Genomic DNA, 72,089 nt, shown 5'->3' with positions numbered 1-72,089 from the left:
TCTTTTCATTCAAAACCTATCTATAGAGACTGTATTTCTGAACCCAAAACCCTGGGACATGTGGGTGTAGTCTTGTGCTGTCCACAGAAGTGAAGGACAGTCTGGGAAATATCACTTGGATGCTCCAAAAATTGGACTTAGGCTGATGTGGCGGTAGTGTGTGGAGTCAGGGTGTGAAGCGTGCCAAACAGCCACAGTAGTAGCGGTGGTGAACCTGTGGTACACACTGGCTGTGTACGCTGAAAGCTCTGAAGGGCTGCCATCCCTGGACAGAACACCCAGGACACATGCTTGATTCTGTCATCTGCCCTTTGACACAAGCGACACACAACATACTACAACTCTTTTATTAGTATCTTTTTTTAAAAAAATCAAATTAAACTTTAATTCCTTGGGGGGAAAAGCTTCCCATAATTCAACCCACTCCCAGCACTGAGCCAGGGCCTGACAAATGCTGTGAGATAGGAAGAGGTTCTATGCAAAGGCTTGGAATCTGGGACCAGTGGGTCTGAGTGACACGGGAGGGGAGGCAGAGTCAGGAGGTAGAAATCCTGCAATCCACTATTGTGAGCACACCTGCTGTGTGCCTCCGACAGAAGGCGCCTACAAGTTTACTGTTAAGCCTATTTTTAGGGTAAGATTTTGCTAGGTGTTTTCTATGCATTCTCTCTCTGAATCCACACAAGTACATCCTAGAAACTGGGTATTTATTACTATCAGGAAGCTGAAGCTCAGACATGCAAAGTGACTTAGGCACCAGCACGCCCAGTGGGAAGCTTTGGAGGCAGGACAGGACCCAAACCCGTGTGACACCGAAGTCCCTGTGAAAAGCAGGACCTCTACACTTCCCCATTAGGGTTTCTTAGAGCTACTGCTGGGAGGCCAGCTAGTGCAAAGCGCTTTCAAGGGCTCAGAAACTCAGCTAGTTTAAAAATCTGCCTTTCTATTTTAAATCACCTGATCACAATCACCATTTTGTTTGTTTCTTAAAACAGTTTCATGTGGTAACTAGAACTCTTGCGACACCTGTGCCTGACTGGGGATGGACAGACTGACATGCAGAGCTGCGAGACTCAGGTTTTTCCTGCCCCATTCAAAGCTCCTTCTGCTCCACCTCTCCTGACTCTTAGGCTACACATCAGCCGGGCCGCAACTCCAGCACCAAATGCTGTACCCAGGGTCACCAATATGGTGACCCTTTCCAGACTCCCCCCTCTGAGTCCCAAGGACCTGGGACCCAGGACAGGAAGTGTGCCTTAATCAGCCTGCGAGACAGCTCTAGAGGAAGGCCACTGGGTGACTCTACCGTTCTGGGCCTATAAAACTGATAGGCAGTCTTCAAATTTCTATTTTTATTAAGTTCTTTCTTTCTTCCTTTCTTCTTTCTTTCTTTATATCCAGGTTTTCCAGAGCCATAATAAAAAAGGTAAAGGTGATGTCAGTTTCTATTGACATTTTAAATATGCCACGTGCAGAATAAAATGCACCTTTGTTGAAGGAAGCCCTGAAGCAAGTGAGGGTAGCCAGCCGGAGCTCTTGAGGGGCTCTTGAGGGGCTCTTGAGGGGCTCTTGGACTCCTAGGCCTGAGTGTCTCTCTCTATGCCCTGTTAGATAACAGGCCTGGATGGAAGGCAGCTGCGCATCCTTAACCCAGATAAGGCTGGGAAGGGGGATCCCACACTACACGGTCGTGATCACCGGGGCTTGGCGGGCACCAACTCTTACAGAGCAGACAGGAGCTTCTCAGACACTGCTTTCCACACGCAAATTCCCACTCCCAAAGCCTGCAGGTAACGCGTGACTCTATTCAGTTCCCAGGGGCTGCTCCAAGGGGATGCCACAGTTCTCCCTCTGCTCTGTTCCCTCCAGCCTCAGCACCACGGCGTTCTCTTCTCCGAATATAAATTTAGCTGCTCCAGGAGTAGCAGGGAAGGTTCAGCAACTGAGCTCTCCGTGGGGGTTGTGAGTCATTCACTCACTTGGGGTAGAGCTCTGCTGAGCTTGCAGGAGTCCTCCTTCCCTCCCCTCCCTTCTCCCCTCCCCTCCCCTCCCTTCTCCCCTTCTCTCCCTCCTCCCCTCGCCCCCCCTCCCCGCACAGCCAGGCCTGCTAAACATACCTGAGCAGCCTCTCTGTAAATTTTGATGCTCCCTCTCTAAGCAACTGAAGCTGTGATTAAATCTTCCCAGAAGATGCTCCCTGTGCTTGACTTCCCTAACTCCTGTGAGATTTTTTTTGCCTCCTGCGTACTATTTACTCACCATGGGAACATTATGCTGGTGAAAGCAGGCCCAGTTTGCAGGGAAGGAGGGCGCCTTTCTTCTCATCCCAAATTTTCAGTGCTCCAGGGATTTGAAGCTGGGTCTGCTCTCTCCCCTTTCACCACTTGCCCTGTCACAGAGGCCTGCTGGCCCAGTCTGTCTCTTCAGTGTGAGTGGTTCGCTTCCCCGTGGGCCCTGATCTTCCTGGCCAGCCAGCACTTCTCGCCTTCCACACGGGGGCGAGAGCACCATCTAGTGCACAAGAGGGGAGGTGCAGGCACGAGATGCCTCACTGCACCAGACCCACATGGCAGCACACCTGCCAGTTTCTGGGAAAGCTGGTGACAGTTTGTCATGCAACCTGACAGGCTGCATACATTATGCAGTTAGAGAAGCAGAAGGTGGAAAAGCATCGCTCTCCCTCTTGTCGTGGTTTACCTGAGGCTAAGAGGTCTGTGGATGACAGAAGACGCAGTGCCATCCAGAGGAAAAGTCCCAGGCAAACCGGGCCTGCTTGGTCACCAAGTCTGGGCAGATGGAATGGCTCTGGGAGCAGAGACTGTGTGAAATAAGAGACCTTGCGCCCCTGCCTGGCAGCATAAGACTGAGGTTTAGAAGGAGACATTTTTGCTTTTAGAGAAGAAGCTCGCTTCTTATCAGAGGAAGAGAAATCACTTGGGATATTAACCAAAAATATCTGGATGGAGGGATGGGGCTCAGTGTGGAGGCTTCTCTATAACTTCTATCCTGAAGAACGCAAATTAAAACGGTTGCCACTGGAGCCAAGGAGGGTTCTGCCCCTGCTCTCGTGGACCTGGCTCTGCTGGTGGCAGCACTGCTTGCATCAATCCTAAATGCAGCCTCAGGGCTTCAGATAGCTGTACTTCGGGGACACTCAAGCAGTGAACTAGATCCTGTCGCTTCCCTGACCATCTGGAGTCTCCCAGTGAACAAGCAGACTTGGGGGTCGACTTGAGCTCCCAGGGCAGGTCTGTCACTAACAAGCTGTGTGACATGGAGCTCCAGGTAGATCCTGACTGATGCTGCCATGCAAGCCCAAAGTGCTTCCCAGGCTGAACCCGATTCCTGCTCTTCCATCTGTTTAAAGTTTCCACCTCCTGCTTGACTTCTTGCCTTACACCCTGCCCTCAGCCCCAGGGCTGGCTGCAGAGTGGGGAGGACAGTGACAATTGTGTAGATGCATCGGAGGAGTCCAGAGAAGAGCTCTACACAAGTAAGAACTTAAACGTGCTCTAACATTGCACAGATCTCTCACTTTCCCTTTCTAGTCCAGACCCTGGGCTTTTCATGCACTAAGATACCAAAGCAACAGGTCAAGAGATCACTCAAACTGGAGTTGTAGTGGCACAGCACCTGGTAAGCATGAGGTCGCAAGTTCGATTCTTGGTACAAAAAAAAAAAACAGGCCAGACATGAAGCAAAAGGATGGGGAAGAATAAAACTACTACTGACCAAAGATGGGGTAGGGTGGAGGGGGAGTGGGAGTGGAGATGTAGAGAGAGAATTCCCAGCCCAGGAAAGGGGGAAGCAGGGCCAATGCCACTAGTGAAATAAAAAAGCCCAAAGACATGGCGAGTGAAGCAGAATGGGAAGGAGAAACACAAGAGTCCAGGAGCTGGGCCAGTGGGTCCTGGGATACCTCAATTAGGACATCACACTTCCTGCTGGGAGCAACCAGAGCGCTGTAATAGCTCACACCAGGGGGTACAGCTGAGATAATAATTCAGACTGCCTATGCCCTCATCACTAGGGATGGATCTGAGCAAATATCTACCCGTCTCCAAGACTCCTTGCCTTCACTACAGTCTCCAGAGAGGGTACCACTGAGATGGAGCCTCGGCCCAGAAATGTAAGTTAATCCCATCATGCAAGACTTCTAGGCTAAGAGGCCCAACAGGCAGGACAGCACACATCTTCCCAGCAAGCCAGCCCAGGGGGAGGGAGAAGACAGGAGAGAGTGCTCAGATGGTGGAGGAGGCTGGGAGCTAGCAGCAAGCCAGCTGCGGTGCCTGCCCACGCACGCAGGCCTCTAGCGTCTTTTTATAACTCATCGCATTGCTAGTTTCTACGACTGGATGAAACATCCAGCTTAGTGTAACCTCTGTGCACTTCTTCACGCCTGCCTCCTGTGTCCCTGACCCGAGGTGACTTCACAAAGGTGGCCTCAGTGTTTTCGGAGACAGGGAGATGGATGGGGAGAAGGGAGTTTTCCATACCAAGTCAGATATAAAACAGAGACTTCACGTTAGTCTTCACAGAGTTTATCCATAATAAGGAGGGGACAAATAAATAAATTAAGCAAGAGAAAAAAAGGATAGTGACAGCCTCTGCACTTCTTAAACTGGAAACTAAGACTGGATCGCCAGAGATCAGTTGCCCCAAATGAGGTTAGGAGTCAGTGCGAGACTTCACTAGAATCACCTGGCTGTGAGCACCCAAAGGCCTGTGGCGGGGTCCCCCAGTCTGCGAGAACTGAAAGTGCCTCCTGGGCCATATCCGAATCACAGGTCAGGAGCCCGCAAGAGCCCTGGTCTGCAGCTATGGACTTCAGGAGGTCTTGTCTGTTTGTCACTCAGGTACCAGTCAAAGGAGGAAGGCTTGCACAGTGCAGTAGTTTGAAGGGGTTAGTGAAAGCAAGGCTTTGTAAACAAATTCACTCCAAATAGACCTATAAATTATTTATAAGTTCAAAGGCAGCATAGTAGAGAAACCATGGTGAGCCATTACAAGAATTTATGCCCCAAAACTATTCTTTTGAGCACTTAGAAAAAAGTTTTCAGACTTTTTTTTCAAGCTTTCATGATTAATTCTGAATCTCAATCTGATTTGCAGAGGGTAAAAATATGAAAGCAGAACTGAGGTCAGGAGTGGTGATGCCAAGTATCAATCTGAGCACTCTAAGAGTCTGAGGCAGAGGGATCTCAATTTTGAGCCTGGCTGCTGGCTTGAAGTCACAGCTTAGTGACTTACTGAGATCCTGTCTCAAAATAAAAAACAAAAGGTTGGGAGCTGGATGGCATGTAGGTCAGTTTGAAAACTCTGGGTTCAACCCAGATGCTGAGCTGTGGTTAGGATTTTGGTCTAGGAGTCACTTTCAGCTGAGAGAGAGAGGCCGAGACAGAGACACAGAGAGAGACAGAGGGCCAGAAAGAGGCAGAGAGACAGAAAGACAAAGACAGAGAGGGATGTATTATGAATGCAAAATTCAAAATGCTCCAAAACCCAAAGCTTTTTGAGTATCAACATGATGCCACAAGCAGAAAATTCCATGCCTGACCTTATGTGACCTTGGCATATGTGAAAATGCGGGTGCACTAGTGGGATCCAGCTCACGGAGGAATCCTTCCCCGGCTTGCTTTCAGGTTATGTGTATAAGGTGCATGTAAAACATAAATGGGTTTCCTGTTTAGATTAGGGCTCCATCCCCAAGATACTGAATTATATGTGTACAAATATTCCCACATCCAAAACAAATCAGACATTCAAAATACTTCTGGTCCCAAACATGTAAGCTAATGGGCATTCAACCTGGATTAGAAGCACTATGGACTATAAAAATCCAAATAAATGTATGGTTACAACTTTACAGAGAGCATTACTACAATGTTATTTATAGAAGCGCTCTCCTCAGCCTATTTAAAATAGGCTTCAACTTAGAAAAAATCTGATTTAGCAACCACATTTCAGAAACCCATCCAGTATATAAACTGAATCATTCCTACATATGGGGAGAGAGTATTAAATTGTGTCTATTCTCAGGCCATAGTTTTTCTTTCACACTGTGTCCATGGACAGCTGGCGTCACTTTTGAGCAATTCTTTTTGTCTAGTTGTTTTTTGTTTTTGTTTTTTTTAATTTTATTTAAGGAGAAAAAGAAAAGAAAAAAAGCAGAGAAAGGGTACAAGTTATACAGATTTGCAGAAAAAAATAAACAGTAGGAAATCACTAGTTAATGGATTACATTTTATCATCTCAGAAACAATTGTTCAAGTTACAAAATTAAAGCTTATAAAGTGAACATTCCAACAGTGAGACTGCAAACAGTTCTGTTCAATGATCCAACAAAACTCAGTAATATCATTATCTATCTTATACACTTAAATATACATGCAGTTATATCGTTCAGAGCACTTTCTTTTCCTCTCTTTTGTACAATGACAATTACACATTTTGGGTTTTGTTGCTCCCACGGTTCTTATTACTTTTTTGGAAGAGAGTAGAACCAAATGTGACATAACAGAACAGTCAGTCAAATCAAAAGGGTGGACATAATAGATAATGTAAAAGCATAATACTAGGTGATCAACAATGGTTACCATAATGCCTCACACTATCTCTAATAGAATTGCCTATATCATCAGTTATAATAAAATTGAACAAAACAGTAAAGAACAAAACCAACAAAACCAAAACATTGGAGACATTATAGGTCTTCAAAAGTAGATAACAGTCAACCAGAATGGGCGTCATAATGAATCCTACTATCTTCACAGCTGTGGCCTACACTTTTGAACCTGGTACTATCAAGCAAAACAGAATAGAGGAACATCAGTCAAAACAAGATGGTGAGAGCAATACAGGGCTTCAAATCAAGTTAATAGTAAATCAAAGTGGGTTACTATAATATATCCTGCTATTTTTTAATTTATTTTTGCCTTAATTAAAAGGATAAAAAAAGTAAATAATAAAATGGAGATTGAGATAAAAGAGGGCATAACAGCAAATCAGCACAGATCAAAACATAACCATTTAAGCAAAATAGTGTTTCACCACAAGATTATCCCGACATAAAAGTAGTTACCATATTGTCTCTTTCCTTGAAATCTTTGAGCATAACTTCGTACACTGTAGCATCAAATATATCAAAACAATGTAAAACCATTCAAGAGAATGACAGTATTACAGGGTATTTAGAATCAACTAACAGAAAATAAACAATGGTTTCTGTATAATCTCCTTGTCTACAAAAGGTTTTGCTTATAGTATCATATATAATAAAATAATAAAATCCAATAAGATACCACCTGTTTAGACCATTGGAGACAGAAGAACAAAAGCTTGATGAGACTTCAAAACAAGATGATACTAAATCAGTATTACCTCTTAAGACATTATTTTCTCCAAAATAGCTGTTCCTATCATCCAATCTTCTCTGCCTCATTTCTGTTGAGCTCTTTTTCTGTCATTAGTTGCCAGTTTGTCTTCTTCATTTTGTTTTCTGCTCCATTCATTGTGGCCTCTCTGCCGCTATTTCTGGATTCTTTGTATTTTTCTTTTTTAGAATATCTTGCAGTATTCTCTGTAGAGTTGAATTGGTGGTTGCATATTCCCCTAGTTCCTCTTTATCCTGGAAGCACCTTGTTTTTCCATCAATTTCCAGGGATAGTTGTGCAGGATATATCAATCTTGGCTGGAGATTATTGTCTTTCAAAGCTTGAATTATTCCCCCCCACGCTCTTCGTGATTTGATGGTTTGTGCAGAGAAATCTGCTGTAATTCTGATGGGTGTTCCCTTGTAAGTGGTCTGTTTCTTGTCTCTGACAGCTTTTAATATTCTGTTCTTGTATTGAATTTCTGGAATTTTTATTATTATATGCCTGGGTGTTGCTCTGTTTGGGTTGTAGGTGGCTGGGGTCCTGTATGCCTCATACATCTGAGTATCTTTACCTTTTGCTAAATTAGGAAAATTCTCCTGGATTATTTCTGTGAGTAGCTTTTGTAGTTCATTTGTTTGTGTCCCTACTTCTTCTTTTATGTTCTTAATTCTTAAGTTATAGACCCTCTTATCATCTTCTAGTCTTTGTATAATTGCTGTTTGTTTCTTTGTTATTTTTAAGAAGTTTTTCATTTCATGCTCCCATATTACAAATCTGCCCTCCAGTTCAGATAATCTGTCCTTAGTTTCTTTCAAACTGTTATGCCAGTTTTCAATAGACTTTTTAGTTTCCTGGTATTCTCTTTGAACCTGCTTCACGTATTCTATGCTTTCTCTATTTTCTCCATTAAACAATTCTCCACTCTTTTTCTGTTCTTCCATTCCACCATCTGTTTTTTCTTGGGTGGTGCTTAGCATTTCTCTAACTATTCTGCTTATGTCTAGCTTCAGGTCATTAAGAACTTCATTCCTGAACTTGTCTATGAGGCTCTCGAGATAGCGCTTTATGTCTATTGGTGCTGTGTCTGCTGTTACCTCTTTCTCAGGATTGGGGGCTGAGGATCCTTTCTTGTTGCTGCCTCTTCCCATATTCTTTGTTCCTTATATATGCAAGCGTATATAGGAGGCCCAACTTCCTTCCCTGTCAGCCACAGTCTGATTGAATTGCGGCCGCTAGGTGTTCCCGCCCACCGCAGCGCACCAGGGAGTTACAGACCAGACAGCCTATGGAGGGGCCACCACTCCAGGTCAATCTACCTTTAGGAGCTGGGAGCTGGGCTGTGCTAGCCTACTGGGTCTCAGCCAGCAGTGTCACGTGGGCTAGGCACTGCTCACCAATCCCGTTTGAGAGGCGGATTGGTGACTGAAGTCACTGCAGTGCCCTGTTCCCGCAAGTCTGCCCGGTCCCAGAATGTCCTCTGTTGGAGTCTCCTAGACCGTGGGGAAGAGACCCAGTTTTCTCTCACTCACTGGAGGTGGATGCACAGCTCCCCGCCCATCCCGCTCTCAACTCAGTTCACCAATTCCCATTCTCAGAGCTTCCGCGTGTCTCTCTCCCTGCCGAGCCGATGCAGACGCAGCCGCGGCGGTGGGAAACCCAAATCGCGGCTTCCAATGGCGCGGGCTCCAGCTTCCACGCGGAGGCTTTATCTGTTCCTGTTATAGCACCAGGATTGCATTCCCAGTTGATTTCTCTCAGCCCAGTTTGTTCTTGGGTCCGTGGGGCCTATCTCCACTTGCTTATGTTTCCTTACTCTGCACCATTCCTGGATTCTAAGCTGGGTCTTTCAGAGAGCCTCCATAGCTGCTGCTATCTGTCCACCATGTTCTCCCGGAAGTCAGTCTAGTTGTTTATTTGCTTTTTGAAAAGTTTTTTCCCACTTATATATGTAATGTATGTTTTTAGAAAATGCTGAGAAGCATGGTAGGAAAAAAATCATCTGTAACCCTAACAGTTTACAGGTAACCAAAGAAAATATTTTCAACTGTTTTCCTCCAAGTTCTTTTTTAAAAAGCAAAGCATGTGTGGTGGCCTCATTTTGAGCTAAGTATGGAAGGGAATGTGATACAGATGGCATGATATGGCAGAAAATTCACAAAAGTTTGCTTCTGAACTGTTTCTTACCAGCTTATAGGCCTTAGGCATGTTATTTAACCTCTCTGAGCCTCCATTTGCTCAACTGCAAGATGAGGAATAATTTCTACAGAAGAGAGGTGTTGTGACGACTCGATAAAGTAAAATATGTAAGTTGATTGAAATAGTGATGCTTGATACATTACAGTACTGCTAACAAGGATGTCTGTAAAAGTGACAGGTCAGTCATAAAGAGTTTAAACTGCAGCAAAGTTGGCTGAGCCGGACACAAAGAATGGGGCAAAGTAAGACTCTGTGCTCATAGTCAGAAGCCAGTCTTGTGCAGCCAAGGAAAATTCCCTGTGTCTAAGGCTCATCTTTTAGAAATCAGGAACTCAGAGATCCGGTAGGAAATAACAACCCCAGGTCTGAGCACAACTGAAAGAAAGGGATCACAGCTGCCTGGCACTAGCCCACTCTAGACAGGAACCTGTGGCAGAGCTGTGGCGGCCCCCAGAGCACTTCCAGGACCTCAATCTGGCCCCCTGAGCTGTTAGAGCTGCTGGTGGACCAGCCTGGGCTGCCAGCCCTTGTGAAGGTAACCTCATCTCTCTCCTACAAGAGATCTCATCCTTTTGGGGTAACCCCCACCTGTAACTGGTGATGTGGGCACACAGAGGCCCCATCCTCCCTTCCCAGCTCAGGACAACTCTGAAAACACATCCTGCCCAATACCAAGATGTCAAAGATATTATCTGACAATAATTATAAAGCAGCTGCCATCAGAGTGCTCCAGTGAACGGTTACAAACACACTTGAAACAAACTAAAAACACAAGGAAGAAATATATAGTACAAGAAGAAATGATACCAAATCACAGTAACAGAATTTTTTAAAAGGTCAGTGGATGGATTTACAGAGGAATGTAGGAGATAATATAAAAAATCAATAAACTTAAAGATACGGCAATAGCAGTTATCAATCTAAACATGCTGAAAAAAAATTAAGTTAGAGAAAAAGGAGCTACACATGGTGGCACACATTTGTAAGCCCAGAACTCGGGAGGCTGAGGCGGGAAGACCACTGAGAGGTCAAGGGCAGCCCCCTGGCCTACAGAGTGAGTTCAAGGCCAGCATGAACCAAATGGCAAGACCCTGCCCCAAAAAACAGATAAACAATAAAAAGGAGCCAGGCATGGTGGCCCTCACCTGTAATTCCAGCACTTGGGAGGCTGAGGCAGAGAGATCACCAGAAATTCAAGGCCAGCCTGAACCACCTAGTAAAGTCCTGTTTCAAAAAACAATAAAGAACAAGAAGAAACAGCTTTAGCTCTCTGTGGGACTCAACTAGAAGATCTAACATCAGCAACACCAGAGTCCTGGAAGATAAGCAAAAATATGCTAGGCTTGAAAATTCATCCAAGACATAATAACTGAACATTTCCTTCAAAGTGAGCAAATACATGAAAAGAGGGTTAAGAAGCTGAGGAAATGCCACACAGTACCAACCCAAAGATATCCATGCTGAGGCCTATTATAGTCAAACTTTAGAAAATTGAAGACAAAGTGCCTTTTGCATGCAGGGGAAACAATTTGATTGAGAGCAAACTTCACATATGTATTGAAGTACTGAAAAACCTTGTCAACCCAGAATTCTAAATCCAGAGAAAATATCCGTAAGAATGAAGGGGAATCAAGACATTCTCAAATGAAACAGAACCAAGGAATTTTTGTGTGTGTGTGTGGCAGACCCACACTAAAGAATGGCTAAGCCAGTTTTATAAAAAGAAAGATAATTAAGTAATCTTGGGACATCAGAGAGAAAGAGCACAGAAGCAAAAAACAAAATTGGTAAATATAACATTTTTCATCTGAGTTTTCTAAATCATGTTTGATCACTGAAGCAAAAGTTTAACATAGTCTGATGTGATTCTCCACGTAGAGGAAATATTTTAGACAATGATAAGGAAAACAAAGGGTTAAAGTTTCTGCACTCCATTTGAACTAGTAAAATGTGGACAATATATCATGTATCTAGACCATCACTCTATGACATAGTATATGCATGTGTAATATTAGTCTTGTTGGGCCAGGTGGTAGGTACACACCTGTAACCCCAGTACTTAGACTGAGGCAGGAGGATTGCCCGGGCTTGAGCGAGCCGGGTTACACAGAGTGCAAGGCCAGTCTGAACTGCACAGCAAACTCCTGTCTCAAACAATAACAAAATTAAAACAAACAAAAATAACTCTCTATATAGCAGCATATGTAGTAACACTGTATATTTAGAAGTAGTAACATATATATTTTTCTTAGTCACTTTCCTAGTCATCAAAACACAACTCCTACAACCTGCAATTTAAAGACAAAGAGGTTTATTTTGGCTCCCATCTTGAGGCCATTGTTAGTCAGCTCCAGGGTAGGAGAGCATGGTGGAGGGACCCAGCACAGAAAAGCTGCTTACTGCGTGGCAGCCAGGAAGCAGAGTCAAGGAAAGAGTCAGATACACTTTTCTGGGTCACACCCACAGAGTGAGTCACCCACACTGACTCACCACTTCCAACCAGACCCCAAAACCACCCGGTTATACAATCTAGTCACCTTCAAACATGTCAGGCTACAGGGCCACTTTTATTTTATTTTATTATTTTGGTGCCAGGGATCAAACTCATGAACTCATGCTTGCCAGGCAGGCGCTTATGCCACTGAGCTGAATCCCCAGCCCTTCAGAGCCATTTTAGAGTTAAAGTTTAATATTCTGCACTGGCAACCCAAAGACTCATGTATCTCTGTGCAAAATACAATGAGCCTCCGAAATTCATAGATGATATTTTCCTAGAACACCTGTAAATTGTGAAAAATGGCAAATTTCAGGTGTGGTAAAAAAAAAAAAAAATGGCTATAAATGCCTATTTTTAATAGTTTAAACCGTACATAGGCTGTATCTACCATAGTTCTATAGTTCAATTTGATAAAATACAGTATTAATAAAGTCCTAGAAGGTACAGGGTATTTTGGTGGCCTCTTAGGGATCTTAGGGCTTTAAGAACAAAACCAAAAACACTAAGATAGCTATGCATGGGACAGAAATTTGTTATGATTCGGGAATGCAGGTGCACTGCCAGACATGGGCTACAGAGCGGCAGCCCATCAGCAGCAAGGAGAACTTAAAGATGCTCTCAGGTTGGCTATTTGCAAACCTCCTGCCAAAAGGCCAATCATAAAGGAAGGATATTTGCAGTTTCTGTGAGACTGCAGAAGTTTCCGTGAACGACAGAGGCCACAAACTCTGAACCACAGCTTCGCAGAGGTGTCCTGCACATCTAGTCTATCTATAAAAGTCACAAAGCTTTAACAGTTCCGAATATTCAAATCAAAAATCCCTACGAGGCTTTAGGCAAACTTTAGGCTATCAGCCCCTGTGAATATAAAAAAGAAGCTAAACACTACCAACACACAGGGGCACAAGATAAACACCTGCCATGCAAAAGAGAGGAGCAGGGGGAACAGGAATGGGACCACAACAAAACTAAAGCCAGCTCCATGCTCAGTAACTGGGCAAACTGTGGGAAGATGCAAACTCCAAAGGGTCTGCTGGTGGTTATGGATAAGCGGGCTTTGCTTGCCTCTTGCACTTTTCCCCAGATGTTCTATTCTTGGCTTCTCCATCTTTCTGGGGTCTCCACTACTCTTTGAGCTTCACTCTCACAGCTTTACACACTGCCCTCTCAGGACACGCTGCCTGGTCTCTCAGCTCTCTCGGAAATCCAGTTGCAAGCCTCCCTGATCCCACAACTCTTGCATTCTTCATGCCTATAAAGGAGTACTAGACCGGGCGTGTTAGCACATGCCTGTAATCCCAGCACTGAGGAGGCTGTGGCAGGAGGACTTCTGAGCTACATGGTGAGTTCCAGGCCAACTGGAATTCCACAGCCTTGCCAGAGAAGAAAGAAGAAGGAGGAGAAGGAGAAGGTAAAGAAGGAGGAGAGGAAGAGGAGAAGGAAGAGGAGAAGAAGGAGGAGAAGAGAAGGAGGAGAAGGAAGAGGAGCACTATGTGGATGATGCCAAGGTCTGCTGCTAGCCCAAGCCGTAGCCAGGTCCCTTTGGATCATGGCTGCTGAGGTCTTCAAGTGCCTAGGTAAGTGACTGAGTACTGTGAACCAAATCCCAAGGAACTAATTCTGTATGTAGCTCTCCTCAAACAGGGTTCTGACATTGTCTTCTCAAAGCAGTCTTCTGCCCTTATACTCTTGAGTCTGCAGAGAGAAGGATCTTGTTAATTCCTTGCCCTCAAGTCACTTTTCCTATTATCCTGGTCTGAAGTACTTGGCTGCTTCTTCTTCTTCTTCTTCATCTTTGTCTCCTCCTTCTCCTCCTCCCCTTTGTCCTCCCTGTCCCAGAAAACCAGTTCCAAAAGTGTTTAATTCACGTGGTCAAGCACAGTCACAGCAACAAGTCTACTTTTCTGTTATCAAAATCTTTTTTAGTCACTTTCCTCAACACTGAGACACAATATCAACTGCCTATGATTTAAAGAAGGTGAGGTTTATTTTTGCATGTTTTTAGTCCATAACTGACTGGCTTCAAAGGAGAGAGGTGTGGTGGAAGGATCTGCCAGAGGAAAGCTGCTTACTTCCTGACAACCAGGAAGTTGTCAAGGGAGGAATCAAGGGAGGAGTAAGAAGGGAGATATACTCTTTGTTGTAGTTAGAGGATTACAAGGAAAATAGATATAGGACACATAATTTATAGTATTATTTATAATGGTCACCCAAGGAGTAAATACAAAGACAGTGCAGGAAATCTGTCCATGCTCTAAAGACCCAGAAAATCCAGCCAAGGGCCTGGATCCCACAGCAATATCCTGCACGAGTCCAGCTGAAGACCTAGAGCCCATGACAATGCCTACCGAGTCCAACTGGAGGCCTAGAGTCCACGGCCATGACTCATGCAAGTCTGTTTTATGGATCTGTGCTGGGAAGACCCAAAGATCAGTGGTGGCAGCTAGAAAGTTTATACCAGCAGGGTGAAGGGTCTGTGCCAGTAGACTGAGGGTTCTGCACTGGAACCAAGAAGCAATGCTCAGAATAAGATCCTGAAAAGCACCACAGCCATCCTCAGGGACAACAAGGTCCCAAGCTCCTCTGACCATGAGAACAGCTGAGTTCATACCAGGCAGTCAGTGTGACAACTTCTCCTGGAGATTGAGCAGCACCCCATCTTCTCCTCCAAAGCCAGGAAGTGATGCTCAAAGTCAGCACCAGAGCTCCCTCAAAGTGAACCATAGTCGTCCTCCGTGACAAGGTCCTGATCACCTCCAATAACAGCTGAGTTCATAGCAGGGAAGCGGGACTGAAAAGCTCCTCTATGAGAACTAACAGCTCCAAACAACCACGCTTAGGAGAACACACACTGCCCTCTTCCTCTCCACTTCGTTTTTTGCTGGCAACAGTCCTCCGGTGGGCCATCCACGCTCAGCGCCACACTCATTCAGTTCAGCTGGGTTTAAATTGACCATCAGTTTTCAATCCATCACACCCTTCTAGGACACACAGTTACTTATCTCTTCTGACCAAAGCTCAGCTCCTAATAGCAAGTCACCTGTAATGCCCCTATAATTTAATCATCTTTCAAACACAGGACACTTTCAGGGCCATTTTAGATCCAAATCATAACAACAGTAAAACTTAGAAACCACATAAAAAGTTAAAAGACATACACTCAAAAAGCACAATCAAAAAAGAAATGATAGAACATAGTAAAAAAAAAACATAGAAAACAGAGGAAGCAAAAAATAAAATAGAATACATAAATTCTACCATATCAATAATTTCACTAAATGCATATAGCCTAAATTTGTCACTTAAAAGGCCAATTGACAAGGGATTAAAACACATGGCCCAGCTGTGTCTACCAGTCAATACAACAATGCAGAGTTTGAGAATAAGAGGATAGAAAGTGATGGACTCTGAAAATATTAATGAAACAAACTCAAAAAGTATCTGTGCTACTACAAAGACAGTGAATTTTAAACCAAAGAAATTATCAGGGACATAGAAGAATATTTTATAATGGTAAAAAAAAAAAAGTCCAGTTGAGCAGATACAGCAATCCTAAATATGTAGTTCCAAACAACTGAGCTAAAACATGTGGAAAATATGGCACAACTGAAGGAGAAATAGACAAATCCACAATTTGAGTTGGAGAATTAAATGGCCCTTTCTCAAAAATGGACAAGACAAAATCAGGAGGGGTATTTAATAACAATACCATCAATAGCAGGATCTAATTGATATTCAGAATATTCCATTGAACAAAAACAACACCAATGTTCCTTTCAAGACCTCATGAGGCACAGCAAGGCATATCACACCCTGAGTAACTTAAAAAAAAAAAATAACATTCCAGCTTTAAAAGGATTAAAATCATGCAGAAGTTATTCTCTGATCACAATGGAACCAGACTCGCAATCAATAATAGAAAGATAGGAAATCTTCAAATACTTGAGAAATAAACAACACCTTGTTTTAAATATTTCATGAGTCAAGAGAAGAAGTTCTCAAGACAAATTTTCAGGATGCACTGAACTGAATGAAAACAGACATACAATGTTTCCAGGCATGTGGGATTCCCCTAGAACATGATTGAAAGGAAAATTTGGTCAGCAGCCTTAGCACGGTGAATGCAAACTATCTTGTCTCAAAGGAAAATACATAGCATCAACTGCTTACATTAGAAAAGAAAAGAAGGTTTAAAATAGATGATTTAGTTTCTAACCCAAGAAAACTGAAAGAGAAGAGGGAGGGGAAAAAAGACCATCATAAGCAGAAGGAATCACAAAACAAAGAATAGAATTCAATAAAATTGAAGACAATGACAAAAAAAATAGGAGGAAAAGTTAATAAAACCGAGTTGATTCTTTTAAAAAATTCAATAAAATTGACAAATTTCTAGCAATACCAGCGAAGCAAAACAAGAAGATACAAATATTAAGAATGGAATAGGTATCACTAGAGACCATGCATATATCAAAAAGATAACCAAGAAATATGATAAATAACCCACATTCATAAATTTCATAACTTATATGAAATAAAACAATTCCACACCCACACAAACTACACAGTTTACTCAGTATGAAGCATGTAATTTGAATAGCTCCTTGACTGCTCAGAAAAATTTTATAACTCTCGCAATAAGGAAATCTGCAGGTCCAGATGGTTTCATTGGAGAATTCCAGGAAATGTTTAAAGACAAACTAACACTGGTTCTACTCAATCTTTTCCAGAAAATAGATGAAAAGAACATTTCCTGCATCATTTTATGCAGTTAGTTGACCTGATACCAATGATAAACAAAACCACGCAAAAAACAAAAATGAAGATTCATTTTCACCATGAATGTAGATTTAAAGATTGTTACGAAAATATTGGTAAAAAAGTTCAGCAATATGCAAAGAAAATTAGACACAATGACCAAGTGAGGTTTATCTCAGTGATGCAAGATTAAGTCAGTTCTCAAAAAGCAATCAACACAATCACTGTATTAACAGACTAAGGAAGAATCACCATCATTTGATTATACAAAGCAAGGCAAGCATCTGACAAAGCTCAACATCTATCATAGTGTGAAATTATCAGGAAGCACATTTACACATGCAGACACAAACACTGCCTCTAAAACATACTGCTAATCTTATACATATTCTGATTCTTTACATAACCTAAATATGTTAAGTAACCATGCCCAACTTGAATTCAAATTTGAAAAAGTGGTCTTTACTATGAAAGATATTATTTGACCTATGAACCAGTGGTCAGGGATAAACTTCCCTGTGGACAGTGCAGATCCTAATTCCAGGTGTAGTTGTTTACTAGTTAGAGCAGGGGACCAGCACAAAATGGATAAGGAAGCAAAGTCACTACCAACTGAGCTGCAGAAAGAGACAGATGTTCCTTGAGCTCCTCCTTCAAACACAGATAGTGCAGGTATCAAGCCACTGTTATTTGCACTGGCTTCTTTTGAAAACAAAAGCAAAACAAACTACACATGCAAAGGTTTTATCAAGTCAGACATATATAAGTTGCCTGTGGTAGCTGATTGATTGGGTCAGTTTGACACCTTTAGTTAATAAAAGCTTAACTAAGTTGACTCAGCAATTCCACAGCCGAGGGTAAGGAAGACCGATCATCGCCTGGACAGTATGAAGGGGAAATGAGGAAGGATCGGTCTGCTCCTGTTTTTTCAGAGTCGCTCTGTGCCTTCACCTTGGGTGTCACCTCTGGGCTTCCAGCGCAAACTCTGCAGCTTAGGCAGCAGAAGCTTCAGCCTCCTGCTGTGGACTTGCATGTGGCACTGCAGTGAGCTCCAGACCTCCCAGCGAATGCTTCGGTCTCCAGGGTGCAGTCAGACCCTCTGCACTCTTCTCCATGTGGTTCCGTGGGTGGCCATTGTAAGTCAATCTTGGAAATTCTTATACACTTGTATATCTCGTGTTATTTCTGTTTCTCTAGTAAAACACCGACCAGTGCACTAAGAGCTATCTGTGTAACAGAAAATGTCCCCCCAGCCAGTAGACTTCAGTTCTTAATTGCCCAGGAAATAATAATTCCTGTTGCAGTTCTGATTGCTCCTATCTCTTAGAAACAGCTGGTCACTGTGACGCATAGCTGGTCACTATGATTCACATTGTATAAACCAATCCCCAACTGACAAGCCAGTCTGCCTCTGCACTTCCTGCTTGCTTATCTCATAGAAGCCCCAGACCACCAGAGATCAGGGGCTAATACTCTGGGAATGATCCCGATCAGTGCCCATCAATGTAAATAAACCTGCCTCCAAATCCGGGGCATTGTTTTAGTATTTCTGCTTATCATTGTATCATTACTCACAATACAATGCTTCCAAGTTTTTCTCTATTTTACATAAATCTGCACCAGTACACATTTTCTTTTGATTTTTTAAAGTTTATTGTACTAGCAATTATTGAACCTAGCACTGAGCTATCTCCCCAGAACTTTTCTGAGACAGGGTCCAGTTAAATGCCTAAGCTGCTCACGCCAGACTTGAACTTTTGAACTTCCTGACTCAGCCCCCAGGGTGCTGGGATTACAGGTGTGTGCCACCAAAGCCTTGCATCTCCCCCACTTTCAGCTCCTTTCTTTCATGCTTTGTTCCTTTCTTTCCTTTCTACGCGGAACTCCCCTACCCCCATCTTGCATTTCTGTTCCCTCTGTCTGAGGCATCTTCTCCACACAGAGCCTCAACCATTCCAGCACTCACCACCCCGCTGCCTGGTCATCTTCAAGGTGCTAATCTGTGCAGGGCTAATGATTTACTTATGTAGTTTCTCCCTCACTGGACCCCGTCATCTATGAGGGGTGGGGACTCTGTGTACCACCATGCCCGGCAACTTTCTTTTTGTTTTCTGGGACAAGCCCCAATTTCTAAAGCAGTGGTGCTTGGTATACAGTAAGTGCCACAGAAATATTTATTGCCTGAAAGAATGAAACCCATACACATGTATCCAGGATTTTTAAAATAAGGATTTCAATCCTTTTTTCTACTTACTCTTTTCATTTAAAAGTTTTATAGAAATACCATTCTATGTCAGTATTATACAGAAGGATTAAACCCACCTTATAATACAAGCTATCATACTACTGTACGTCTGAACCACAATTTATCAAAAAATTTCCATACTGATAAACACATCATTTTCAGTGGGGTTTTTTTTTGGGAGGGGGGTAGGGGATGTGGGGTTATAAATAGTGCTTTTAAAAAGAACTCTCTTTTGCAGATATTCCTGCATCCTTGGATGCTTTTTCTTTTCTTTTCTTTTCTTTTCTTTTCTTTTCTTTTCTTTTCTTTTCTTTTCTTTTCTTGAAACAGGGTCTTACTATGCGTCTACATAGTCTACATAGTGACTTTGAACTCACTATGTAGTCCAGACTAGCCTTGAACTCACAGCAATCCTCCTACCTCAGTCACCCAAGTGCTACCATGCCTGGTTTGAACTAAAGTTTTCATAGACTGTTCCAAGCAGTAGAATTGCTGGGTTAGAGTTTTACTTGCTTTTACAGAGATACTGCGGACTAGAAAATATGCAAGGGCTTCATGGGAGGATTTGAGCATGACTCAAAAACCTTAGCCATGGTTTTGCTCAGAGCCTCTTCCAGACTCAATATCCCAGCAAAAATTCACCTACCGTCTATTCATTCATATGAGATCAGTATACAAGTAACTCCTAGAATGTAAGGTTTTGCAAAAAAGGAAAAATTATTATTAAGTAACATGACATAGAAGCCAAAGGTACAGTTTAAGTGCTATACTGTCTCATCACGTATGTAAGGTGAGGACAGTAATCGTATCCACTCTGTTGAGAACTATTCTACATAATTATTTGGGAAAAATGATTTCATAATTAAATTGTGATCAGAGCTTATCCCAGGCGTAGTATCTTGCCATGCAAGCTGGCTATGGTATGCGGAAACATAATCCCGTGTGCCTCCAGTCAGAGTTGAGGTCTCAGTGTCCGGGCTGCAGTGATGCCCAGGGGCAAGATGACATCAGCTGGAGACATTCTGGTGCCTTGGTCAAAGGAGTAATAAAAACAGGCTTTGCCTGTGGGAAAGCACAAACCCCTTGTTAACGTGCCATCTCATCCCACTGTCCTCATCAGCAAAAAATTCTCCTTGGTCTGAGATCACCACAGCCCTGAGTCATCCGATAACGCCCTCAGCATTTCCTTCAATGTAAACGTGATCAACATATATAAATACTGAGGTTCTGGCTGTCTCATGGCCTTTTGTTCTTTACAAACAACTGGCCAGGCTGGATCCATGCTGCATCCCCATTTTATCTCTTGTTCTTTCTTTTTGCCTGGTACCATAGCACGTGCAGGAGACAGGGATCTACTGCAGGGGCCCCCAATACCACCCCATAGAGTTCTGAGACTTACACAGATTAATGTGGGAAAAATATTTAACACTGACTATCACAGAGTAAAATAATGTATAAGTACTCTCTTGTTGTAGTGCTACCATTGTGATTCAGTTGGGACCACAAAGCATTTATTTATGAAGAGTTAACTAAATATTTCTTGATACTTTTAAAAAAAAGAGGTCCTCTGCATGTCAAAAAAAATCTCCAGCACAGTGAAAAGAAAACCCACAAACTGGGAAAAGATCTTAGTGAACTCCCCCTCAGACAAGGGACTTTTGTCTAAAACATATAAAGAATTAAAAAAAACTCAGAACCCCAAAATTCAAAGATTTTGACTGATTAGACTCTGTTCCGTTCTGATTGATAGTATCAAGTTTGAGGGTACAGGCAACTACTTTGAAGGCAATAGGATTCACTATGATGCCCATTCTGGTTTGACTATTATCTTCTTTTGAAGTCCTGTAATGTTTACAATGTTTAGGTTTTATTGGTCTTGTTCTGTACTGTTTTGTTCAATGTTATTATACCTAATCATATAGGCAATTCTTTTTAAGGAAGCAAGAGGCATTATAGTAACCATTGCTGATGGCCTTGTACTCTGTTTTTGCATCATGTGCTATATCTATCCTTGGTTTTGACTGACAGCTTTGTTTTGTCATATTTGGTTTTATTCTCTTCCAAAAAAAAGTAATAAGAACCATGGGAGTAATAAAACCTAAAATGTGTAAATTTTGTTGTAAAAAAGAGAGGGAAAAAAGTGCTCTAAAGAATACAACTGCAAGTGTGTTTAGGTGTGTTAGGATAGAGGACCGTATTACTGAGTTTTTGTTGGATCACTGAACACAACTATTTGCAGTCTCACTGTTTGAATGTCCACTTTGTATGCCTTAATCCTGTGACTTGAACAGCAATTTCTAAGGTGACAGTGTGTAATCTATTAACTAGTGATTTCTTACCTTTTTTTTTGTAATTCTGTATTACTTGTACCCTTACACTGTTTTGTTGTTTTGTTTTTTCTTTTTTTCCTTTTAAATAAAATTTTAAAAAAAATTTTTTAAAAGAGGTCCTCATGTAGTCAACCAAATTACTCCATCATTAAATTTGTCATCAATGACAATTTGCTCATGTATCACACAAAATATTACATATATGTCTACTCTCCTTGAAGATAGGGTGCTCAAAACCTGGGTGGAAAAAGAGAAGACCCAATAGTTTCTAAGAAATAAACGCAATGACAGAGTATTTCTCTGATTGTTTTTAAAAAGGAAGGCAAAAGCAAAGAAAAGGCCCGGCTGTGTTGCCCACCCTTGAGAGAGAGAGCTGCTAGCAATGATTCGTGGCTGCTCACCTTAGCGTTCAGATGGCAAAGGCTCAGATGACGCAGCTCAGCCTCTCCCAGGCTTTGTGCACAAGCCTCACTGAGCCCCGATGCACCGATTGAACCCTGGATCCTGTGCATGTAAGCCAAGAACTCTACCACTGAGCCATAACCCCAGCCCCGAACTGTTTCTTAAACATAAGCTCAGGTTAAAATTTTAAAGATGTAATCCCAGGCTTATGACAACTATACTCAACACAGCTTTAAGGATCCAGAGTCCTTCCAGATCATTTCTCCATCATCCCCATATGGAACACATGTCATTCATATTCCAGACAGGATGGGAAAGAAAAACAGATTCTGATGTCTGCGTGATCAGGTGGTGTGGTGGCCAGTGGTCCTTTCCAGGCTCTTATCCCAAAGAATTTGATGGGACAACCAATGGAAGTAAAAGATCAAAGTTTATTGAAGGTAAATCAAGAAAAGAAGTATCAGTGAAGTAGAAGTGAAAGCCACAGAGTAAGAGGAAATAGAGGTGAAAACAAGAGAGAAAATATGCAATGCAGGCAGGCCAGGTCACCACAAGCCTGTGAACCAGTGGCAACGAGGGCGACGGCTACCATCTGTTACATCCTTTTCCTGATGTCAGATTTGGGGCCCTCAGAAGCTGTTTTACGTAGGGGACTCTGCTGTGATTTGACTGCTTTTCATAACTGAGAGGTCACACTCAATTACCCAGCCTCTTTGCCATGCCCTAATCTCCGACCTCATCAATATAAAGCAAAGTTACAGAAATACCCCAGTTATAAACATTTGTTTGAAAATAATTCAGCCATCTTCCCAACACAGACAAAAAAACAGCCATCTTACTCAAAAATATTTTTCAAATTTTATTTTAAAGAGAATAAAAACAAACCAAACAAAACAGAATAAAGCCAATCAAAACGAAACAGTGAAAGGGATACAGGACTTTAAAACAAGATAATAGAAAATCAACAATGGCTACCAGAATGCCTCTTGTTATCTTTAAAGTAGCTGCCCATACCATCAGACATAATAAAATCAAACAGAACAGAAAAAAATAAAACCAGTCAAAACAAAACAATGAAAGCAATCCAGGACTTCAAAACAAAATAATAGGAATTCAATCATGGCTACCATAATATATCTTACTATCTTTGAAGTAGCTGCCCATGGCATCAGATATAATAAAATCAAAACAAAACAGAGTAGAGTAAAAGCAAATCAAACAAAACAATAAAAATGATGCAGGACGTTAAAATAAGATAGCAGGGAATTAACAGTAGCTACCACCTTCAGAAGGAGATCCCCACAGATGCTACATTGTGTATTGTTATCTTCTAAATAGATGTTCAGGCTATCCTTTAGGCCTGCAAAGTCAATCAAACACTAAATACTGCAAGTATTGAGCTGTCTGTTTGTTTTACTTCAGTAGCTATCATCTCAGCCTGCGTTTCTCCAGACCTTCCCCCAAATTATAAAACAAAATAAGTTTGCGAACCAAGGTACCACTATATTATTTAAGGCCATTGCAACTAAACTAGTAAGAAGTTTCTGGACTGTAAGCTGATGGTGACTCTGCAGAGCTTTCAGTGATATAAACAGCCCACTCTGGCACGTGTGCCATAGGTTCACTGCCACTGAGGCAGGGGATTGTAAGAATAGATTACTTGAATGTAGGATCTGTCAGAGGTTGAAACTACAACTTAATTTAAGGATCTTTACTGTATTTTTGGTTCTGAAATCTGGCAATACTTTATTTCATAAAATAGAAAAAAATCCCCACTAATAAAACAATGAATGATAGTTTTACAGACTCCAAAGTGTTAATGAAGCCAGGCATGGTGGCACACACCTATAATTCTAGAACTGTGGGAGGCTGAGGCAGGAGGATCACGAGTTAAAATTTAGTTTGGGTGATTTGGTGACTTAGACCTTGTCTCAAAACACCTAAAAAATGGGCTGGGAGTGTAGCTCTGTGAAAAACCTTGGTTCAATTCCCAGTCCAGGGAAGGGACTGGGATAATCCCAGTGCAGGGAAGGAAGGCTAAAGAAAGCATAAACAAAACATAAAACAAGCAAACTGATGCACTATCTTCCTTGTAAGATGGGGACAAGGAAACAGAACAATAGATAAGTAACATAGGCTACTTCAGATTACCTTTTTAATGTAAGGATTAAGGCAGAGAAAACTTCATTGTGATTATTTGTGAAATTGGGTCATTGCTTTTCTAGTTCTGATTCTGGGAGGACACAGTCAGATAAACAACTTAGTTTCAGTTCGGTGATGTGAGATTTTGGCAGGAGTGACTCCATTTTTAATTTGAGTCTGGTCTGCTGAGAACTACTGCAACAGCCCAGGCCAAGACGTGGCAGTGTAATTTTTTTAAATTCAAACAAGGCAGAGACAATAATACCTATAGCAACAGGGAAAGATTATGGTTCATAGGTAGATCAAGAGGAGAGTGACAGTCCTAGACCTCAGAAAACGTTTGAGATGATGTGGGTTCCATTTAGCAATGCTGAAGGAGACTGACATAGTTCATCTCCAACAGTGTTCAAGCTGCAAAGACACGGTGGGTAGAGGCCCCAGCATTTCAGAACCAGAGAAGCTAGGAGGAAATTTACTAACCTACAGGAGGTATGAGCAGGCCAGCAGAAACTAACAGCCAACAAAAAGCAACAGAGAGAAAAGGCTGAAACTGGTCATGGTGGTGCATGCCTCTAATCCCAGCACACCTGAAACTGAGGCAGGAGGATCTTGAGCTCGAGGCCAGCCTGCGTCAGTAAACAAACAAAAAGGTTGGTTGTGTGTATTGCGCATGAAAGCAGGTGCTCACCTCTACAGGAGCAGCTGCTGTGTGAGAGTCCTTCAAAGAAAGAGAAAGAAATCCAAAGAGGAGAGGATACCATCTAGTATGCTGTAGAATCCTAGGACTCCAGGAGGCTGAGGTAGGAGGATCAAAAATTTAACCCAGCCTGGACATCTTGTGGCTTGGTGCAAACCTGTGTTACAAGTAAAATTTTAAAATGGGATGAGGATGTAGCTCACTGTAAAGGCCCTGGGTTCAGTTCCCGGTACTACAAACAAAAAACAAAGCCATGGAATTTTCTATGGGGCACAGCAGGCAATTTCAGAGCGGAAATATAGTTTAGCATCCAGAATGAAGAACCAGGGTATGTCAGAGTGTATCAGTATGTACACTTATTTCTGGTTTTATGCACTCAAAGAACACCACATCAATAATGGAGAAATGGGAAGATGGTTTGATGTCATACATGGGCTTCTGCAATAAAAAAAAATGAATAAGGAGAGAAAACATAGTTATCTCAGTAGGTACTAACATGGTATTTGATGAAGTATATACCTATTTTTTAGTTTTTTTAAAGGAACATTACAAAGCCAGGAGGACTGCAAATTCAAGACAAGAATGAGCTACATAGTGAAACTCTGCCTCAAAAAGCCAAAAAATAAACTTTTAAAAAATGTACAAATTTGTGGGATATTTTTGTTTGTATTGATTTTGGATGCAATGTCTCACTATGTAGTTCAGGATTGCCTTGAGCTCAGGACGTAGCCCAGGTTGACCTTAAACTTGCAGTAGTCTTCCCACTTGAGTCTCCTGAGTGCTGGGATTACAGAGTCCACCACCACGTCCAGTGAGGAATTTACTGGAAATACTCACATATATATATCCAGAGACTTAAAAAGAAGTAAAAGCCAAAGTGATCTGAAAATAGGTGGCCAATTTATGATCATTTATAGAAAAGAAAACTTTTCTAGCCAGAAATTCAGGAAAATAAGCAACAAAATTATTACTTTTCCTACAAGACAACTGGTTGGAGTTACATAATATGGGAAGTTCCTATTTACAGAAATAACCTTGGTAGTATAATTTGCTTAGGCTGCCACAACACAGTGCCACAGAGGCTTAAACAGAAAAGTATTTTCTCCCAAGTTTGGAGGCTAGGAGTATCCGATCGAGGTGCAGGCAGGGAGGCTTCTTTTCCAGCCCACCTTTGGGTCCTACAGATGCCTGCAGTATCTCCATATCTCTGGGGGCCCTTCCTAATCCCCTTCTCATCAGGACAGCAGTCAGATCGAATCAGTATCCACCCTAACGCACCATTTACTGTGATCAGCTTGTAAAGGTCCCACTTCCAAATTCAGTCAGTCTCAGAAGTTTTCAATATATGATGGGAATAGTTCGTGATTCTGGCATAATGACCTAAAAAAATACAATACCTAAATATATCCCTAAAAATGAAACATTAGCAATCCAGAGGAAGACGGCTGTACCATGCAATTTGACTGAAAGGCATTAGAACAAAATACTTGAGGAAATGGAGAAATGCACCATGTTATTGATGGGAAAGCTTTAGTATTATAAAGTGCTGATAAAATACCAATTTATTCCAAATTACAACACAAGGCCAACAGGATAAATTTCAAATATCCTGTCCTTGTCTTTTCATTTATCCTCTATATTTGTTATTACCTTTGATAGTATATTCTTTATTTCTAGTTGGTATGCTACCATCAACCTGAATTTTTCACCCTAATCAACATCTGCAAACACCTATATTTAGCAATGGGAAATCATCACCCTACCAGTCTCTTAGGAGAAAGCCTCTGGCTTATCTTTGAAAATCTGTAAATCCTACCCTGCCCTCCGTCTACCTATAAATAGTGCTGTGTGTCACTTTATTTATTTGCTTTTATGATGGCTGGAGATTGAACCCAGAACTTTCACACTGAGCTACATTGCCAATGCTTTTTAACTTGAGACAGCATCTCAACTGAGTTGTTAAACTCTGATCCTCTGATCCCAACCTTCCAGAGTGCTGAGATTACAGGCATGTGCCATCCAGCCTGTTAAAATTAAACCTGTCTCTTCAGTTTCATTTCTATCCGCCCTCCTCATCTCATCCTTGGACTCTTAACTGTGCACATCATACTGTAATATATGATTTTAACCTTCTTAAAGTATGATTTTGTCATCTTTTTCCATGCATACAAAAATTGTACTCAGTAATGGCATGGCTGACACTGAATAAGTGTCACTGTGTTTTGGTTAACTCGTCTATTAAAACAGGGATGACAACAGTACTTACCTCTTAAGAGTTATCAAAATTAAAGCAGTAAACAGTTTATCATTATAATTATTTTTGTTTTCTTTTTGATACAGAGGCTCATGTTTGTAGTCAAAGCTGGCCTTGAATTCACTATGCAATTTAGGCTGGCTTCAAACTCCCCAACGGATGGCCTCAGCCTCCCAAGTTCTGGAATTACATGTGCTACTACTCCTGGAGAGCAAATAAAACTTTAAAACAGAACAAGAAATACTTTATGTGCATTTGTTAGATAAATAATATCCCTGTTGTTTTACCTGGTGTTTAAAATTCTCTTTTCTGTCAGTTTTGGCCTAATCCTTCCTTTTCAAGTGATTAAACTCAGAAATACTTGAGTTCCTCGATGACCAGGAGGGTTCATTACGGCAGATTTTAAAATTTATTTTTCTTTTTGCCCTAACCTTTTTAATAGTAAAAGATTGAAGGTAACCCACCGAACAAGTTCATCAGCAGAAAAAATCCTGTGGTAACAACATCAATAATACAATAATATGGGAAACTATGGAGACAAATGTAAATTTGTACTAGAAGAAATTTCGCAGAAAAGGTATCTTTAAATTTCTGTTTCTCTCCACGGTTTCTCATACTGTGGGGTTGAAAAGCACAAGTTCAATATGCTGCCGTGCACGTTCATTTTGGGAAGCACTAAAGGATACACCAAAGCCAGAGGTCTGTGAGGAAGGGAAGCAGCCTGACCTACCTGCAATAAGCCCGTTGCTCTTATCATTAAAGCTAAAGAAAAACAAAAGAACAAACAGGAAGAAAAAGCAAAATACTTAAAATTGTTTTATGTTGCAAAAATACTTGCATATCAGTGTTTATTAAGGCCATCTGGTGGCCCATGCCTGTAATCCCAGCACTTGGGAGGCTGAGGCAGGAGAATCAGTGTGAGTTTGAGGCCAGCTGGGCTACCAGTGAGCTCAGACCAGCCTGAACTGTGAAGAGAACATGTGTGTCAAACACAATGTCAATCAGGGTTGATGGGGAGTCACCTGCTAGGATTCCCCGAAAAACCTCTATCCTGCAGTGAACTTGCAAATTAACCCTAAGTGCTAGTTTATATTTTTCACAAGAAATAAATATCATATTTTTGTGTTATCTTTGAAAATCAGCCAGTGGAAATGTAATTGCCTGGGAAATTCGAATGGTGTGGGAAACAAAACCTTTCATTTTAAGCATTGGTAGGGTTTAAGGGAACAGTTATTCCTTTGACAAACAAATTTCAGATTTATAGGGCAGAAAATCTCCATGGTAGTGAACATCGAATTTTCTTATGTCTTTCCCACTTCTGCGGGTTAAGCCCCACTACTACTGCACTGGGCTTCGCCAGCAGCCCTTTATTAAATTTTGAGACAAGGCTCAATAAATTACTCAGGCTGGGACTGGACTTGCAATCCTCCTGCCTCACCCTCTGAGATGTCTAGGATTACTGGCCTATGCCAACATTCCTGGCTGATGATTTTTTCTCAGTGTGAGAATCACTTCCACTACCAAGAGAAAACGCAGGACATTTAAATAAAAAGTTGAGTACACCTGAAAAATCCTTTTCACAGATGTTTTTCAGGCGTTCCTATGGACTCTTACGCAAAGGATTTGGCCTTTATAAAACAGCCCTAAAGGGTGACCAGGGGACGTGCTCTGAAGAAATGACACAGTGCATTTTAACCACCTAGGTACCTGTTTGTCTAGAAAACAGGCTGTTGTTTTCATTTGTCATCACTGGGCCTTATTGGACAGCAGGAAGCTAGGCCTCAGCTGCCACCTGGTGACGCTGATGACGCTCAATGAGTCCCAGCTGCTGCAATTAGCAAGGCTGAGTGGTCTCCTTTAAGAAGCTGACTCACGTGGACACTGTGTTGTGTGCTCTCAGCTGGGAGGGGGTGGATCCTCAAGCTTACCGCATTGGTCGCCTCGGGAGAGGGGGCAGAGCCAGCCTCTTTGATTGGCTGCACGGCTCGAGGTGCTGGGTCAGGGGCGTGGCAAACTTCTGCAAGCTGGCCACAGGTCTGAGGCTTCTGGGAGGGGTGGGCGGCCGAGCAGAGAAGAGTGAGGGTGGGGGAGGGTGAGCTGGAGGAGGGGCGGGGCCCTGCGGAAGGGGCAGGGTGCCAGGGAGAGGGGCGGGGCTTGAAAGTGAAGGGCTTTCTGAGCCAACCGGGAGACCCGACTGTAAGAGGGGCGGAGCCACGCCGGGTGATTGACGCAGAGGTCTAACCAGAGAAAGGCGGGGCCAAGGCCAGGGCCTGACTAAACTGGAGTCTGGTGGCTTAGGGGCTTCGTCCCAGCTGTGGAACAAGGAGCTGCAGGCAGCAGGTATCTCCCCGCCGCTCAGGGTGAGTGTGGTGGGGGGACGACCACAGGGGCCGGTGGGGGCTGAGGAGCCGTCTGGGCCGGGCTGCTTCGAAGCCCTGGGAGAGCGGCCCGGGGCGGGGGCCCAGGCAGGAAGTGCCTCTTCCCTCAGCGGTCCCGCGGGGTTCCAGCGCTGCCGCCCCCGACCCTTAGGGCGAGTCTCCGAGGGAGACTGTCTTAGAAAGGCCGCGCCGCTTCTCTTTGTGAGGTCCTGGCCCGGCAGCCACTGAGGGCCCGCCCCCGCTGCGACCACAACAGCCGGCGCCTTGGTCCCCGCGCCTGGATCCGCGCCCCACACGGAGGCCACGGCGCCCTCCCCGACGGTTTGCCGAGCGGCCCCTTCCCCTGCCCCGCCCCCAGCTCCCCCAGGCCGCCGAGACCATCGCAGCGTGGGGGGCGCGCCCGGGCTCCGCTCGGGGAGGGCCTGCAGGCCTGCGCCGCGGCCGTCCCCGCCTGGCCCGACTGCGATCCGGGCTCGGCGCCGAGTTGCTGGGGTGGGGGTGAAGCCGGGGAAGCGCCCCTCGTCCGCACCCAGGGACTCTGCCCGCGCGGGGGGAGGGACCACATCAGCGTGCAGTCCCGCGGGGCGAGCGTCCCTCACCCCTGCCCGACTGACGCCTTGCCGTGGGGCAGCTGCCGAGCTGCGGGACGTGCGGGCCCCGGGAGCTCGCGCCCGCCCAGCTGTTCTGCCCGTGTTTGTTGTGCCGGGAAGGCCCCGCCGCCGCCGCGCTCGCTGTCTCAGGCCTTACGATTGGCCGGCGGGAGTCACGTGACTGCGATCAGCTGGGCCGGATGCTCTGTGGGGCCTCCCGGGTTCCCTGCTGCAGCTGCCAGCGGAGCCAGGGTCGTGCGTTCCCCTCGCGAGTGGGAAGCTAAGAGTACCCTTGCACCCCTTTTATTCTGCACTTGTGTGCTGGTAGGTGGAACAAAGGAGTATTATGACCAGCGGGTGTGGAAAAGTGAAATACTACAAAGATCTGTTTAAGCCTGACACCGACTAATCTCCTTTTGTAGAGTCACGGGAAGGTGTGCAGCTCATTTATTTTTAAACTTTTTGTATTTACAGAGTCCTGTTGGTAATTTGATGATTTTTATTCTAGGTCTCCTTGACTGATGGGAAATCTGAAGTAACCTTGGGCTAACCTTGTGTTTTTGGAAAAGTAGTAGATTTACTGGTATAAGTGGGGTAATAGGATATGTACTAGTTAACTTTGTATAGCCACATACACAGGGTTATAGTTTGCATTCCAACCACGGAGGCAAAAGGCAGTGTTTGCAGGGTACATATTTGTGCCAGGTGTGAGTGCCTTGGTGGATTCATTCTTTTTTGAGTCGGGGTCTCACTGTGTGTATGCAGGCTGACCTCAAAGTCACAGCGATCCTCCTGCTTCAGCCTCCCCAGTGCTGGGGTTACAGGCCTACACCACCATACCTAGCTTTGGTGAATTCTAGTCTTACAAAGTTTATTGTGTACTTGTACTTAGAAAGTAAGAAGGAAATTACCAAAAAAAAAAAAAATTCACTGGAAGTTTACACATTAGTAGAGTCCTAAGTGAAATGGAGTAATAACAGAGTTCAATGTCAGTTGTGAAATGAGTTTATAAGCATTCAAAAACTGCAGTGAGAAAGGAGGAAGATGAAGTAGGAAGCATTCTGAAGTGGTCTGATGTTGATGAGACCCAGAAAATGAAGAGTCTTTGAACTATTGGTGGACACATAGAAGTATAGGAAAAACCCGGAGCAAGAAGGGGTAGCTTGTGGAATTTGGCCCACAAAGTATTTTCTGTATACATCCATTTTCATACTGAAACATCAAGTAGAACATCCACGCTCTGGGAGGAACTCTGCCTTTTTAACATACTTATCTGATCCAGTGTGTCCAATACAGACATTTCAAAATCTCTAGCAACCTTTGCTCTAGGAAAACCTGATGAAATGCACTTAATTTGAACAGGGAAACTGATTGGATTTTAACAGTAACTTTGTAAACCAGGTTAGTAAAATGTATGTGGTTTTGGCGCCGGGGACATAGCTCAGAGGCACAAATGCCTGGGTGGCAAGCACAAGGTCATGAGTTCAATTCCCAGTACAAAAAAGAAAGAAAATAATGTATGCAGTTTTTCAAAATTATGTCATCCCGTTTAACCCTTGAGCATTTTTTTTCTAGACTTATTTGCTTTTTTCTGTTCTCCATTTAAGTAGAAGGAAAAAAAATTCTATGAAAAGAAGAAATTAAACTTGTAGCTTAAGCTGGAGATGTTGCTCAGTGGTAGATTGCTTGCCTTTGAGGGCTTGGGCTTGATCTTTAGCACACAAAAACCAAAAAACCCACTTGCTGCTGTTTTCAAAAACACTGAAACATGAAGCCAGTCCAAAATTCAATCATGAGATTTGAAGATAGTCTTAAGAATTTTTGTGCCCAGAGTAACCTTTCAGGTTTGATAGCACTTTAGTAGCTGTATAAATTGTTCTAGTTCTCCTTGGTAATCCTGTAATGTGAGTTTAGTTTAGGAACGACACCTAAATCAGGAAATCCAACAGTTGAATTTTACTCCAGTTCATTAAATTAGAAGCTTTTAGAATTGCATCACAACAAACAAAGAGATCATCAGTTTGTCTTGCCAAGAGTTTTGGGGGGAGATTACCAACTCTGATTGTTCGCTGACTCATGACTTGCTGAGTAATGTGACTGGTCTTGTCTGATGATGATTTAATAATGCAGAATATAGTCAAGTTAGTAGTGTTTAACCAAGTATTTTGGGGGAAGGACAAAAAGACAAAAATTACTGTCAAATGAGGCCTGGGTCTCACAAACAGGATGTCATTTGACACAGCAAAGCGAATTTATCTGGTTTTGTAGGAGGATGACATGGCTTTCTGGTGCTCTAAAGCTCTGGCTTGGTAAATATTTTTCCAAAAATTGGAAAATTACAGATTAACCTTTATTGCCCAGTGTAACTTTCCAATAGAATTTAGTTACAAACCACTTTGAAAATGGTTGATGAAATTGAAATAGCAACAAATTTTACTGTAGTAATTAACCCAATGCAGTTAGACGTCTTTAATTTTTGTTCCTTTTAAAGGAGACAACTGAAAACTAGATAAAAATTCTAGATTGAGCTCCACCAGTTTTAAGAACCTTTGAAAAACAAAACTACCTCTGGAAGGGCTAGGGGTGGGCACATTTCTTTAACCCTTTCCCCACTGGCCTCCTGCTTATTAAATTCCCTGCTGCAGCCTCTACTAGCTTTGCCTACATCCTCCCTTCTGGGTGCAGTGGAAAGCCCCCCTTGGCTGTCGGGGGGAGCTCTTTGGAGAGTATTGTTGGTTGAAATTCCCTGAGAGGATAATTCCTTTACTAAGGAAAAGTCTTTATCAGTGAACTGGATATATTTTTCCATCAGATGGTCCCAAGAGATGCCAGTGAATATCTATTGTCTTTCCTGGTACTATTTTTAGAGCTGGGAAGTGGTGTCTTGATTGGCTAATAGGAGTTGCCAGGGTTGAAACCAAATTGGATTATTAATTATAGAGAGGGCAAGTACCTATTTTAAGACCCAGAACTGTGACACTAAGAATTTGAGATGCTTTGGAAGGTTTCTGGCTTTCTTTCCGCTTGTATTTTATGTAACCTAGTTACTTAACATTGCTGTAATTAACAAAAGGTGAAGCCAGTTAATTGTTACTATTTTATATGCTTTATGAGCTTTGCTTTTCTCATCAGTGATAGGGGAAGTTGGGATGGGGTGTATTGAAGAAGGCAAGTAGTTTTACTGATCTTCATTTAGCATTCATTGTGTGCCAGGCACTGCTCTCAGAACATAATATTTCTGTTTGAGTATCATTACCCCAAGATACATATTGCTGTCCTTATTTCACAGATGAAGGAGAGGATCATTTGTCCAAAATTTAGCGCTAGTTGGGGGGAGAACTGAGACTTGAACCCAGGAAGTCTGATTGCAGAGTTAAGTATCTAGGCTACTCTGAAGTCCTTGGAGGTAGTGGAGAGGAGGAGGTCCACCTGTTACACTGATAACTGTATGTTGTTTATTTGTAGAATCTTTATATACCTGACCTTTGATGTTGACCTTTGCCAATGAGCTGGTGACAGAAAGTTAAGAATTTTTGTCTAATATTAATCCTTGAAAAAAGGGAAGTAGGCATTAAACTAATCTTGATACTCCTGTTGATCTGTCTGTAAACTTCTAACTGCTGAGTAGGTTGCAGTTTTTCTTAAGATTGCTTTCTAAGTGGATGTTTTTGTTGTTGTTGTGTTGAGGCTGTGTCTCCCTCGTGCAGTTCAGGCTGGCCTTGAACTCACTGCGGCCTAGCTTAGGCTGGCTTCGAACTTGTGGCGTTCCTTGCCTGCCTCAGCCTCCTGAGTGCTGGGGTTACAGTCATGCCACCAGAACCAGTTTAAATGTGTTTTTCTTTCTTCCAAATCCATTTTATTTCAAAGAGGAAAAAAAAAAAATGAGTGTTTTTAAGCGGGACAATACTTTCTTTTTATTTTTTTTTCAAATTTTATTTTTAGTTAATATATGTCTGTAATATATAATGATTACATTCATGAGGATTAATTCTTGTGAGGGGTGAGATAGTGAGCATTTGAATTTGTTGGATATGTTTGTGTAGCAGCTACACAGACTCAGCCGTTGTAGGGAGAAAGCAGCTGAGTGTAAACCAGTGAGTGGGGCTGTGTTCCTAAAGAGCTTCCTCGCCTCTGAGATGCAGATTTCATATACTGTTCGAGGGTGTTAAGATAATCTTCTTTGATGTTTATTTTTCAACCATTTGTAAGTATGCACTGCATTTTGAGCTTTGTGGGCAGGTAAACAGGTGCTGAGCTAGGCTTGGTCCACAAGCCTCAGTGTGCTTATTCTCTCCACCCTCCCCCGTTGTTTTTTAAGGAAAAGACTTAGAAATGAGTCAGGCTAAAAGCAGAATACCATATTTCATTTGTTAGTGTATACATAAAAACCAGTAGGCTTTTTAGGAAATTGTTTTATTGACCTGCAAACAATCTAGGAAATTACATAATGCATCATTTGTAAGTTTGTTAAGTAATGTGTTTCTAGAGCCTCTTTATGAATTCCTAAGTGAGAAATATATATATTTCCCCTGCTATGGATTCCTGAAAGAAATACCTTTTTTCTCTTAGAGATCCTAAGATGTAATTTCTTTACCAGAATCTCCTCGTAGAATAGAAATTAAAAGTTCTAGGTTGTCAAGATTTATGGTCTGAAACTCAATGACCAGGCAGAGGTTTTTCTGTTTCCTAAACACCTCTGACAGCAAATCATACTTAGTTGCTTCAGCTGGATTCCATGGCATTTCAGCTTATCTTTTTTGGCAAACAAAAAGCTACATTTTACAGTTTTAAATAAATATAGAGTACTCTATAAATGGCAACTATAACTGGAAACAATGTAACATAAAATTATGCCCAGATATTTTTGGTCTGGGTAATGAATCATATATTAGAATCCTGTAAATAAAATACTTTGATAAAGAGTAAAAAAAATAGAATTTGAAGCAGGGAAAAGAAGCCATCTGAAAGGTTTACCCTAGTACCCAATAGTCATAGCCATAATATAACTTTGAGTCAGTGATGGAAGGATAGGTTGAAGGTACAGAGTTGGTTCTGAATTTTCCATGATCGAACTCCAGAGACAAGTGCATCGTCCCTGCCACAGTGCAGCAGCGTCTGGTTACTACTGAACTGTTACTGCTGAAATAAATTACAGTATACCTGAAGAGCTGAGATTTAAACCCTTGCTATTGATTTCTTTCTGTTAATGATCAGTGTTAAGAATCATGGCCATATCAATTGCTCATAAGTTTTTTAAAGGCTTTATTTATATTGAGCCGTAAATCCAAATATTGGTTCAGGGACCAAACAGGTGCAGTAACTGTGTGAATGAGAATGGAGAAGGAGCAAACAGCAGCGATCTGGAAGGTAGGGGCAGGGTTGTTGCTGCTCAGCTGTAGTTTCTTGTTGCCTTCAGAGATTACTGTGAACATGGCACATGTTGCTGGATCGCTTTACTGTTAAAGAGATGTTAAAGCCCTAGCTTTTAACCCAGATTTTATCGGCTAACCGTTGGAAAAATTAAGAATAGAAACTTATGTGGCCCAGATAAAATGTTGGGCTCACTTATTTATTTATTTATTTATTTGTTTGTTTGTTTATTTTTGAGACAGAGTCCCACTGTGTAGTTGAAGCCCGCCTTGAACTCACTGTGTAGTCCACTGTGGCCTCAAACTCTGCAGTCCTCCTGTCCCAGCCTCTGGAATGCTGGGATTACAAGTGTATGGACCCACATCTGGTGTTGGCTCAGTTCTGTATCCCTAGCCTTCTAAATGAGTTCAGTTCACAGGCCTCCTAATGTCTGACACCTTTCTTTATATGTGATGAAGACATCTTTGACCATCTAGAAAGAGTAATGTCAAAGGCCATGAAGACAGACAGTATTACCTTTAGTTATTTTACAGAAATATAATCAGAAAGTTAAGATCATACATTGTCTATATTTAGATTAGGATTTACTTAATGTGGCTGTTAATGTGCTGGATTTCTTTTTGCTGACTGCAAGTTGATAATTGTATTTGCCATTTTTTTACTCCTTTTTAAACTTCTCCATCATAATGTTTAAGGGGAGTTAAAATAATGTTTATAGTAACACTTCTGATGTCAAGGGGCTGCCTAGTAGCTGGGGAAGTCATAGATTTAAAAATGAATGGCGTTGTTAATTTGTAATGCTGGTCCCCCAAACTTAAGATGATTACAGATTCTTATTACAGATTACACATTCTGAAATTTTTTTCCAGTGTCAGCTGTGAATGTCCTTTTAAAGATGTATACTGTTAAACACTATAGCTGGTAACTATGCCCAGAAATACTTGTTAAAAAATAACAGCTGTGTTGTTGAATACATCTAGATTTTTTTACAATACATTTAAAAGAATTAATTGCAGTTATTTTAAAGAGCTATGTCTTTGATTCTAACTTTTGAAATACTGAAGGGTAAGTTTCCTAGTTTGAAAAGTTTGCTTCAAAACTATGTGCTGTTTTGGCACCTCTGTGATTCCCCTCCCTTAAAACAAACAAACAAACAAACAAAAAAACCGAGATAGGGTTTTATGTCTAAGTTGCCCAGGCTGGTCTGGAGTTTATCTCCTGCCTCGGTCTTCCAGAGTGCTAGAGTTGCAGGCCTGAGCCATACAGTCTGTGAGTCTGTGGTTTACTGTACCTGTAAGATGTGAAGAACGGGAAGCGCCTCTCTTCCTTTTCTGTTCCTTCTGCCTTAGCCTTGTGCCAGGCCTAGACTCCATCTCGAGCGTCCCCTTCATGGTGGGAGGTGGAAGGGAATGGAGGAACTTGCAACTACAGTTGGGTAGAATTACATTTCAGCTAGTTTTCTGTAACTTCACAGCCGTGGAACCTTGCTCCATTAACCTTTTAGACTTGCTTTGGATAGTCTGTGTGTTTTTCCACGTTTGTTTTTTGTTTGTTTGGTTGGTTGGGTTTTTTTTTTTTTTTGAGATGGAGCTCTCACTATCTAGTTCAGGCTGGCCTCAAACTTACAGTGATTCTCCTGCCTCAGCCTTCTAAGTGCTGAAATTATGAAATGTGCCACCACACCAGCCCTTCCAAGTTGTGATACTTTTGAAAATAAGTACCTTATATAATGCTCTGAAGACTCAAGCTTAATAAAATTAGTGCTGTCTCCCTGTAGGTGCACCTAGTGGATATAAACCCACTTACCTCATTCTCTCAAATGTGACGCCCCTCGTACTGGTTTTAAATTGTCTTTTTTCTGCTCATCTGATTGTCCCACTTGTACCCCACAGGTCTTTTCTCAGATTCCATATACTCAGAAGTGTAGTTAGTACCTGTGCCAGACTTCTCCTCGCACCTCTGCCAGTCAGTGCTGTATAACCATTCCTTTCCTCCTTCTGTTCCTTTCCACGTTCCTTCCTCCCCCCCACTCCCCGGCACAACCAGAAGAGAGGTGATCCCATTCCTTGTTTCTGTCCTTGACTCTCTGCTTCTGCTGTGTTCGCCCTGTGTTTGGCATGTGCCTGTTTGCTTGGTGCCTGAACTTTGGCTCCGAGGTTCAGGGTCAGCAGCTTCTCCTCACTGAGAGCTACAGAACACAGCAGGCCAGGTCTCTAGGATGCCTGTCGCCAAGCAAGTGCTGATGAAGGTTGTGTTGTTGTGTGTTTCTTACCTTTTTCTGTTTGTTCCCAGGTTCTTAGAACTTCAGCTTTCAAAATGGGAAGAATTTTCCTTGATCATATTGGTGGCACTCGACTGTTTTCTTGTGCAAACTGTGATACAATCCTGACCAACCGCTCAGAACTCATCTCTACTCGATTCACAGGCGCCACTGGTAGAGCGTTTCTTTTTAACAAGGTTAGTGAGAAAAAGTTTCATTACTAAATTGGTTCAGTGAATATGTTTGACAGTATCAGAATACCTCCTGAGAGTTTGGCAATCCCAGGGAAATTCAGAATGAGGCTGAGGTCCACATGAATATTACTGGCTTGTTTTACAATGGGACCTTAATGAAGTATTACTAGCATGTGATTTTAAGGCTCAAAAAAAAAATTTTGAAAGCTCAGAAAACAAAAGACCCATTTAAAAATGGGCAATTGAAATGAATAGATACTTCTCAAATGAAGTATAAATAGCAAATAGTACATGAAGAAATACTCCCTGATAAATGCTGATGGAAAAAAAAAACCTTCTACATGGAGGTGAGAATGTAAAGGATTAACACTACTATGAAAATCAGCATGGAGAATCCTCAAAGGAGCTAAAAACAAATTATATTTGGCCCAGGTACACTTTTCTTGGGTATTGTCCCAGAAGATTTAAACTCATTATGTACAGTGATACATGCATACTTATATTTCTAGCAGCACAATTCAAAATAGCTAAATCTAGGAAGTGACCTGCATGCCCATCAGCAGATGAATGGATAAAGAAAATGGTATGTATATGCACATACTCAGTGGAGCACTAAGGCATAAAGGAGGATAAAGTTCAGTCATTAGAGGAAAGTGGATGGATCTTCAGAGCATATTAACTGCAATAAATCAAACACAGATGGTTAAATTTCACATAGTTTTCTCTTAGGAACCCAAAGTATAAATTTTTTTGTACCAGGAATTGAACTCAGGACTTTGTGCTTGCTAGGCAGGTGCCGTACTGCTGAGCTATATCCCTGGCCCCATAATGTAATTTTAAGAACATTGAAGCAAAGGTGATAAGAGACAAGGAGGTAGACTTTCTGAAGATGGGGAAGGGAAAAGAGGAGAAATAAAAATGATAGAATATATAGATAAATAAATTCGCCAAAGTGAATTATTACATACCACAAATTATGCTAAAAAAAGACAGTATTGAGCACAAAAAGGAAATGTCTTTTAAAGAGAAAGGTGGGCCTGGAATACAGTGGTAGAGCACTAGCCTGGCGTGAGGGAAGCCACAGTTCACTTCCTGGCACTGCAGAAATGAGGTGGCGAGGGGAAGGGTGTTTCCCTATCTGCAGGAAGTGTGCAGTGTGAATTTGGTACGGACTGCAGCGCGGGCTGTGGAACAAGGTGGCAAGACTCAATGTCTCTTCGCTGCGTGCGACTGATTGACCTGTCAAGGGCAGTAGCGCATTAAGCTGTTGGAGCTTCGCGGTGACAAGCAGTAAGGCCATGTGACCAGCTTCTCTTCCTCCCATTCATGCTCACCAGCTGACCTTTTTTGTTATGAATTGTTGTTACAAAGGTCTAACAACAGGAAAAGGACGTCCTGGTTTGCAAATGTGTGTTCAGTCTACCTGCCTCTGAAATTTCTGCTTTGAGGTTGGTTGATGTGATTCTAGCTCCTGGAGGACAGTGTTCTAGCAAAGTTTTTAGACTAAGGAACAGAACTGGTCTAAGTATCTAGGAGGTCAGATGAACTTTCCCAGTGGCCACTCCTTTCTAGTCCATGTAGAACGTTTTTTTCTCTCGGAATTGGTAATGTGCTGCCCTTCATCTTTATTTAGGTTCAGAGCAGAAGTTGACATGACATGGGAAGGAGCCTGGCTCCCTGTTCTTGTTTTGATTGCAGTGCGAGGCATGGCACCTAGTAGTCATTGAACTGCTCTATTTTTTTTTGTGAGACCATCTTTCATAAGTTACTCAAGCTGTCGTAGAACTTGCGCTATTCCAGCTCAGTCTGCAGAGAAGTCGAGATTACAGTGTTGACATCCATGTTGAGCTCTGCAGGTCTGTTGCCTGCTTTTGGAAATAGTGTGTTGAAACACAACCATACTCACCGACTTGTGTATTGTCTGGTGTTGCTGTTCTGCCAGAGTCAAACGGTTGCAGCAAAGAACCATATAAAGCACTCAGAGCAAAAGTGTACTGTCTGGTCCTTTACAGAAAAGTGAGAGTGTAGAGGACATTGAGAATTGAGACTCATTAGAGATTCTTCACAGCTGTTTCAGAACCCACTTTCTTATGTTCATTGTCCTTGAACTCAGCTTGGAGACTGTGTGAGTTGTAGTAGGCTTAGCTCATCTTAACCTATTAGAATACAAAATGTATTTCCAGAAACAAATTTGACAGATTCTTATGCAATAGTCATGTTGTGGCAGGTTCTTTTACATTAAAACTCTTACTTGCACTCATCACTGAGTAGTTATTAGACCACACCTACATTTCAGCATTACAACACAGAATGTAACTAAGATGTATAAATCTGTGAGACTGGGCTAGCACAGTATGCGTAATACCATTAGATGTCTTGTATCCTGCAACTTACAAATGTTTACTTGTCCCAGCAGGTTACCAAACTTTCTCTTGGTGCAAGATGTAATCCTGCCTGTAATTATGTCTGTAGTTTTGTGCACTGGAGGCTGAGGCAGGAGGATAAGTTTGAGCCCCTGAGCCCACCATGGGCAGTTTAGTATTAGCAAGACCCTATCTCAAAGTTAAAAAATGAAGGGATAGGATTGTAGCTTAGTATAAAGGGTCTATGCTCAAGCCCCAGTACTGCCCTCCTCAAAAAAGTAAAAAAAGGAAGTAGCTGTTTCGAAGGGCATTATAAATTTGATTAAAGTATTAACTTCTGAGACCCATGTCTATCATCATGCACTAAAGTCAAAATGGATCAAAGATCTAAATATTAAAATAGAGACAATACATCTACTAGAAGACAAGGTAGGTAGAAATCTTGGAGATATAGGAGTAGGCACAGAATTCATGAACAAAACACAAACTGCAAGGTAAGTACTTCAGAGAATCAACACCTGGGATCTCATCTTATTAATAAGTTTTTGCATTTCAAAAGAATTCACCAACAAAGTGAAATGAAAACCCACAAGATGGGAAAGAATTTTAGCCAGCAGTCCCTCAGAGGACTTATATCCAGAACATACAAAGAATTTAAAAACATCAAGCCCTGCAAATTCAAAGACCCTCTCCAAAAATGAGCATCTGAGATGAACCACATATCTCAGATGAAAATATACAAATGACAAATAAATAACATGAAGAAATGTTCACCATCACTGGTCACTAGAGAAATTCAAATTAAAACAGCATTGAGATTTCATCTCCAGAAAGAATGGCTGCCATCAAGAAATCAACTGATAGCAAATGTTGGCGAGGCTGTGGAGAAAAAGGAGCCCTTCTCTACTGTTGATGTAAATGTAGACTGGTGCAACCAGTGTGGAAATCAGTATGGAGATCTAGGATTGGAAGTTTCATTCAATCCAGCTATTCCTTTCCTGGGTATTTTCCCAGAAAAATTGATAAGGTCATGTCTCAGCAACATATGTGCACCCATGTTTATAGCAGCACAAGTTGTAATAGCTAAATATTGGAAATAAAATGCCCATCAGCTGTACAGTGGATGAAAAAGATGTATTTTTATACAATGGAATATTATTCGGCTATATAAAAGGATGATGTCAAGGCTTTTATGGGTAAACAGTCAACTTGAGACTATCTTCATAAGTGAAATAATGAGACATTTGTAAATATCATACTGGCTCTAGTATAAAAAATAATAAAAAACTGAGTTATAAGATCCAAAATGTGTAATAGATACTGTGATTGTGAAAGGGAAAGGAAGTACTCTAAAGGATATAACTATGTATGTTGAAGTGTGCAAGGTAGGTAACCATACTACTAAGTTTTTGTTCATGAAACAGAATGGTTTGTGCTGTCATTGATTGTCCACTTTTTATGCTTTGATTTTGTGACTTGAGCAACTATTTCTAAGATAACAATGTGTAATTTATCAACAAGTGATTTCTTACTGTTTTTTTGAAATTCTGTATTTCTACCCTTGTTTCTATTTTGATTTTTTTCTCTTAAAAAAATGTACTAACTTCTGTTTTCTGAATTTGCTGCTACACTAAGCCTAGTATGGTGCCAATAACTTACATTCCTTCGGGATTTTGTTTCTGACGCCTTCTAGGTAGTTAACCTGCAGTACAGTGAAGTCCAGGATCGGGTCATGCTCACTGGCCGCCACATGGTCCGAGACGTGAGCTGCAAGAACTGCAGTAGCAAGCTGGGGTGGATCTATGAGTTTGCCACTGAAGACAGCCAGCGGTACAAGGAAGGCCGCGTGATCCTGGAGCGAGCGCTGGTTCGGGAGAGCGAGGGCTTCGAAGAGCACGTGCCGTCCGATAATTCTTGAAGAGAAAGAGAGCAATCCATCTTTTCCCAGGGCTCCTTCACTGAAAACAAAAATCTCCTTACATACACTGTCACCTTCGCATCAGAGTCGGATTCATGAACTGTGGAACAAGAGGTTGTGAGAATCTAAGATGAAACCTTCCTTTCTTTCTTTTTTAATTTTGTATTTTCCATCCAACAGCAGTGTGTAGAGAGCATTATGCAGATGCTGTTAACTTTTTCCCTATGTTTACATCGTGAGGCAGAAGAGTCTACCTGCAGCTACATGGTGGGCTACGTGAGGAAAACATCTGGGCTATTAGAGTGAGAAAGTGTGTTTTATATAAATTTTGAATGGAGAATATGTCAAGAGCATGGTTTTTAAACTTACTTGGGCTTCGTTTTAAAACATTTTTTTAAAACCCAGTTATTTCACTTGATTTGCTAGCTTCAGAGAAGAGATCCGAATCTGTGTCCAGCGCTAAAGGCTCGGTGTTAGCATGGCTTGTGCTGGCCAGCGTGCCATATTCTTGTTGGAGATGAGCCGTAGCCCCAGAGCCCATTCTTCCTTGTCAGTCTTGACCTGAAGATACCACCATTCCTAGTTACTTGTCACCGCATACTTGGTGTTGATTGGAAACTTTCTGAAATGGGGCAGAACTGCTTGGTTGTCTTTTTCCATGTAACTTAAGCATAGTAATATAAATAAAATAATAGTTGGATGTTCTTGGTCCTGTGTTGCTTTTAAAAACACCTTACAAAAGGACAGTATTGGACGAGTAATTTTCATAGTAATTGTTTCTTTCCATCTCTTAAGCTAAGTATTATGTATAAGATACTCTTTATATAAATGAAAGCAGAATTTTTAAGCCACAGTCTTGCACTTAGAAAACAGTTGAACAGAATGTCTGCGTGCATCCATGCAGAGTGTGTTTAATCTGCATCTGCTTTAAAAGGAGGGGAAATGAAGCAGTTCATCTAAAAATACTTCATTTCCGAGTACTTCAGCCTTGCCTCCTCAGTTTCGCATTGATTTCTGACGAGTTTGTAGAGCCTGGAATTGTATCCAAGGACTAGCTCTCTCATGAACATTGTTTTTCCAGACCTTCCCTTAGAGGTTTGGCTATTGAAATCAAAACTGTACTTGGTACCTCTAGTGGAAAGAGATCAAATTTGACTCAGGGTGTTATTTTAGCCCAAAATTTATAATAATGCAAAGTAATAAAATGTAAATATTTCTTTATCCAAACTACTCTACATATGCTAGTATTTGCTTTTGGTGGAATAAATGACAGTTAAATTTGCTCATTATTCAAATGAATGAATATTTGCATGCTCACTTTCTAAGTCTTTGTATAGAAAGAAAATTTGCCTCAGTTGTATTAGTGATATATTTGTTCTTAGAAGTGACTTTTGCTTTGGGCATTTGGTTGGGGCTTATGAGTAGGTAGATATAGTATAATATTGCATTTGAAATAAATGGACACAAACTGTCTTCAACATGAAGTGAATCTTCACACATTAGGACATAGCATTCATTCCCACTGATTTTCATACTAGCCTTTGATATGCAGATTCCTACTAGCATGCCTTACCTACCGCACTATGTGCATTTGCTGTCAAAATAAAGTCTATTTTGTCTTGCATTGGTGGAATACTGCTTATTTTCCACTGATCCTGTCTAGTGATCATTATAATTTTCATCGCTGAACACATATAGTACTTAATAACTTTGATAGCTTCCCTTGTGATAAGAAAGTGAATTAGTTAGATGTGAATTAGTTAACTCAGAGTAAATTAAAATCTGGAAGTATTATGTGAGATCATTTATGTCCTAGACACTGACAGTTACGGTTTTGCATGAAGAATAAGAAAATGAGTTTGTTCATATGTAATTACAAAGCACATGCTGCTGTGTTAACTAGAAGGTACAAACAGGAGCTCCCCCACGGCTTCCTTTTAAACAGTCCACTTGAAAAAAATTGAAAAATTTGAAAAAGCCAGTGAGACGGAATTTTTTATAGAGACATAAATGTACTTTAGGGGGCACATTAATAAGAACAATTTGTTTTGGGTTGGAAAAGTTAATTGACCAAATACAAGTGAAGTCACTGCAAAATAATGGGATTTATTAAAGGGTATACAGATGTATGCATTTTCCCTGTGAAGAGTGCAGTACTTTTTTAATTTTAAAAAGTGATGGAGCCAGGCGTGGTGGTACACTCCTGTGATCCAAGAATTCCTGGAGGCTGAGGCAGGAGGATCACTCTTGAGTTCCAGGCCAGCCTGAACTGCATAGTAAACCCAGTCTCCAAAAGACCAAAAAAAAAGTGATGGTGACCATTGTTTACTTTGATCTTTTTGTTTTGTTTTATTAAGGCTGGCCTCAGGCTCCTAATATTGGAATTACAGGTGTGCCACCCGACCCAGTTAGTTATTTTGATCTTACACATGCTTTTCTTTAAAGAGATCCTAAACTGAATATTACAGGTTTAAATGTTCATAGCTGGGCATGATAGAAGGAGGAGGCTGAGGCAGGAGGATCACAAGGTTGTCAAGTCCAGTCTGGGCAATTTAACACCCTGATGAAACTACTAAATTGTGCATGACTAATTTGGGATTGGAAGTAAAGAAGGTCCATACTGTTGCCTACATTTATCTGTTCATAAAAGTCAGGAGCTGTTTTACGTCGCAGAGTCCAGGTCTCAGTCCTAATAGACCTAATAGGTTAATCAACAGGTAATTTTTGAGTCTGAGTTGAAAAATTAGTATGTTTATGATAGTTTCATCCCGCATAAAAATATAATTTAGACATAACTCATAATTGCTTGTCTTCTATGTGTCTTCCCACCAGGAACCATATAAAACTTCAGGTGAAGGTATGAATCAAGAACAACAAGATTTTCACTCAAAAACTGTCGAGGGATTTGCACCGATGTGGATCTCCATGATAGGACTAGGCAGAGCTCAGGGTAGGAATTAGGTGGGTACCCATTGCTAAACTGGATGTGCATTCAAATTGTAAACTTATGGCTTCCTTATTTTAAAACACTGAACTTTCCAAATTGGAACATGAGGCATAAAGTGTATGCTTCAGAGCACTGTTAGAGTCGTGGTGCTGGTCATGACCACCTATTTAGAGTTTTAAAAATCATCTCCAATGTGACCTGGGAAGCTGATTTAAATATATGAATTATGTGCCTTCCTCCAGTATTGAAGTAGAACTGCACAAACCCAAATTTTTATTTTATTATTTTGGTACTAGGGATGGAACCCAGAACCTCAGCACTGAGATAAATCTCCAACCTTTTGATTTTTGATACAGGGTCTTGATAAACTACCCAGGATGATCTGGAATCGGTGGTTTCGTGTATCTCAGCTTCCTAGAGTGCTGAGACTATAGTATGCACCTCTGCACCCAGCTGAGACTTGTTTTTTAAATAGGATCTCACCCTGCAGGTAGCAGGCCTTGAACTCACTGTGTACTCCAGGCTGGCCTCAAGCTCACAGCAGTCCTCCTGCTGCAGCCGCTCCTGAGTGCCGCTCCGGAGTGCCGATTGCTGGGATTAAAGGGTTTGCGGCACCGTGCCTAGCTGAGACACTTTTTATAAAACCTAACTCCAAAAATTGTGTCTGCTAATGCGTGAGCCTCCCTATTCAAAGGGTTCTGGGGATGCAGCTCAGTATGAAAGCCTTGGGTTCAGTCCTCAAACAAGATGATTCAAAATCAAGAGAACTGTACTGGGGCATCGCACCATGGGAAAATGGTATTTACCAGGAGAGGCTCGAGCAGGTGAAGTGTGGTTAAGAATAGTATGCCTTTCCACCTGCTTAAAGTGATTTAAAATGAATACAACAGGTAGCCACATTGGCTGGAGCAGGAGAGTCTGGAAAACACACCTGGTTTCTGAGGAGCTCCGTAGAATAAAGGCTTTAGTGTTGACTGACTTTCTAGCTTTGTGACTCAGTGTTGTGTGTTTTGTTTTTGTTTTTTGAGACACTAAGTTTCTAAATTGTTCGCGCAGGCTCACACTTCCAGTTGGGCATCCATCTCCCAGAATCCTGGATTACAAGTGTGGATCCCTCTGCCTGGGTGGGAGTCAGTTTATGAATTTTATGAATCATTCTGTCAAGTACGATTGTGAAAACAAGCCATGTCTTAGTGATTGTTGTTAGAATAAAGTGAAATTTAGGGCACAAAAAGCTGTTCATAAGTGTATGCAAATAGATGTGGTGACACATGCCTGTAACCTCGGCACTCAGGAGGCCGAGGCAAGAGGGTTGCCACTCTGAACTGCATAGTGAAGCTTAAAAAGATTTTTTAAAAGTATATGCAGCTATATTAGATGAGTGTTCTGTAGTATTCCTGAACAACTCTCATACAAGAGTGTCCACAGACCTTTTACAGGTCTTGAAATCCTGAATTGGACATAAACTGCTAAATCTTGCAGTAAGTTATGACATGAAATCTGCAGCTTATCACGTTGCCATCCTTTTGAGGTTCTGTTTTGGGGGGAGACAGTCTAAGTAGCTCATGCTGGCCTCGAGTTCACGGTCATACTCCGCCTCGGCCTGAGTGCTGGAACCACAGGGGTGCACCGCCATGCCCGGCTCCCTGTCGCCATCTTGGCCTTTGGCCATGTAGAACCTCAAACCTCAACAGACACTACAGTGCTTTCCAAAATCTCCAAAGCGCTTGCATTTCTCCTGCCATGGAACATAAGGAAGAAAAGGAAATATTCACTGAAAAGAACCTCCATGGTAAATACAAAGCCACAAGTTTTTCCCGGACTAGGTACTTTTGAGCAAGAATCTAAAAATGTCCATCAGTGGCTGCAGGCTACCATAACTTTTCAAACCCAGTTTTCTTTCCTCTGTCTGCTATTTCACAGTACTGCTCTACTGATAGTAGTTCTTTGAAATGTTACGGCCGTGAAGGGTGATTTATAGCCAAGTCATCTCATTTTTTAACACTTCCCCCCCAAATCATCTCATTTTAGCCCTTTGTTAAAGATGGACAAGTTTTCTCTTATCTCTGTATTTAAAGCAAAGTGCAAAGATTCCACGTAACAAAACCCCTGTATCCAACCCCTGTATCCAAGTTTGAAAGCCTGCGTTTGACACGCTGCTGTGTCTCAGGGCTGATGGGAGTTTCCTGGGATGTGCCCTGGAGAAGCCCACAGCTGTGCCTGGGGGCAGGCGGTGGGCTTCAGCTCCTGGACTTTGCACCAGCTGTGGCCACCGCCTCAGCTGACCACGCTACCTTCACACCCGTTACAGTGAACCTGGGGAAAGTTCAACGATTTTTCTGTCTCCAGCTAAGCTATGGTCCACCCCTCTTCCACCACATTTGGAAGTTGCCCAGAGGCGGTTCTGAAACCTGTCACCATGACGAAAGGAATGAAAAATAGTTTCAACTGCTAGTGAGTCTTAGGTCCTGTGTTAGGCTCCTTAGGACAACAGCAACTGAAAGCCTATTTCAGAAATTGAGAGGCAGAGATTACAGATCTGAGTAGCAAGAAGCAACGTGTTCAAGGGGTCTTGCAGAAGTTTACGCTGAAGGAAAACCACTTTTGAAACGCATGCTACCCTAGGAGCACCAGTAGATGGCAGACCTGTGCAGGCTGGTCCCCTCTTGAGCGCTAGCCCGACGGGAAGCTAGGAAAGGAGGAACACTGGCGTCCTCAGTTCTTGTTGCTGTTGCTCTGCTAACCAGGGCGTGCAGGTGTGGAAGCAAGGTGCGATTTTACCCCAGTGATGAGTCATCATAGGAATCAGTTACGTAAGGGAGAAAATGCTTCCCAAACTGTCAAGTGTTAACAGCAGTTTGCACTTCATGAAAATGATTTTTTTCCCCTGCCAATACCCGCTCCTGGACTATGGACAAACCGAGGATCTTCACGTGCTAAGCAGGAGCTCTACCACTAGCTGTACATCCAGCCCTTTCTATATTGAGACAGGCTCTTGCTAAGTTGCCCGGGCAGGTCTGGAGCTTGTGATCCTCCTGCCACGGCCTCCTGAGTAGATGGGACTGCAAGCATGTGCTACTGCCTGGCTGACATGTTTTAGTATTGATTAAAAAGCTGCATCTTACAGGACTTCAAAATTTGTCAAAAAAAAATTTAATTCTGGCTTATCTTGATAATAGAACCCAGAGTCACAGAAAGTCAAGTAGCACTGTGGGATAATAGAACCCAGAGTCACAGAAAGTCAAGTAGCACCGTGGTCATCACAGTGAAGATCACAGGTGTGAACTTAAGCTCTTGAAGCCTCATCTCGACTTAAAAGACCGTGAGGGAAGATGTTTGAGATGCATTCTTAATTCCTGAATGACGGATGTATCCGTAACTTGAACGAGATTCCTTAAGGTACTTAGATGCTTGCTTCTTCATTTTTCTCTTCAGCATCACTCATGCCTTCTTTATGTCAAGCTGTTGCTGGTAGCAGCGCCTGGCACCCACTTCCCAGCAGCCGGATCAGGAGGTTCACAAGGCCCGGTGGGGACAGTACTTGTATCCCTGCAGCAGGAAATGAAAGGCATTCAGGGGTTGTGTAAGATCCTGAAGCAGAATAAAAGCTCTCCCTCCATCGCTTGATTAATCTCTGAGTTAGGAATAAGGAAGTCTAGATTAAATAAAAATAAATCATCTCCCCATGTGTGATGGATTCTGAAGTTAGAGTGGCCGTAATCCTGAAACGAGCTGCATCTGGCTTTCTCCAGGACCAAATATAGACCAGCATTTCCAGGGCGCGTGGCAGGCCAACTGACTTTCTGACAGCCAGGCCGGAGCAGGGGACTTGCACAGCAGTGACAGGAGAGGGGCCCGGGTTGGCCCCCTTTGCCTAGGAAGGATCCCAGGGCCAGGGCTGCGCGTCACATTGCCACAGAGGAGACAGGCGAAGGTGAGAAGAGAGATGCAGGGTTAGACGTCGGCGAGCAGTCTCAGACTCCAGCTGCCGGAAGCTAAGGACACAGTTCTGGAGTAGGACAAAGGGTGGTCACTGAGTGAGCAGGGGAAAGCTTAGTCAGTGATTTAAAAGAAAAGCCAAATGTCTGCCCTGGGGTCCAGTTTACATCCCCTGGTCTACCTTCTCATTTTAAATATCTGAAAATGAAATCCAGGAGAGGCGAAGTGACTAGATCAAGTTCTTATGGTAAGTGGCAGAGAGACTGTTGAGGGTAAGGTGTCCAGCACAGTAATGAGCAGTGAAGGTGTCAGATGCTTTACCAACTTACTGAAAGTTCAGAGCATCCAGGAGACCACCGGACTGAGAGCACAGGTCCTACAGCCAGAGTACCGCCACCCAATTCCCAGCTGTAACACTCAGTGACTGTGCCCCTTGGGTAGGTCTCCTAACCTTTCCATGCCTCAGTTTTAAAATCTCTATAATGGGAGTAATAGTGCTGACTTCATAGGATTGCTGTGAGGATGGATTGAGTAGGTGTGGAGTACACCGTCTGCTGACTGACCCATGTGTATTGTCGCTCTCATTTGGAAGACAAGGTCACACGTCATTAGCCAAGTGCACTTCCAGCTGGTATGCTGATTTTGTAGCCTGACCACCTCAGCTCTAGAACTACAAGGACCAGAAGCCATTGCTTGGGGAGGCAAACAGAAGGTGCTAGAATAGAAGCCAGAGCTAGGCAGCTGTTGGTTTTTTTATACTTCTCCAAAAGCAAGCCTGGGCATGAAGCAGTTCACCAGCCACCGTGGCTCTCGGCCTTTGGTGTGTGTAGAAGCACCAGGAAGCTTACAGAGCACGCGGCTGGCTCTCTGGTTCAGCAAGTCTGAGAAGAGACCTGAGAATCTGCATCTATAGCAACTAGGTGACTGAGGGCTAGACCTGGAGAACTACTGAGCTATCTTTTGTCCTAATCCTCAGAACAGTCCTTTGGGCTGGGCATTATATGTGTTTTATTGTGGAGGAATCAAGGTCAGAGGCTGTGGCTGGCTCATTCATGCCATGCCACTCGAAGGAATGGAATTTGTTTTAAATTCAGCGAGTCTGACTCTTTTCTACCTCACCGTGTGGCATAAAGCACTGGCCTTTGTTCTCTGACGGTTAATGTGTCAGTAAGTTTCCCTTCCCATGACAAAATACCTGGGGTAAGCAATAGAAATGGAAGAGAGTTTTCTTTTAGCTCGTGTTTCGGAGGTCCCTTTGGGCCTGTGGTGAGGCAGAGCATCATGGTGAGGAACACACATGGCAGAGGAGGCTGCTGACCTCATGGTGGTCAAGAGGAAAAGGAAGGGAGAGGAGCTAGGGTTCCAGCATCTTCAAGGGTGTAACCCAGTTACCTAATTCAGCGTATCTTCCTTTCCACCCCTTGCCAGGAGCGTTCTGGGCTGGTAACCAAGTCTTCAACACATGGCCTCTGGGGGACATTTAAGATCCAAACCGAAACAATTTAGTATCTCTGTTGAGGGCGGGCTGAAGAGGATGAAAGGGAAGACTTCCTGCCTGTTTCTGCCATACCCTCTCCCAGCCTGCCACACGCGGCTGCCATGTCTGACCTGTCACCCATCTTTATGGGCTCCCACCTTCATGGGCTTCATCGGCCACCCGAAAGTGTCCTCACCCATTCAGGAAGTGAAGCTGTCCCATCTTGCTCTGCGGCATCGCCTTCCTCTCTAGGCTGTCCATTCCTTTGTCCAGAAGACTTCTGGTCCTTGAGACGTCAGCTCCCCACCGTGCCCCCAGGTATAGGAGCTGTGCCCCTCCTGTGCCTTCCCTAGGTTACCCTGCCCCGCCTACCTCTTTCATGACTCTTGTATGGATCGCTGTGCGATTATCTACTTACTGATCGACTTCTTCTGTCCTCAGTGTCCGATTTTGGCCAACTTTTCTCTACTTTCTTGAGGGGTTATGATACCTGTCGCGAAGTGGGACAGTGGTTCTAAGACTTGTCTGCATAATAGAAGCACCTGCCAAGCTTTTAAAAATCCCAAAGCCATGACCACTCCAGCCTAAAGTTTTGGATTTTAGAGTATTTCAAATTTTCAGATTAAGAATGCTCAACCAGTGCTAGATGTGGTTGGTAGTGCATATCTGTAATCCCAGCACTCAGGAGGATGAGGCAGGAGGATCACCACAAGTTTGAGGCCATCCTGGGCTCTACAGTGAGTTCAGTGCCACCCTGAACTATGTAGTGGGACCCTGTCTTTAAAAAACCAAAAATAGTAAAGTCAAATAAAGCAAAGTAAAGTAAAAGCATGATTAACAGTAGTCTATGTAAGTATTCTAAAATCCAAAAGTATCTGAAAGCCAATACACTTGATCCCAGCCATTTCAGATAACGTATACTCAACCTCTACCATAGACTGGGTACCTTAAGATAACAAACACTTACTTCTTACAGTTCTGGGGCTGGGAAGTCCAAGATCAGGGTGAATCCATTTTGGTGCTGGAGCAAGGACCTGCTTTACACGTGGTGGTGCCTTCCTGTGTCCTCACGTGGGCCTTAGTAAGTGCTAATTCTACACCCAAGGACTCTATGACTTAATCACCCCACGCAGGTCTCACTCCTCCTATGGTCACTTCTGTCATTGCAGGTCAATGCAGATCAATGCAGGATTTAGAAGCAGACACAAACATTCAGTTCACAACACAGACAAAATTCCTAACTCACAGAAACTCTGCAAGACAATGAGCTTTTCTTACTTTAGACTATTTATGTATCACACCTTCCTAATTAACCCATACGGAGCTAAAGGTTAGTTCCCTGCTCCCTCCAAGTGAGAGAAATCCCTGGTATTTTCTTCCACAGAGCCATGCAGTCTACCATGTGGGCAGCAGAGGGCGCAATGGGACCATTTTCCGGTTTGGCTGTGCAGGCATTTTGCTCGCTAAGCAGCGAGCAGATCCAACGTGAGGCTAGAGAAAAAGGACCAGTTAGGAAATAGATCAGCCAGGAAATTCTGCAGCCACCTCAGGCCTGCCCTTATCGTTCAGTTGAAGGTGGCCTCGGGGGACAGCTCGTCCCAAGACCCATCTCAGAGTACTCTCCTTGCTTCTGCTGCTGCAAAGCCCGGAAAATGGTCGAGTCCTGCTTAATGAGCAGTGAAGCTAGCATCTAGGTGGGCTTGAATACAGCTGCTCAGTGGTCAGAGAAGTTCCTGCTCTTGGTTTGAGCAAAGCCACCGGTGGGAGGCCACCCGAGGGAAGGCTCTCTTGAGAAAAAAGAGACAGAAAGCCTGGCCCAGAGGGTAGGTGTTTCTCCTCCTGTTGTCCTGAGCCAGGTCCCTGACCCTGTCACAACCCACTTGTGTGGCCACCTCATGGCCAACACCTGAGTGTCTTCCTGCAGAGGACAACTGACACCTACGTCTCATGGCTGAGGCTGTGGGACCCCTCAGCAGACTCTGACATTACTGCCTTGGCCCCAAAGGTCTGTCAACTGCTTGAATTTTAGAAGAGCCGTGTGGCCAGGAACCCTGTCTAAGGACAGCTGGCCAGGTAACGGGGCCGTGCTACAAGCAAGGGACAGAGCTGGAGAAAGAATGCAGGGTCCTCTCTCTTTGTGGGAGGCAGGGGAGGTGTCAGACATCTGGACACACCACTGCTTGCTTTTGATGTCCTCCAGAAACAACAGAAATGCTTCAGGGGCTTACTTTCCGGTGAGCCTGAGCCCTAGGAAGTCAAAGGCCTCTGGGCCCTTCTCCTGCGTCTTCCCAGCCAATAGCCCCACATTGCAGGAGATGAAGGGGAGGGACAGGTGTAGCAGTGAGATAAGCTCCCTCCCTGGGTATTAGATGACCAAACCCAGCTCTGCCCAGAAAGTCATTTTTCCCCAGGCACACCCTCCTTTTCACCCCTGGTCCAGACTTGGAGTGGGTAGAACAGTAAATAAATAATTAATATGAAAAGACAGAGTCTTCATCCACCCATCATGAAGAGGATCCCAAAAGGAACATGGGTAGAAAAGCATGTGGCCCAAACCTTGCTGTCTCTTGTGAGAAATGACTTTGTGTCCTTACCAGAAAACAAACCCATCACACCCCTCCCCACCAACAGATGGGGATGTGAACAGCTTCACCTGCTCCCTGACAGGCGCACAATTGATTTTCTGTTCTCTCCTGACTCCCTCTGGACGGTGGAACTCAGTTAGCGGCCTCTACTTCCTGTTCTCCAGTGACCCTATTTGGTGAAATTAGAATTAGGAGTCTAATTTAATGTAGCACAAAGCCCAATGAGATTAGCTTTACGGTTTCAAGACCTGTGCTAGGAAACAGTATCCTGGGTTCTCAATTCCTCTTCCTAAAATTGACACACAGCTAGAGAGGAGGGCTCGTGGGCCCTGCATGGCTCGGAAAACATGTTCAGTCCTAGATGTCTGCAAACCTATTCTTGACCTGCGTCTCTATCTTTAAAAAAAAAAAAAAATGAGTAAGTGCTACATTCCTTCTCCATATAGTTTAAAAGGAAGGTGACAGACTGAGTCCAAATACAAACACTTGGCATTCTTTAGCACCCCACACCAGTGAGCAGTATGCAGCTTCCATTAGGTATGTAATATAATCTTTCCTGCCTTTACAGGCACCCCTGACCTTGCACTTGCCCTGGGATCACACTCAGAAAGGCCATGTACTCTGCTGTTGTAGAACTGACATGATTCTTCATTTCTGGGCAAGGGTATTCTGGGCAAGGCTATACCCTGCAGAGGGTATCACCAGCCCATCCGCACCAAAATGCTTTTGTCTGGTAAGGCATATTGTTAATCCTATTTCTCAAATGGGAAACTGGTGATCTGAGTGGGTACCTCAGTAACACATCCAAGGCCATATGGACTGGTAATAGCATCTCTGGGGTCAGAAGCCAGGTCTCTCCTGTGAGCCCCAGAACACGCTCTGTCATGCCTGGGTAATGCTGTCCTCTTGGCTTAACTGTTTAATTCAAGCCAAGCTGCCTCTCTGAGTTAGGATATTAACTCTGGATGCTCTAAGTTGGAGTGCATTGGCAGGTGGCTTTTTATCCCCCTGTAATCACCAGGATAATTATTTTAGCTCTCCAAGTCATTTTGCATGTGAAGTATTTATTTTCTAGCAAAATGTTTTTCAGCAAAATGTAAATTTTGTTTTTGAAACCCAGGCAATCTTTTTATCCTCACATGCTTTTAAAATGGCATTAGAGATGTCGACATGAAGAACATTTGCTCTGTAACGAAATTACATTTCTTCATAAGATGTAGTGATTTAATAATTAAAACAATACCCATGAAATATAAATACTAAGTATTCATAAATAAATTAAATCAGATTGTGGCTGTTAAGAGCCAATTATCATGTAAGCTATCTCCAACAGTTCAAATAATGAGAGCAGAATATTAATTTTGACACTCTCTATAGGCCATGATTATAAATTGCTAAAATGGTCTAATAGGTTATGGAATCTTATTGAGATTTGAGATGGTTCTTAAAATATTCATTGCACATTAGAAATTACTTGTCTTGATTGATTTTAGTTATAATTCCATTATATGTTTACCAGATGGGAGAAGAAGGCTCATTGTGGAGCTGAAAAGTCTGTTCTACTTAGGAAATAATAATAGTGATAAAGATGTCAGCCCCATGAGTAAAAGTGCAGACAGATCTAGACAAAAGTAGGTTCAGACACCTCCAGTTTCACCATTTTGTGGCCTTGAGCAATGAACTGCTAAAATGTCCTCAGGTATAGAAAAGGGTTTTGATAAGAATGGATTAGTATGGAAAATGCACATTAGAGGGTCTGGTCCTATGTAAGGAAAAAATAAAAGTTCTTAAGAATTAAAGTTAGTTCTGTTGCCACGATGGGAGATATTGAAAGGTGGCAGAAGACACCATTTTCTTATCTCAGATATGCATCAACTTTGATCTTGAAGGTTGTGGCTTTTTCTTCCTTTTGTTGAGACAGGGTCTCACTATGCAGTTCAGACTGGCCTTGAACTCACTATGGAGCTCAGGCTGGCCTTGAACTCATCCCAGCAATCTTCTTGCCTCCGCCTCTCAAGTGCTGGGATTACAGGCATGTGTCAACATGCCCCATAATGTGGCATTGTATTGTATTAAGCACCAACTAGAGAAATTATTGGCCTAGTCTTATGGAAAGCTGGAAAATGTTTACCAAACAACTCTGGGCAGCAAGGGAACCAGGAGGACCTGGTTTGTAGCACTTGAAAATTTCCATAGTTTAAGTGCTCCCCGCTGATGCCAAGTTACCAAGCTGATGTCACCGAACATAGAGTTGGGAAAATATGTGCCCACTCACCTCTCACAGCTTGAAATGACTCAGTACCCTCTCACTACTGGCATAATCCTACTCAGGATGGGCGGAAAGTTGTGTTCTCTCTCTGTGTCAGTTGTTCTGACCCTAGTTACACAACCCTGGGCCTCTCAACATTACCTGAACCCTACTTTCCTCATCTGTCCAAGAGAGTTCACAATTCCTATGTAGCACGACTCCTAGGACTCATGTAACAATGACACAAATAGAGCACATAAAAAACTATGAAAACCATGACATGCAATGAAACTGAGAATCACTGGTAGTGTCTTTGATACATAGATGACTACCATAGTTATCAGAGTGGTTTTGTCTCACTTAAAAGGTCCCAAGGCATCCAAGTCCTTTGTCTTTTGATCTACTGTTCAGTCAGACCCTGGAGTTCCTGGTTGATTCCCTCATCATGTTCTTCCTCCTTGTATGACCGTGTAGCTCGTGAAAATCACTTGCACCACTAACCAGTCAGGCTCTTTTCAGCCTCAGGAAACAAAGTCTGGCTCCTGCTGCTTGCAGCACAATGCAAAGCAGTGACAGTCTAAGACTAAGATGTCTTGCAAGATACAGGGCATGGCCGGTTCCAGGTGACCCACCACACCCTGAGCACAGGGATAAGGGCTCCTTCTCTAGGGCTGTCCTGGTGACTGGTCACTTTGCTTTCACCTCAGACCTGCAAGTCTGCAGTTCCTAATTTTGTTCCCTCTGCTAATCACAAAACTCTGCTTCCCTCTCTGTTTCTCTCTACTCATCTGCCCTGTGCTCTGGTTGCCTCTGGTGCATCTGTGCTGGGAAGCAGGATGGTGTAGGAGCCTGAGTCACTCTGCCAGGTCCCAGCATCAGCAGCCCCTTCCTCTGGGCCTCAGAGGGCTATTATGAGATTAAAGGTGTTTAGAAGAATACTGCTCATTCGTGTTGATGACCAACACTATCCCTCTGCTTCCATGGCTGGCTGGCTACTGTTTCCCCATCAAGTCTGAGCTCTCCTGCAATCTGTCACTCTTCAGTGTGGTATTTCACTCCCAGATGGAGAATTCTCTTCTGTCTTTATAGGCGCAGCTGCCTGGGGCTACACAGCAATATCACAAGATACAGGGCATGGCAGGTTCCAGGGAGGAGCCACTAGGAGCCGGTCTTCACCTGAGGAATGCTGTGCTTATGCAGACAGGTGCGTGAGTCTCTTGGCTTCTCTCCTTCCCAGCAGGGTGTCCTGTCTGAGCTTCTAAGGGAACAAAATCAACCACAAGCATGTCTAGGAGGACATGTTTTATGACTGAGCACAGGAAGGTGCTTGGGAATATAACAGAGGAAAAAACAAGGATGTTTTTCTTATGTGTTCAGCGGAGGATCTATGGTTTTTAAAATGCATTCTTCAAAGATTGAGCTGATTGCCAACTTTTGCCCACCCTGGTACCCCTAAGGGGCCCACTTTCTTCATAGCAGCACTAAAGGTGTCTGTGAGGTACAGGCTAGGGTAGAATAATGTCCAAGGAGCACGGTAGATTGATAAGAAACAGATCTTTCATTTGCCTTCAGGGAAGGCATTTAAGAGTGTGTTTCCAAGGTTCAGCTGCTTATCTAATAACAATAATAATTACCTTAATGTTCTCCAATAGGGGATTAGTTAAACAAATTAGGGTACATCCATGGTACATGATGCAACCATTAAATTAAATGAAGTAGAACAACACACTGTATTTCATTAATCGTTATACCACTTGAAATGGGTACCATGCAGTGGCTTTGTGACCATTACAACAGAACAGAGACGCTGTTAAGGATTTGGGAGCTCAAAAGGCAGTGCCCGGTTGCATCTTGAATTAAGTCATGTGATGGAGCCCAAGTTGGATGCAAGCCAAAGCTGCATTTTCTTCCTGGCAGCCTGAAAGAGACAAGAGATGACCCGGCACGCATGAATTTCCTGGAACACCACTGGATAGCCAAAGAGACACTGCAGAGAAGAGGCTGGGCTGGAATTGCAGTTTCTGGGAGAAACACGCTTTAAAAAGAACTGGACGTTCAAGTGGAGGATGACTATGAGTCACTAAACTGTGGAAGCTTCTAGGGCTCCTTGTGGCTGGCCAGGGTTACCAGCTGCAATCTTAGGGATTTAGCACTAACTGGGACTGACCATCTGGGGTGGACCTCTTTCCACTGGACTTGAGAAGGATTAGTAGGGAGCTACGTGCTGAGGAGCAGGGGCGAGGCTGAGGAGGAGCAAGTTCTGTGTCACAGAAGCAACTGGACAGACACACTGCCGCCCCCAGGAGCACTTGGGAGGCCCCACCCAAAGGCAGCTGGCAGTCTGGAGCTGTGCCGGAGGTCACTGTGGGCATGTCACCTTCGATTCTCTGACATGAGCATATGGTATGGTTGACAGAAACTGGGACAGATAGGTTGAATTTATAACCTCATGGCAGGGACTTGGGGAACATTGATGTATCCCAGAATATCACAGTGTTCTTTCTGCCTGGGACCCCAGGAAAAGGCTGGGAGGGCTGAGCTGGTGCTCCAATGGCCTCTTGGCCTGTTCCTTCTGTTCTCACAAAGTGCTACAAATCATGTGGCTTATAAACAATGTGAATTTCTTTCTCACAGTGCTGGAAGCTGGAAGTCTGAGATCAAGGTGCCAGCATGGCTGTGTTCCAGTGAAAGCCTCTCTCTGGGTTGTAGCTGGCTGCTTTCTTACTGTGTCTTATGGTGGTAAAAGGGTGAAAACCCTCCTTTGTACCTCTTATGAGGACATTGATCCCATTCATTAAGATCTAATCACCTCCCAAAGCCTCCACCTCCTGGTACAATCATCTTGGGTGTCACGACTTCAACAAATGAATTTGGGATTATAAATATTCAAGCCACAGCAAATACTATGCAGCCAGGGGTGAATAAACAATGGAGCATCGGTGCCAATTATTGCTATGAGCTGCCCACTATGGGGAGTGCCAGGAAGGAAGTGGGCAGCTCAGTAAACCACTAAGTCCTATGCATACTTAAGGGGAGGGGACGTTTCCATCTTTTGAAAAGAAAAGCGTTGGACTAATAAATGGAGCCCAGACCTCAGGTGTCCAGATAGGCCTCAGTCAGAGCCACCGCAGGTGTGGCTCCACACTTTGAGGACAGATCTCCAATGTCCCAGGCCGTGGCCCCCAGACCGAGGTCATTCAGATGTTGGGTATAAGTCTTCAATGTGTTCCCATCTGACAGAATCAAATAGAAATTCTGAGGGTTTTTCGAACTATCTTAAAGCTACCATATGTGACATGTATTTTGATAAAAGGGACATTTAAGGGCACAAGTACCCCATATTTCTTTTCTTTACCAAAACTAATCTATTGAAGCTTGAAGGGGTGGACACTGAAGGACCTCGTAGAAAGCTTTGTTCTCACGATGCCGTTCTGTCCTCAGCCTGAGTATGTAAGCAGGAGAGAGGAGGACTCGTTCAGGTTTCATTCCTCTAACAGCTTTTAAGATTCTATTCTTATGTTGAATTTCTGGAATCTTGATTATGATATGTCTGTAATTTTTTAAAAATCATGGCTAATTGGAGTTCTATGTGCCTCATTTATCTGTATTCCAAATTCTTGTTCTCTACTGGGAAAGTTTTCTGCCATGATGTCTGTGAACATTTTTTAAAATGTCATTTGTGCTATCCCTTGCTTTTTCATTGACTCCAATCAACCTTAAATTATTTTTCTTTGTTCTGTCTAGAAGATACTAGATTGATTTCTCATGGTTCTTTGCTATTTGTGAGAAATAACAAGCCTGACTTTAATACCTAAGGTCCTGTCCTTACAATGGCCTAATCTGCTTCAAATACTTTCAGCGGAGTTTTTATTCTCCTGGATATCTGCTTGAATCTACTTTACAGGTTCCATTTCTTCCCTATGATGAGCTTCTGTAATTTTCTTAAGCTCATCCATTGCTTTCGTGTGTGTATCTGCTCTAACATCACTAGGCATGGTATTTTGGTAATCTCTGTAGTTATGAGAGATTATTTCTGATTTCATTTTTTCCAAAGTCTCATTCAATTGAGTCTCTTGGAAGATCTTACCTCCTGATTTTTGGAAATGACAGGGTTTTTCTTGTTTGGTCCAGTCCCTGATTATTTGACACTGAGCTGCAGTAGTGATCCTTAGTCAATCTCACTCATGGAATACCAGAATCAACCGCTTTTTAGAACAATTATGTCAATTTTGTCTATAGTGATACTAGTAGCAACAACACAGCCTAGAAAATGACAAAATGAGTTAACCTTTAATTCTCCATTTTTAACTGTATGAATTAGATTTGTGATTCTACAACAGAATGTAAAACAAATCAGAAAATTATATGTAATACATAAGTTGTTAATGTGTCAATTTTGCCCTTGGGGTTAAAATAGATTAAGGAGAAAATAGAGAAGTGGAAGAAGAGGAAGAGATTGGGAGTAAGGTTGGAGAGCAAAAAGGGATCATACTAACTGTGGGAAACTGGTGCAGAAGACTGAGACAAAAGAGACATGGAAAAGGTAAAAGGAAGGACAGAAGCACACCTACAAAGAGGCGAGGAACCACATTCACACTCATAAAAATAATGAAGAAGAGAGAAGGAAAGCAAGCAGTCCACTTCCAGGATTCTCTCTGGTTTCACTAGCAGACAACGGGTGGAGGGTCCTGAATTGTGACGATCTATCCCAGCAAACCAACAGTAGCTTTTCGGCAGGGTAGTGGATCATCTCGGCAGGTCTGCCCCAAGACCAGACACATCATGCTCACTGAGCAATTTCCATGGATCTGAGCCCAGCTGGGAGTCACTAGCTGGAGCTGGCAGAAGTCCTGGGTTCTGAGCTCAGGCAGCCCATCTCCAAGATGGCTCCTGCCAGTCACTGTCTCCTGTGAGAGGACTAAGTCCTCTGCACTCACTGCCAGCTAGTGCAGTCCTCCACACCTACTGTGCCTCTCCGCAGAGGCTTCTGAAGTTGCCAGCTATCACTGTTACCATCACTATGCATTCCCAGGCTTGACTGCTCCCCTAGCACAGAGTCCCGTCTCAGGGAGAAGGCACCACTGGCTACTGTCCTCTTCTTCATTGAAATTTCTCTCTTCACTCTCTCTGTGGGCTTCAATCTGCACTTCAGATTCTTCCTGGGTCCAGTGGAATCACTTCCCTCCTCCTTGTCTTCCTCACAATGATCTATATTCCAGCATCTGGTCAGCAACTCTCAAAGAGGCTAGTGACTCCCAGAGAGCTGTTGTCTCTGCTGCTAACCGCTCCACCATCTTGGTCATTTATCACAATATCTCATTCAGGTTTCAGCCCAAAGCACCAAAAGTGTTCTCAGAGAAAAGTGAAATATGACCCAAGGAGGACAGTGACATGGAAGAGAATGTTTAACTTGTAAGTAGGAGAGAGAGTAGGAAGGATCATCAGATGTGTTTCTGTCTACTTTCCATCAGTATAACAAAATATCCATCATGAGATATTTATGGAGAAAACTTTATTTAGCATACAGTTATGCAGGTTTAAGGGTAAGACCCTTGCATCTGCCAAGCTCTGGTGAGGGCACTTTCTCTTGGTTGCATCACATCATGGAAGACATGTAAGAACTTACATTTCAAAACAGGAGAGCAGGAAAAGAGACTGGGATCCCATAATCCCTTCAAAGAATGAAGCACCTGGTGACCTAAAGACCCCTCATGGGCTACATCTCCTAAAGCTTCCACCACCTCTCACCCCCATCACGCTGGAGAATAGTCATTTGACACCTGAAATTGAGGGATGCAGCCCTATTTCAAGTGTAATTTATAGCACCAGATACTGGACATCTCTGTAGGAAAGTCTGTACAGAATGAACATGGGCAGAGTGGGACTGAACACCACCTATTAGCTTGTAAGCAGAAATCTCTCTAATGTCAGATGTTTAGCTGTGGCCTCTGGAATAAGCTAGCTGTTTAAAAGACCTTAATATAGCCACTCAGCTCGCATGAGCTTTGGTTTCTTTGTCTGGAGATGTGAATGATCCCAGCGCCCGTGTCACAGGGCTTGCGTGAGAGCCACGCTAGATCACACGTTCAGTGTACAGTGTCTGCACCTGGTGCCTCATCTTCATGCTGGCTGTGGCTCCACTCTCCCTTGCTTCTCCCTCCCTGGCATCTAAACAGGATGCAGGCTCTGCTGGCTCCGTTCATTCCTCTTCCTGAAGCCCTGAAGGGTCCTGTGTTTCCAGGACAGTTTCTAGAGCCTTTACTATGTGGGTGAAGAGAAGAGAAAGGGAAACTAGATGGAGAGATTTTTCAGGGAACGTTGAAGGGTGAAATGGAGGAGCTTGAGGAAATGAGAGCCAAGTACGGGTGGAGTGCTAAGGGGGATTGCTACCAAACATTCTCCATGAAATTCAAAATACCATCATAAAAACTTGAGTCTTTTAAAATTAAACTTTGGTTGTCAGGGACATCAAGACATTGCTCAGAGTTGGGACCATGGGAGACAGTTTTACATGCCTTATATATTTGTAAATTAAATTGAGATTCAGAACTGGGTAAGAATGGCATGCTTCCATTTGTATCTGCTTTGGCATAGAAACTTTCTGGAAGAGATGCTAGAAACATCTAGCAGTAGTTTTCTATGGAATGAAAGATTCTCTTTCTTTCTCTCTCTCTCTCTCTCTCTCTCTCTCTCTCTCTCTTTCTTTCTTTCTTTCTTTCTTTCTTTCTTTTTTTGAGACAGGGTCTCCCTATGCAATTCCAGCTGGTCTTGAACTCACTATGGAGCCCAGGATGGCCTTGAACCTGTGGCAGTCCTCCTGAGAGCTGAATTACAGGTGTATGCCACCATGCCCTGCTCCTATATTTCATCTTATGTCCTTTTATTTTACTGATTTTTTCAACTGAGCCAGATACAAAGATTGATCATAATATACAAATATATGGTAAGGGTTTAAATTTTAAAACCCATTGCTATAAAAGGCACATTGCAATTCATCCTCCAAAATAGTCCCCCTCCTTTGGCCACACCCATCGTTCTTGTAATTTTATGAAGCAGCTTTGAAAGTTTTCTTTTGAACTTTGTAAGTATGATAAAAAAAATCCAGTGAATGCTGCTGCTGAGTACCATCCAATGAAAGGCAGGCTTATAAAAACATTATAGCTTGTCTCCCTCAACCTTATTCACTGGAAGTAGTACTGTGTGACTTCTGGCTGTTCCCCAAAGCATACGCCTATGTATGGCAGCTGTGTGTTTTGAGTTGATTCAGGACCTCAAGGCAACTAGGATAACACAACTAGAGACATTCACAAAAGAGAACCTCCAGAGATGCTTCAGAAAGTCACAAGCATAATGAAATAAGTGCATTTGAAGCGAGGTCAGGGAAATTAATGACAGTGTATCCTTTGCTGTAATAATTTTTTAAAAAAATTTATGCATTCACTGTATTCATCAGTCATAGCTTGAAAAATAAAGGGATTATAATGAGATAGTTTTCCAGAGAAGCATAATCAGAAGTGGAAGGGAATTATTTTAAGGAACTGGCTCATGTGATTGCTGGAGTGGGAAGTCCAGAATCCATAGTTTGGCCCAGAGGCAAAAACTTGGGTAAAAGCTGCTGCTACCAGTTCATCCCTGGACTCAGAAGCACAGCAGGCTGGAGTCTCAGGCAAGCTTGATGGGTTCATTCCTGAAGAGAATTGCTTGTCTTGGGAACCTCAGTCTTTGTGAGGCTGTCTGATAATTGGAAGGAGCCCACTACATTATTTGAGGGTAATCTATTTTACTTGAAGTCACAGATGGTAGATGTTGACCACATCTAAAAATGTCTTCACAGTAACATTTAGACTATGGACCAAACACCAGGCACCAAATCCTACCCCATTCTACACATAAATTAGCTGTCAGAGTGGGTTGGTCAAAACTCCACAGCTAATAAATGATAACCAGAATGGAACCCACATTTCTCTGGGTCCAAAGGCCAAAAGTGGGTGAGCAAACCACAGGCACAGGGTGTTCCACAGCGTCTGGCTGCTTTGGGTGGGGATGAGGGATGAAGAAGATGGCGTGGCATTGACAATACAGTCCCCAGGCCAGATGGCAGCTCTCCTGAGCTTCCCAACTGAGCTCTGATGCAAATGTCATTTCAGTTCCTACAAACTATACATGTTGTGACTCAGTGTGGCTCAGAGGAAATACAAATTAGTACCATAAAAATGTACTACTATATACCCACCAGAATGACTAAACTGAAAAAGACTAAAAATACCAAGTATTGGCAAGGATGTGGAACAACTACAATTCTCAAAAATTGGCAGTGGAAAAATGTATTGGAGCAGCCACTTGGAAATTCATCAGGAATTACTATTACAGCTAAATATATGCCTACTCCATCATTCAGCAGTGGTACTCCTAGGTATAAACTAAAAGGAAACGAGCACAGTAAATCCACAAAAGATATGCATGTGAATGTGCACGACAATTTCATTCATACTTACTTATACCTAAAAACTGGTAACCAGGTGTTTTTTGGGGGGCTGTTTGTTTGTTTTTGGCTTTTTGAGACAGGGTCTCACTATGTGTTCAAGCTAGTCTTGGGATCACTTTGTAGCCCAGGCTGGTCTCAAATTTGCAATGATCCTCCTGCCTCAGCCTGCTGAGTGCTGGGATTACAGGTGTGTGCCACATGCCCACTAACCACCTGTTCTTTTTGAGAACTGAATACATTTGGGAGGCATGTTTATATAACAATTTCCTGCACCATAATAAGAAAGAATTGATGACTGTTACAATTCAACAGCATAACAATTATTGGACCAGAGGCAAAAATTTGGGTATATAAGATTTCCAAATATCAGATTTCGTTTATATAAAATTTATAAACAAGCACAACATTTTTAGGGTGATTGAAGTCAGAAGGTGATGACCCAGGAGGAGAGCTACTGAGAACCAGCACAAAGTCTTTGAGTCTACTGAAAATCCTAGAGCTGGGTGCTGAGTACTAAGAATATCCTTATGCAAATTTAATACAGATTTGTATATTGTAATGTGCATGTAACTCAAGGAAAGCTGAAAATATCCACTGTTGTACGAAAGATGCTAAACTACTGATTTTTAATGAAAGAAGGCGATTCTCTTAGGAGCCAGGACGCAGCCTTCTTTACAGAGGAGAGAAGAGGTTGTAAACAGCAGAAGTGTGGGTGGGGTTCCTGGAGTAGTGTTAGGGGTAACATTCTGTTTCTGGGCTCGGAGGAGGTTGTGTGATGGTCACTTATAATTATTCATGAAGCTAACATTTATGTTTTATATTCTTTTATGTGTGTGTGCTAGGTTTTACAGTTTTCTGAGAAGCTTTGTATATGTGTGTGTGTGTGTGTGTGTGTGTGTGTGTGTGTGTGTGTGTAGTGACAAGGATTGAATCCAGGATCTTGCAGATGCTGTGCAAGTGCTCTACCACTGAGCTATATCACCTGCCCCCAAAAAGCTCTGAACAGTAAGGAACTTGGAGGCTGTTGCAGTCTCGATGCTGCTGGAGAGCCAAAGTTCTGGAAGGCACCCAGCAGAGCGGCTTCGGCTCTGAGGGCTAACTCCCAGGCGAGGGGTCTGGGCACTGGCTCTGCTGCCTTCCCTACAAGGAAGGGGTTCTGGGAAACTGTCCCTCCCTCACAATTTCAGGGCCCTTTTCAGGGCTATGAATCAAGAGGAGGCACATCTTATTATAGAAAGCTCCTTCAATTTCATTTAAGAAACAGCATTTTCTTCCCCTGTCGGATGTGCTGATTAGATTTGAGACAGGATTAGTGGGGTTGATACCATTAAGTAAAAAATCATCTCCTTTGGAAACAGCCCAGAAAGTCTGGATTCCATTTTCAAAAGCCTTAGATCCCATTAAGATGAAATATTGAGAAACAAGTGGATTTAGTTTTGATGGGAGAAATCAGAACTCCAAGTACCCAGAGGTTTGTATGAACACCTGGCGGGGGCGCGGAGAGGAGAAAGGCGGTAAAATGGGGACAGTGTACTTTGGCAGTGAGATCAGAGGCTTCTCAGCAGCTCCCTTCTCAAGAACAAGTGATCAATAAATCAAACACTGACCATGTGCCAGAGAACGGCTGAATAAATTACAGTGCACCCACATCGTGAAATACTGTGCATCCACTTAAAAGTACAAATTAGAGTTGTACCAAATGGACTTGGATGGATTCCCACTAAGTATTATTGATGAAAACAAGATACTTTAGCTTTAAAAACATTTATAGTATGATCTCGTTATATAAAGCAATGGCAGAAAGACCCCATGTAAGCACATAAGACCCTGAACTCATGTAAGTCTCCGCGTACAAAGATATATATACAAAGAAACACACCAAGTTGTTAACACTAGTAACTGAGTTGGATTTTGGGTGAAGTGGGTGCTGTGGAAATGTGGAGCCAAGTAAAAAACAAAAAACCCAAGAGCGAGACGGTCAGATTTACGAGTACATACAAATGAATAGGGGAGTGGGATTAAACTCTTCTGCCTCCAGCATCATCGCAGGCAGCTGTGCAGAGCAGAGGCTGGCTGTGGTCATCTGAAGCTTTATTCTCTTTGAGGAAACCAGATCAACCCATGCAGTGCTCAGGGAGCGAATCAGCATAATCCCGGGCTGCCTGTGTTCCTCCCACTCTATCATACTGTTTATTTAACAAGCATTTCCGCAGCCTACACTAGGTGCCAGGCATGACCACCGCCTCTAAGGAGCCTATCGAGCAGTGGAAAGCACAATATAACTAGAAATGAATACGCAGAGCTGCTAAGTAAATATGTACTGCATGGGGTTAAATAGCTGTCACCTGGACAGAGAGCACGACAGGAGGTTTTGTCTGTGTCCTTCGTAGGCCACCATGGCTGGCTATGAGCTGGAAAGGAGCCTTCTCATCTACCCAGTGTATCACCCACATGGAAACTGAGGCCTCAAGAGAGGGCATGAAAGCAGCTTGCCATGAATGACAGTCTCATTTCTGTTTTCCTTGCCATCGTCTCTGAGCAGAACAGAGGGACGATGTGGTCTAAACGTGAGGCATTTGCCATTTTTCTTACCCTTTATCTGAGAACAACTACTATCATGGGAAAAGCATGGGACTATGCATTGGAAAATGTCTTCCACAGAGATGTAGCTAAGTCTTAATCCTAGGAGCCTGTGTAGAGTACCACCTCAGTTCATAAACGCTTCTGTTCACAAATGATTCAGTTCTCAGACAAAAGCGTTCAACAGAATTTGTCCTCCATTCACAAACTCCACATGTGCTGACAGATTCAAGAATCTTACCCACACGAAATAGACATGGCCGTCTTCCCCCAAATCATAAAACAAGTTAAGTTTGTGAACCGAGGCACCACTGTATTTGGAAATAAGGTCTTTGCTCATGTGATGAAGTTCAGATGAGGTCATGGTGCTTCAGGTTGATTCTTAAATCCAGTGTAACTGGTGTCCTTGTAGGAAGAGGGAATTGGGGACACAGATGCAGGGAAAGGTCACATAAAGTAGAGGCAGAGATTAGAAAGATTATCTGTTGTTGTTTTTATTTAAATCTGTAGATCAAGGAGCACCAAGGACTGCCAGCAACCACTAGAAGCTAGAGGATGAGACAGAGAGGGTCTTCCTTAAGCTTTGGAAGGAGATGGTCCTGCTGACACCTGCTGACTTGGGGCTTCTAGCTTCTAGACACTGAGAAGTTACTAAGCCTGGACCCTTGTCCATCCTCTGGCATGTGCCTTATAGAGACTGCACTGCGCCTCCAGCCCCTATTTCTTTTGTTTCAAGCCCCTCAGGTTGTTACAGTGCCTCTCAGAAACTAGCACATATGGCTTGGAGTTTCTTAGATTCTGGATTAAAATCTTTTATTATTGTAACTATTGATAATCTAGGTCAATCAATAAACATGCTTTCTCCTTGATTCACCATCTTTAAATGTGGAGAATACCAACAATTTCCAGCTGTGGCATTTAAAAAAGATGGCTCATGTATGATGCCCAGATCCTAACCCTTTTTCTGAGTCTGCGGGGACAACAGAGCAGGCCTGGTGGAATTAGGGCTGGGTGGAGGGATATGGAGCAGGCGGCAGCTCTGGTCTCCGGACTGCACTGACCCTGCAGATCACTCTGGGTAGTGTGGATATTTTTACCTGTTCTTTCAATCCCTAAGCACAAGATCTTTTTCAATCTTTTGTATCCTCTATGACTTCTTTCATAAATGCTTTTGTAGTTTTTATTGTAGAGATCTTTCACCTCCTTGGTTCAATCTATTCCTTAGGTATTTTATTTTTATTGTGGCTATGGTAAATGGGATTATCCTCTTGATTTCTTTTTTAGATAATGTTTTAAAAAGTAATACTGATTAAAAAGGAAGACAGAGGGACTGGAGACTAGGTCAGTGATAAAGTACCTGCTTAGCATGTGTGAGGCCCTGGGTTTAATCCTCAGCATATCAGAGAAAAATAAGAAGGTGGAAAAAGTCACTGATACCAACCATTTTTTAAAATGGAAGATTCTCTTTCAAAACAGGAAGGAATTTAGGTTGATATTAGAGGAGATAGTGACCTTAGCTCAGTAGAAACAGCAAAAATAACTTCCTGCTTCCTAAACCCCTCACAAAAAATGACTTTAGACACACAGTTACCCTGTGAAAAATGTCCAGGAGTTAGAGAACGTTTCCTGGAACACCCCAGAACGACTGTTGGCACAGATCATTCACATGGATTCTTAGGTCTTGCTTGGTAAGTTCCAGGGGTCCCCTGAGTGTGTCTTCCAGGAGACCCTAAACAGCTCTCCCTATTACCAAGTGGATTCCACTGTGTCCTTCCCATCCTAACCCCTTTTGCTAGCGTCTGCTGCCAGAGAAATAACACGACAGCATGCTATGAACCTCAACGCAGCAGACTCTCGCTAGGAAGATGCTGATGTCTGTGGAAGGAGGCCACCTCCTGCTGCTTGCAAAGCTGCCAGAGAAACCTCCAGAACAAACTGACGCTAATTTCCCCAGAATCCTCCATGCTCTAAACCAGCCCTGTGCTTTACACAGAAGTGGGGAGTAGAGGAGGTGCACAGCGGTTCAGGACCAAGCTCCCTTGGGTTCACCTACCCTCCCTTCCTTCCTTTCTGAAATGCTCAAACATCCACAGGGCCAGCGTTTCATTTGAAAGGAAGACAGTCCAGTTGTGATCTTTATCTCCACCTTCCCAAAACTCCCATTTCTATATACACTCCCTGGGTTTCCTCTAGCCAAAAGAAAAAGAAAAAGAAAAAGAAAAAAGAGAACACTCATTCAAATTGGTCCATCAACAGTCTCCTGAACTCTGCTCACAAATTCATCATGCACATTTCAGCTATGAAGGAATCCCTACTTTGGTTAATGCAAAGACCTCAGCTGTACAAGAAAATTAGAAATTAAATCTCACTAGACAGTATCTGAGCCGAGAGGTGAAGGTGTCCAGATCCAAAGCAGGTGGGCTGAAGGGTGTACATAAAATACATGTGCGAGAAGTGTCCAGACCAGGACTCTCATGTTGAGGTGTAGTTGGGGACCAGACAATATTGTGATGGAACCCAAAATTGGGATGGGAGGATGAGAGGGTAATAGGATTATGAATGAGTACTCAGGAGCATAATAGAGTATAATTGCATATCAGCCACCAAACTTACTGTTTTCTCTAAATAATGTATACCAGGGGCTTTTAGAATTGTTTTTAAAACATAATGAGCAAGAAATGCAATTCTGATAGGCGTGAAATCAAGTGTAATGATAAAGAGTTGTACATGTCTTTTTATAATTGATTACATAGTTTTTTATAAAGAGGGAGGAGTATCACATTTTAGCCCTTATATGCCTTGACTAATAAGCTTGAGGCAGGAGGTAGAAACAGCCAGAGAGAGAAAGGAGGGCCTGCCTTGTAGCCTACTTTCTGGGCTAGATCCACCTTCTGAGCTAAACTTTAATCCAGCTGCGGAATATTCTGGTCTACATACAAAAGGAGAGAGTAGCTAGGTAACTCAGTTTATCCACAGTAAGTCTCAAATAACATACCCAGTGGCTCTAATTATGAGGTCCTTATCTATGTTGTTTTAACACTTGTCACCTTTCCATCCCCTCCAGCATGAGCTTTGGGTACCATGACAGTTCCTCCAAAGGCCATAAAACATTGAAGATTCCACCATCCCATGGAAGGGCAGAGTCAAGGTGCTCACTGGCAGAAACAAAATCTCAGACCAGCTGTCTCAATGCTGCCCCAAACCCTAATGTTTAAAACTTCTAAGAACAATCGTCCACACCCTGTGGAGAGAATGTACTTTCATTTTCAATGAATCTTTGATTTTGCTTCCTTTTGAGTGTTCTGCTCAATTCTTTGTTCCAGACACTAAGAACCTAGGTAATGATGCTTCATCTAGTAACAATCTTCTTTAGCCTAAACTTCTGATATAAAAACAGAGGAACGGTTTGTTTCTCTGACATGAGGAAGCAAGAGAAATCTTTCCCATACAGGTATCTCCTTCTTCTTTCTGAAAGTTCTTACCTGAATAGCTTAGACATTCTGGATATTCTGGTATAAACAGTCTGAAGAACCCATTAGAGGACCTGAAATAGTACAGAAAGAAGAAATCTCAAAAATAAGTATGATTCTGCTTTGTGACAAAGGGAGGTCATGTGTCTGTTCTTCAAAGCCTTGTTCTCAATAAGAGTACCGTCAGGTCAAGAAAATGTGTAAGTCAATAAGTTCCTCTTAGCTTAGAAGAATTCCACCTGAATTTCTGTCATTTGCGACCAAAAGTTCTGGCAAATATACTGCACAAGAAAAGAGAAGTCAAGAATCACGAAAAATGGATCTTAAGTCCTTTAAGATGGTAGAGTAGAAGCCAGCAGCAAACCACATCACTGCTGGGAACAGAGAGATCTCTGGAGAACAAAGTGGTTACTTTGGAAGGAGAAAGAGAAGAGCTCTGGGAATGAAGAATCAGCAGAAAAGCTAAAAGTCACAGAGAAACTGAAGACAACACAAAGAAAGGAACAAAGCACTTTGGAAAGCTAATTCTGGCTCCCAGGGAGGGGGATCTGACTCCCCAAATATAGGGTAAGTCTAGACAGTCAGCAGCCCCAGTGAGAAAGAGTGGACCAGCAATGCCAGCCCAGGAAAAGATCCATGGAAACTGAAGGCTGCAAATACAGTGTGGGTTTTATTCTGAAAGTCATCCCTCCCACATGACAAGCTAGGGCTGAAGAAAACCACTGTGGTGGCCGCCATATTGGGGAGTGATATAACCAGGAGCCATTTTGAGGAGGTTTCTTGCTAAGACTGAGCAACTCTAGGAATCAGAAGTCACAGTAAAAATGTCTTTCAAAATCTCTGGGTTAGTTACCACAGTGAATGCATGGGAGGTGGCTGCAAAAGACAGCCATGGAGAGGCAGAAGGTTAGGCAAGACCTCCTGAGAAACTGAGGCAACATTGAGCTCAGGCTGTGGAGGACAGTGATCCTGTGTCTGTGGTGAGAAGCCGGCCTGGGTGAGGATGATTTTCTGCAGGCACTGGATCTGAAAGTGGTGGGAAATCAATGAATGTTGCTGAGGCTATGGAGAAAAAGACCCTTCTACATGGTTGGTGGGGATGCTAAGCAGTATGTACAACAGCTATGGAAATCAATCTGGAGGTTCCCCAAAAAACAAAGATTTGGCTAGGCATGGTGGTACACACGTGTAATCCCAGTACTCAGGAGGCTGAGGCAGGAGGATTGTCATGAGTTTGAGGGCAGTGTGGGCTATATAGTGAGTTGAAAGCCAGCCTGAATTACATAGTGAGACTGTGTCTCAAAGAGGAAGAGAGAGAGAGAGAGAGAGAGAGAGAGAGAGAGAGAGAGAGAGAGAGAGAGAGTGCATGAGAAGATGCCCTGAGATTGGCTTCTCCCTTCCCCTACTGCTGGGACCCGGGACCCAGATGAAGCACAGGAAGAGTTCTGGAGATAGGTTCCTCCCTCCCTCCACACCCAGAGACTGATGGCAGCACAAGCCACACAGTAGGAGCCCCACCCAGAGCACACACGATGGGCAGGTGGGACTACGGGCATGAAACCATCAGAAGTAACAGCGACGGTATGAGCCAGCAGGTGGTCAGTTAGTTTACCAGCACTGTGCTCGGGGGTAAAGACAGGCAGGACAGAAGCAGGCGGGTAGGGCTCCCTTCTTTCTTTTTCACTCTGTTCTGTTTTGCTTTTCTTTCTGCGTGTTCGCTGTTTTTCAGTGTGTGTGGTTATTTTTGTTTCCTGGGTTTTTTTCTTTTTTCTCTTTTGATTTCATGATTAGATCTCTAACCTTTCTTTTTGTTTTATTCTACTTGTCCTCTTCCTCACTATTGGCAATTATCTTGCTTGATTTTATAATATTTCATGGGAGTCAACATCATCTGTTTTCTTTCTGGTTCACTTTAATACTCCTAGGCTTTCTCTCCCAATCCTTCTCTCTTGTGTCCTACAGTTACCCAAAACGTGGATGACCATGCTGTCCCCCAATCACACCTATCCTGTATTGAACCTCATCTTCTTTCCCTCCTACTTCCTGTCCCCTCACAAAACAGGGTAAAACCACTTTACTAAGTGGAAAATCATTGCATACAAGCTTCTTATGAGTTGGATCATATTTTATAACTAGAGAACTTGCTCCCATGGCTAAAGATATCAGACTAATAGTTACCACTGTTTGTCAGTAATTAGCTGTGCTTGAGTTTATTATTATTGCTAATTGTACTACTTCAACTAAGAGGTCAAACCAATTGTAATTAGTTTTTCTCCCCTATATGACAAAACTGTGCTTGTAAGGAGTCGTAGCTATCACCATAGTCAAGTACCAAAAGAATGGGCCCTGAGTCAAATAGGTATCAGTTTCACATTCTTAATAGATCAGGAA

General features: G+C 42.9%; 1 protein-coding gene across 4 annotated transcripts; it reads left to right on the top strand.

The window, feature by feature from the left end:
- The first annotated feature begins 29,083 nt into the window (after window positions 1–29,083).
- Window positions 29,084–43,591, top strand: Ypel5 (yippee like 5). Of its 4 annotated transcripts, none has more exons than XM_003473007.5 (3): window positions 29,084–29,254; window positions 37,525–37,689; window positions 41,743–43,591. In XM_003473007.5, the coding sequence occupies exons 2-3, from the start codon at window positions 37,549–37,551 to the stop codon at window positions 41,965–41,967; spliced, it is 366 nt and encodes a 121-aa protein (XP_003473055.1). In that variant the 5' UTR covers window positions 29,084–29,254; window positions 37,525–37,548; the 3' UTR covers window positions 41,968–43,591. The 4 variants fall into 4 exon arrangements, with proteins under 4 accessions (XP_003473055.1, XP_013011453.1, XP_005005103.1 ...); XM_013155999.3 differs by having other exon boundaries at window positions 29,089–29,234; XM_005005046.4 differs by lacking the exon at window positions 29,084–29,254 and adding an exon at window positions 30,022–30,186.
- The last annotated feature ends 28,498 nt before the right edge of the window (window positions 43,592–72,089 follow it).

The sequence above is a fragment of the Cavia porcellus genome, unplaced genomic scaffold (genome assembly GCF_034190915.1).
Source record: "Cavia porcellus strain 051 isolate PalLab524CR breed Dunkin Hartley unplaced genomic scaffold, mCavPor4.1 scaffold_1, whole genome shotgun sequence".
NCBI classification, from domain to species: domain Eukaryota; kingdom Metazoa; phylum Chordata; class Mammalia; order Rodentia; family Caviidae; genus Cavia; species Cavia porcellus.
This window is presented reverse-complemented; position numbering and strand designations above follow the sequence as displayed.

What these genes read in the sequence shown, in the direction of transcription:
- Ypel5 (XM_003473007.5), top strand. Translation starts at nt 37,549, where the DNA reads ATGGGAAGAATTTTCCTTGATCATATTGGTGGCACTCGACTGTTTTCT. An exon ending in GAGCGTTTCTTTTTAACAAG is followed by an intron (nt 37,690 to 41,742) that starts GTTAGTGAGAAA and finishes GACGCCTTCTAG; the next exon opens with GTAGTTAACCTGCAGTACAG.